At 41.9% G+C, this 70,977-nt stretch overlaps 1 protein-coding gene across 1 annotated transcript; it reads right to left on the bottom strand.

Moving 5' to 3' along the window:
• Window positions 1-10,815: 10,815 nt before the first annotated feature.
• Window positions 10,816-39,729, bottom strand: mvb12bb (multivesicular body subunit 12Bb). Its single transcript, XM_076104905.1, has 9 exons — window positions 39,637-39,729; window positions 35,290-35,385; window positions 33,398-33,488; window positions 32,276-32,405; window positions 32,022-32,132; window positions 25,887-25,948; window positions 15,082-15,137; window positions 14,567-14,626; window positions 10,816-10,857 (listed from the first exon to the last, which is right to left on the bottom strand). The coding sequence occupies exons 1-9, from the start codon at window positions 39,727-39,729 to the stop codon at window positions 10,816-10,818; spliced, it is 741 nt and encodes a 246-aa protein (XP_075961020.1).
• Window positions 39,730-70,977: the final 31,248 nt, after the last annotated feature.

Raw genomic sequence — 70,977 nt, 5'->3', positions numbered from 1 at the left:
TAAGCAATTCACTTTAAAGTAACCAGAACTGTTGCATCCATCGGAAAGGTAAGAGACCATTATAATGCGCCATTATAGTGCACATTCCTGCAGGCTGCTGTGATTTCGATTAGTTTTCACGGTGAGTGTGTGACTCTGAATATGAAAATAAATTAGGTTTTGAATGCAGAATAAGAGCAATATGATTTCAGGAAAAAAGCCAACAGAATATGATATTCTACTTAAATGGTTGAGGGAGAGAGTTTTTAAAAATTGCGGAAACATACGAACAGTTTTGTCTGTAAAACTGTCTTTTTTATAATAGGAGAGACAGAAGGTTTGGGTGAAAGTGGCTAAAATACGAAAATAAATCTACCACCGTGCATTCATCAGTATTACGCCTATTTAAAATCACGTGTCTTTATAAATGAGTGTAGGCCTGTTCTGAAAAGATGAATAATTACCAAAATGGAACAAACGTGACACTTGATACGTTAAACGCAGCAAATAGTTTCATGACTTCGTTACATTTGAATCTAATCCACAGAAACGCATCCATCAAATCTAAATATATGTGTAAACATATCGACCATTGTCTACTTTAATTACATTAACACCACGCTGTTTATAAGCCACGCAGGATCCATTCATTTTCCAACCCTGCGAATAACTCACGCATCTCACACTGAGTCAGGCCTCAAACCCGCCCGTAGGCTACAATCAACGTGTTGCAAAAAATCACAGGAAATAGTAATCCTCAACTTAAAGCTTATTAAAACTTAAACTTATTAAAATATGAATATGTGGACTGTAATAAAAGCTGCATTTATGTCATTATCGGTTGTTTTTTTGCTTCAACTGAAATGAGAGCACATCGATTATGCCCAAAAACAACGCGCAAAGATAAGCCTTTTTAAAATAAAATACCTGAGTGGAAATGGGAAGAACAGTTCAAATCCTCAAAGGAAAAACTCAGCAAACCAAAGATATGACGACTCCCTAAATCGCATGGCTAGAGGACTTTAATAGTTAATTCACTTTGATCTTTCAATGAGTGTTTCTAAGCTCTCCATGATGCTTGTTTTGTTTTTTTTACAAAAAAAAGCTCGAATGAAAGAAAAAAAGAGAACAGGCTCCTTTCATTTGTTTGCCGAGTTGCACTTGAGCATCTTAAAAACAGACTGACACTGATGCGCAGCAGCAGCAGCGTTTCTCATGCTTAACGCATTTAAGGAACCGAAGGGAATGCTGTTCGTCCTTCTTCGTTCAGCCCGCATACATTGACGTTTGAGTGAAATCATTACTGTGGCTGTGAAAAGGTTTCCAAGGGCAGAGCGCGTGGAGTCAACGGAGCCGCTGACCGGTCGTGGATCAGCAGTGACGCTCACTGAAGGTTTGCACTTCGGCAATTTGCAAAGAATCAATTGTAATTTGACCGGTTTATTTTTCTTTCGAAACTTTTTTGTTTTCTCCCTTTTTCTTTTAGTCGCCTTCTTGCCTTAAGAAGTGAATATTGTTACCCTGTGATTTCACACAGGCAAACAGTCTGTGGTGCACTGCTGTAATAACAAACGGGATGAGATGCAGGGCCCTCAGGCCTAAGGGCCCCGGAATACTAAAGTAGCATAAAACAACTGGTTTGGATTTTTAATTCAAGTCACAAATGGAGTCCATCTGATTTTCCTACACGCATTATTTATTCATTTGAGTTTGCTTAAATTCGCAGATGCACACAAGATAAACAGTGTCGTTTTTTTTTCATCACATCCCCTTCTTCCCACTCAGACACATATTTCTGCTTGTATCCGCCTGAACCACATGGCAGAAAAAATGATACTGCAGGATAATCCCGACTCCCCCGGGATTTAGCCAAAGTATAATACAGCACTGTCAACCCATGGCTAGATTTGTTTATGTTATGATTTATTGGATTCAGCTCTTTTTTTTCTTCTTCTTTTCCACTGACAAATTTATTGAGTTCTTGACAGATGGCCCGGCAGAGCCCTGTGTGACAGCGAGCTGACCCACGAGTTTGAAATATGAGACTGAGAACTGTTTACCTGCATTTGTGTATATATGTTTGTTAAGACACGGAGCAAAACTGAGCTGTAATTCAATTAACATGAGATCTAATAATATAGCTCCATTCAGTGATAGACTACAGATGATATGAATACAACATGAAAACAAATGCTTAGACCTGTAATACTGCTGATTTGATCGCTATGCAAGTTTTAAAAAGTATGACAAAACAGTGATGTAAAGATGAAAACCACAATGCATTTAAACAGATAGATACATATATATATTTGTAATCATTAAAATAATATAATGATTAAAAGGTGCAGTTTTGAGGAAATCATTTCGATTAGTTGAATTATTAGTGCATATGCACCATTAAATTACAGGGGAATCCCTAAATAATATCCGATGTAAACATTACTGTTTAAAGTCCTCCATCTCTCTGTTAAATCTATTTACATATATTGCAGGATTATGTTTTTGGCATTCAAAAAAATCCTCCAAGTGATTTCGCACTTTTAACATAATAAAAAAGACAACAGAATAATAAGCATAACCATTTAATTAAAGTCTGGAGAAAAGAAAACCGCATGGCTGCAAGGCTTTTTAGTTCAATGTATTCAAATTTCTTGCCATTTTGGTAAAGATCACTACTACAAATCATCATGCTGAGCTACAAACCACACGGTGGTGTCACCTGATGACAGTGATCCAGGATGCAGTCAGATTTATGCATCTGGTCCCCTGACTCAGTCTAAACACACATTAGTTCTCAGTTGTATGCTGATAATACCCGAAACACCCGAAACCCTCTATCTGAATTACAACATCACCCCCTGCTGGACCAAACCAGGCAGTACAACTTACTCTGCTCCTCCACAGCAAAACCTATATTATAACTTATTAAAAACACCACAACTGAAGAAATACTAATCTGAAATAACGTGAAACAGGTAGAGAAAGGAGAAGTACATGATGTAAATATAGGAATCAAACTAAATCAGCATTACTCCATTCTTTCAAGTCACATAAAATGACATTATTGTTTGTTAAAATGTCAATGAAGTACGCAATACTGTATACTGAAGTATATGAAGAAGTAAAGTAAAAGTAAAGCCTTATTTAAAAAAAATGACAAGCAGCATATATGTTTTCTTAGATTCATTTTCTCCATTTATTTCCTCTGTAAAGCTTTTTGATCAGAATAATAAAAACACCATGTCTGTATTTCAGGCACTGACTTGTGCTGTAAAATCACAAAGATATGAGTCAACATTGTTTCTCTAAAAACATGCATCTATGCATTCATCACTAGGAATGCAAATATTATTATTTTCAAACCCATTAATTGCAATTTTCTGAATCTGAAATGCAAATATATAATACTTCACCCTAAAGTGTGATATTATATATAATACTCTGTTCTCATTATGTGTATTTTGTCAGTTTAGTTCTTTTCTCTTCTCTATACTGATTATCTGTCAACCATCTTTACCTGATATTATTCTTGTGATGAGTTAGTTGCACTTTTTTTGTTCTGTGAGAAAATAAACAGAAAATACAAAATAGCATGAAATATACATATTGGTTGTTTTTTTCTCAGAGACGTTTGTAGGTGAAAACATGGTTTTAATCACATTCAGTATAATTTTACGGCAATAACTTCCAATGACTTCTCACTGTTGGTTCAGTGCGTCTGTAATGACCACCATCTTTGGAGAATAATGTACTTCAGAAAAATACAAATGATTACAGGATAAACATAAACAAAATATATATTTCATGAATTTATTCCAAATAATTACATCACAAATTAAATATTAAAAGTATCGCGGCCCATGTTTTGTAACATTTAACTTTCATAATTAATTTGCTATAATTTGCAGTGAATTATATCAATTCCAGACCCCCCTCCACACACACACACATACACAGTTGTTTTGTGATTAAGCCATGAAAACTAAAATGTAAAGTGAATGAGGTACTTTCCGAATTGTTCCGTGCAATAATAATAAAAAACAAAAATCAAATGGTTTGATAAAACCCAATGAATACTTTTCTTTTTCCAAAGGATTATCTTCAAAACATTTACAAATGGCTGTTCAAAGATGGATCGCAGATGGTAAACGGATGATACATTATGAAACCCAGCAATAACAAAATCTGTTTATTCTGTGATGTGGGGATCTCCCGTCCCCTTCTGTTTCACTTCACGCACAGGCGATGGCCAAACAAGTCTGCATGTGAGCTTAAGCTGTTCAGACACATGAGGAACAACTTACTGCATGGGAATGTTAAACAGAATTAAACCACGGTCTCCAAATGTCACACACCCACATGTATTAGCGACTTTCTTTAACTCTAGATGAGAGCCCAAAACAATATTAAATCTTTCTCCAACAAGGACCGTTAAAAATCCCTCACAGAGGTGCTGAGTGGAGCAGCGACACGGAAACAAAACAATGGTTTGCCCTTTGAGAAAAGGCCTTAAAAAACCTGGAAAACTCCGGCTCTTGTATATATAAACAACTGATATTTCACCATCATGTCACAGCGGGATACGTGGCATTTGTAGTTACACGACTGTTTTCATCGTTAGCAGAAGTGCCTCAGCTCAGGCAAGATTTGCAGCGGCTTTGGTCAGATGATCATGTTATTCAGTGGATTTGTCTCCGCAAAAATAATGTTTCCTCTGACACACAAAAAAAAAAAAGTGGCGGCTGCAGGAGGCCAGGAGCATGATTTTAGGATGTGTGCCATTAACAACAAGCGTAGGCCTTCGCCATCCGCTCCTTATGTGGAATGCATACATTCTGTGCCCGCTGAGTAACTTGCATGTGCTCGCAGACTTTGTGGCTGAAAGATATTCAAAATACATCCACAAGGACAAACAATGACAAGTAAGAAATTAATGAAAATTATGCAGCAATAAAAAAAAATACTTACAATCAAACATCTGCATTTGTGTGATTTATTTTTCTTTGTCTCAACCAAACACGCTGCATGTGTCTTCTGTGTACTGAATGCGAGTGGATGGACACATGACTGTGGGTGTGTCATTAATGGGCTGCACTTCAGAGAAAAAGGTAGAAATCCAGCCAGATGTTTTGCAGCTGGGTGGATCTGGTAGTGAAGATCCAGACAGCATCTGTCACAGGCGAACCTTTTTTTAATCTGTCCTGAACATTAGGCAGAGAGCACTAAAAACACATCACCGGCCGCATGTGCTGCTCAGCTCACAATGTGCTAACCAGCGGCTCTGTAGTGTGGCCCCCCCGAGAAAGTTCAAAATGAATCACCAAACATTTTTTTATATTCATCAAGCTGAGCAGTAGAGAGGCCATTCTAAATATTCCTCTCCCTTTCCTCTGAACGCCTCTCCTGTAAGCAGAGTGTAGCTGCTAAACCTTTAGGAATCACAACAAGAGGCTAACAGGCTAACTGGAGTTATTAGGGCGGAGTGCCTGAGGCTAAAGACCGGCGCTTTGAACTAGAGGTCCAGCCGAGCTTAGTGAGGTCAAGATCTGTCACACAGCGAGCAGAACTAACCTCACAATGTTCTGGATGGACCTTTTCTTCAAAGAACTTCAGTGTGCGCATTAAAATGAAAGAAACACCTACGTACTGCAGCTGTGATATCCACTCCCATTCACATTATAGCTTCGATCAATCATTTTAAAGAGTAAATAGGTTCAGAAGACTTAAAACATAAACCTGCTCACAGCAACCCTTGAAAACCACTCTACAATTAGCTGGAGCCATTGCTGCTTCCACAAGATATTCCTGTAAATCAAGACAAATGTAGAACTAGAGTTGCTATAAAACAGCATTTTAGAGCTACCTAGGATGTGTTTAGCCAACACACTCAGTTTGGGAACTGTGGGAATCGCTCCAAGCTGACCTTGATGGTCTCTAGATATTCCCTTCCTGGGTTCATGTGCCTAGTTACCAGTTGGTCAACCTTATGCCCTGTGAACTGACCCTGTCCTCCCTCCGAGGTTTGCAAGGAAAAGAAACCCAATTCTCCGGGGAGCGCTCCGACTAACAAGAAAACTGCTGGCCCGAATCTCTCAGAAGTGCTGTGTTTTCCCACTGGACCACTTTCAGCTTAATAAACATCTTAACTAGCCAGAGGTCCCACGGGAGCTGCTGGGAAATCCTCTGGGCAGCCAGAGCTCAGGAGCCGGCCCTTTATTGCATCCAGGTGGCTGTTGAAGAAATGCTGGCCAGCCCTAAATGTCCAATAAAATGCAAGTGGCACCTTCAGGGGTGGACAGGGTCAGTGCACCTGTCTGTGGACGAAAGCTCCCTTCGCTCCCCCTTGTCCAAACGGTTTGATGTCAAACGCTACACTGTGTTGTGCCACAACCATGCCCATAGAGGGACCCGGCACAAAGGCCCGAGAGGTCAGGGGGCAACTGGGCCAGAGCCAAAACAACCACATAGAAATGCAAACCGGCTACAAAGAGATGCAAACAACCAAAAAGATATATGTATATATTTAAAAAAAAATAGATGTGAAACGACCCCAAAGAGATATAAAACAACTGCAAAGAGACACAAAGCAACTTCAAAGAGACACAATGTGACCACAAAGAGTTACGAAACAACCTCAAAGAAACAAGCTGACAACAAAGAGATGCAAAAAGACCACCGAGACCTGTGGCAAAATGTCAGAATACAAAAGACACACACAATGACTGCAAAGAGACACAAAACATACAAAGAAGTACAAGCAGCACATCAGCATTGTTTGTAGTTGTTTTGCGTCTCTTTCAGTCGGGGTGTCTTGCTCCTACAGTATGTAGGCGGGCTGGGGGGCTTTTACATGTCTCATAATGCATCCATGGCCATGCCAGCCACATCTCATCTCATATCCTTTAAAATAAATACAGAAGTCAAGGTCTTTTTTTCTGCTTGGCACGATATCCCCAGCAGATTAATTCAAATGTATTATCCTGTTGTATTAATGCACAACTAACTGGTGCATTAGGGGTACGCCAGCTGAAATGATGCTGATCACTTCCCATTTGTTTACAACTGCTTCACACGTATGTGAACAGTGGCAGCAGCCCCCCTTCATCTGTCCAGCCTGGTCTCTGTCCAAAGGGAGAGTTAATTGTCCCCCAGGTTGTGGAGAGACCTGGACGGTGTATTGGGCCTTTGATCTGACTTGAAAGGAGTTAATTGATTTCTGTGTTACGGGGCAGTCTTAGGCGGATGAGAGAAAAGAGATGCTTGCTGGTCATTTCACAACATGTGGAGGAATATCTGAGAGAGAAAGAGAAAGAGAGAGAGAGAGAGAGAGAGAGAGAGAGATCACCTCACACCCGACTCCATCCTTGCTCAATTACAATAATTTGACTCACATGGGCTGGCCGCTGTGGCAGAGAGAGAGAGAGAGAGCGAGAGAGAGGGGAGGAGGGCCGCTGTGTGGGGGAGAGGGGATCCCTGCTCTGGGAGATCACTCATCTTACCTCGAGCTGAGATACAGAAAGACAGATTTGATGTGAGCCTCCCCTCGGAGTGCAGCCTGGGGGCTTGTTAAGGTGGCAGGTATGGAGAAAACCACACGTCCAACCCCCCCGCTTTAAATCTCAATGGGGCATTCCAAAATGTGATGACGTCAACACGGAATGAAGAGACAAGACTGCTGGAGGTAACTGGAGGAGAAAGTGTTTTAACTTTCATACAACTTGTGTTTGAATAATTCCTCTTCTTACAAAGCTTTTCCTGTTTAAGGTCATGGAAGGTTCAGCCTGTCCCAGCATGCACTGGGGCTGAAGGAATCGCGCTAGGAAGCACAATTCCTCTGCTTCCTGTTTTTTCTTGTTATGAAAACACGAAGAACGTGAACATTGGGCTTTACATCTTCCGTCAGTGTGATTTGCTACACAACCTGCCTGTGAGTCTGTTCACCATGGGTCCAGGTCTGGTCTGGACCTGCTTTGACAGGTTTCCTGCCATCACTCCTTCACCTCTCTCCGTCTCTGGTCACCCCTGCTCAGGGGGAAACGGGGCTGTCAGAGGGAGAGTGGCAGGCTAAGCCTGTCTTAACACAGCACCTCAAACCACCTCATAAATACAGGCTTCCTTTTCCAATTTCCAAGCGGCCCATCCACCTCTGTCTACATGCTTACACACTGCTCCATGTCATGCGCCGGGGTGTGAGTTTAAAAATGACCACGGGACATCTGGCCGACTCACAGAGGGTGGGGCTTTGATGTGTTACTCTGCATTGCAGCACGACTTCAACCGAGCAGCCCAGCAGCGAGGAGCGTGGGCCTGGTGGGTTAGAGATAGCGAGGGAGTTTAAAAGATGCCTTGAAACAGATTTTCCATATGTGAAATGCTTAAGAGACACACTAGTCTTTAACTACTCCTCTAGCCTTTAAACTGCCGCACAGCTTACGGACGAAAAAAGGTTGTTTCCATTTTAATTTTAAAATGTGGTCTCTGAAAATCATTATTGTTTTCCATATCATAAAGTGGAGTGAAAGGAAAAGTGAAACCATGTGAGGCAGCTTTTTGATGGGCGATGCAGGGCAGGGCTCAGGAGGGAGTTGTGGTTCTGAAGGCTCTGTGCCCATCTGGAGACTTTGGCTTCACTGCTTCTCATACCAAGAACACAGAACCGGTGATTAGCTTTATCTAAACACTCGCATCTGACCCGCCGAGCTAACGCCAGACTCGACCAGCTGATAACAGCTGAATGCTCACATAGAGCACAATACGAAGATGTAGAAACGGGATCACACAATGGATGAGGCTGGCAAAAATATATAGGTTTTTGTAATGGTCGACACTTCTAAAATGACTGGTAGCCTCTGTTTTAATACGTTGAACTGAACTTAACACACTTGGTAGCATCTCAGCTACCAACTTATTCTATTTAAAAAATAGAAAAAGAATATGTAGCTTCCTTTATTTTCCTGGACAACTGAAAACTGCAGTTTTTATCAAACGTTACTTTAACAGGAATTATAGTATTTTCTTAGGAACTATTTTCAGCTGCGGATTTGGTAAAGCAGCAGGACTAAGTCCAGGGAATGGACTCAAAACAAACTAGAATGAACATTGCAGCCAGTGCAACGGGACGGCTCACTGATTTTAATAGTGTCTGGACAACAAGAGCTCCGTGGCCCAGAGCAATAAGCTACTGTATATCAGACTGTGGCTGTGCAGATAATGCTCGTTAGTAAGATTCTCCATTGTTGGTTTGGGTCTTTTCACTGGGTTTTTAACAATAAGAAAAATATAGAATATTAATTTATCTTTTAAGATGCAGCTGTGCATCTCTTCTAAATATTGTTTTCATTTTCCACATCACCTGAAATGTCACTATACATAATCTGCTACGAATTACATCCAGTCTAAACACTGGGAGGTGAAACAACATAAGAGACACTTGAAATGGATTTAGTGGTTCGTATAATAGTGACATTATTAGTTGTTACGTTTCTCTCACGTGTTTCACTGAAGAGTGCTAGTGGAGAATGGAGAGCTTTGCTCGTACAGCCCGTGTGTGAATCTGGATACATATGGCATACTGTACACATGCACTCTATGCGCAGCAGGGAGGAGGGCTGTCGCAGCCTGTCACTGTGCTCTAGGGCTTCACCGACATGAGTGTCACCTTCATGAAGGAGCGTGAAAGCTGTTTCCTCTGCAGAGGATTCTTCAGACCGTCGCTCTGATCCCCGCGGCAGAACAGAGGAGTTAACGCAAGCGCTGGTGGATTGTTGTCATCTGCTGTGCGCCTCATCAATCACCTGTGAACGCCAAAATCCAGGAGAAAACAACCCCTGCATTGTTAGCAGAATCAATAAGTTCACCAAGTCAAATGAACAGCAGGGACATTAATCCATTAATGAGGTTCTAATACTAATTACACCTGCAAAAATGTGCAAATGGCTTCTGACAACTTAATTAGTTACAAATGACACATGTGATGTTTTGGTTTTCAAGTGTAAATTCTGCTTCTGAACAAAAATAAGTTAGTGTCGGAATTAAATATTTTGTTGTGCTTTGGATATTTAGAAAATGAAGAGTTTGTGGATATAAAATACTGCAAAATAGTCCATTTGTCTGCTGTTCTTTCAAAACCATTCTCCATACAGCTGTAGATAGTACAAGATATTAAATAATGAATAATAAGATATTCACAGAGCTGAAACTTGCTCTATTCTCTTCTTAAAGACCTGACTCAGGAGAGGAGTCACTGCTGACGTGGGCGGGCGTCTGTGGTAAAAGGCTCCTGCGCCTCAAAGCGCCGCTCGTTGTTGCTGCACGCTGCTCATGATGAACTTCGTGATGGATAGATGCTTCCACTGGAAAATGAACATCAGAGGAGCCTGTTTGCGTGTGATGAGGCCGCTTCTCTGTTCCCTTTTGTCCTGCCTGACTGCTACTCACTGTCAGCACTGCCCTGTAACGCTGATGAGCAGAATGTGAGTCACGGCAAACAGGCTTTTATTAATTAATCTGTTTAGGGGTATTAATTAGTTCGGTGTATTTTGGGCATGACATTCACTGAGTAACATAAGACAGAACACACATTTAGAAAAGTCAGGATAAATAAAGTTGTAAATCTTTTAAAATGTAATTGGCACAGTTGGCACAGTACATCATCAAAAATACCTCAAGTATTGAATCATCGTTAAAATACGTTCATTGTCTTAAATTACACAATTTACAATTGCGGTGCATCCCGAACGTTCTCTTAATTTCAACACTACATTATTTCACAAGTAATCCATCTGTAGTGATTCAGGCGACGTGGCTCTCTGCCGGGTGTGAACGCTGGGTGGGAGGTTACACAGCAATGCTTCGCTCTGTGGTGAAGTTGTACTGAAACTGCAAGAGAAGGATGGGGGGGGGAAGTACACACTGATAAATATACATTTTATCAAAGCAGGACAACATCATAATCAACCTGCATCATCTTAATGATTAATACCAAAGAAATTAACAAAATAACATTTATAAAATGTCCATAAAATGAAACTGAGAACCACCACAGTAATTTAACTCTCTGAATGTTATTAACTGATATTAAGTTGAACTATAGATAATAACTGTATTGGTACTTGCTGTAGGTGTAATGTTATTCCCCTACTTTGAAACTACAGGCCTAAAATGACACCTACAGCAAGATTGAGAAAATACAAACAAACACTGCCCCCTTCTGGCATGGCATGGAAATGACATGTGGACTACATTCTTGGCTTAAAGGCAGGAAAGTGTGTCATTTTTGCCGTTACATGGATTCTATACATCATGATTTTAACTCCCTTCTATTGTAAAAACAAAACAACAACAACTTTGGTACCATATTGAGAAGAACCTTCAGATGTTGGTGTCAGAAGTATAATTTCTCCTATATTGGCACAAACCCAAATCTAAGAAATGGAGGTAACATCATTCTAGGTCAAAAGGAACCGCCAGATCGTGTTTGGCCTTGACACAGACCTACAGCCCATAACGTGACAGATCCACATTAATAACTATGTCTTTGTTAATGTTATTAGAAAATTCAGTGCTTCTACTATCAGTTACATTCCCTTTGGGTTCACAGCAAACTCTGGACTCAAGTCACCTCACATAACAGTGATTTCACTCCGATAGGCATACAGATGTTGAAGAGGATAGAAAAGAGTGCACTGATATTGGATTGGTATTCGGTATCAGAGGTACTGGGACCGGTATCGGAAGAGAATAAGTTTTATTTACATTCCCCAAAAACATTAGCAGTTCCCAGAAGTACATTTTCCAAATTCTATGATATAAATCATATCTTTAATAAATGATCAAAAGAAATAAAGTAGCGTGACTATAGCAATTGAATAATCTACAATAATGAAAAGCATAATGTTTGATTAGATGATGGTCAAACTGTAAATAACAAACAACACATAATGATTTTGTGTTGGGAGCAGTTGTGCGACACTAAGTGGAGCTCACTTCACCAAGTTAGACAGCTGTATTACTGCAGAACAGCACTAGGTGATGCTGTATGATCACTGGAACAACTTTCCAAATCTCCAACAGAAGCCACGGAAGCCACGATGGCTCAGACCGGGTTCTCCATCAAAACACCACCTTTCCCTGATTCTCATCTACTTGAGGAGGAAAGCTGCAAGTTACCCAGAACCTGTCACATATCACAAGCCTGTTAGTTGTGAAGAAATGCAGCCCCCCACCACACAAAAATGCAGTCTCAACATCTGGCACAGTAAATAAATAATCCCGTGTGCACGTGTGTGTGTGTGTGTGTGTGTGTGTGTGGATGATGGATGGGGGAATGGGGTGTTATCAGGGAGAGCATGTATCAATGTCTGCCAGTTTTATACACAGGCTGACAGGACAGTGACACACTAGAACATGGGCGGCAGTCACCCAGACGAGCAGAGCTTCATTTCCTGTCCCTGCTCCATTGCCAAAAATATGTGACATGTTGTCTTCATTAATTCCACCTCTATTTGGAGCTCTCCCTCTCACACCTCTCACGTACCCCCTTGTACACTACTGTCCCTCCATACATTCACATGGCAACACACACACAAGCAATGCGCGGGCACAGAAACACACACACGCACAAACACTGAACGCCCATCATGCATAGGTGCTAATGAAAATCTTGTCATGTGTGCATTCCCGCCCTAGCATACTCCCTCTGAAAATCATTAGCCAGCCGCCAACAACATTTTTCAGCAGAGCAAACTACATAAAGACGTCACTTTAAATCGCGTACTAATTAACACTTAAAAAGACACAAATTAGATATGCGTGGCTAAAAGCAATTATAATATCCGCAAGTTTTGCGAGTCATTTGGGAAATGAAAAGAATGCCTAATTGCTGGAACCAACATCATCCGAGACATGGCTTAAGTGATGCCTGTTAGGAAATGGTCTTATCTACAACTGTGGCTGTGATTACAACAGTTTTCCTCAATTACATGTGCATATGTAGAATTCTTCATATTACATCTCTTTCATGAATCTATACTTTTTAATGGGTTTAGAAAGAGGCAATTAGGTTTCTGTGTTGAAAAGCGCCTCCAGTTTCTGAAGAGGGTTTAAAAAACCCTCTAGAGTTAAGCACAGACAGCGACCTCTTCTGGACAACAGAAGAAGGAAACGCTCAGCAATATTCAGAAAACTATGGCACCATTTCTTTCCCAAAAAAGAGCTTTTTTTTCTGACATTCTAGATTGTTACTTTCTGGCTTTGTATTACTAAGGACGAGCTGCTACTTCTGCAGAAAGCATAGCGGTCATTAGATATATAGTGGAGCATTGATAGAGAAAAACAAGCAAAACTAGACAAAGAAAAGAAAGAAAGACAATAGTTCAGACATGCATCACTTTCTAAAAGAAACGCCTCTGCTGTCCAGCATGTCTGCCAGAATATCACTGACTATATTTCCCTCCTTGTTCTGCAGATATCGGCGTGGGATAATAATAACAGGAGAGAAGTAAAAATAACACAATGGTGAGGGATGTTTCCACTTGGAAACTAATTATCAAGCTAAGCTGTGACTTCATCCTCATCAGCCTGGCCCCGCCATTAATCTTGTGCTGTCGTCCACTTCACTAAATCCTGTGTGTTACACTATCTCACATTTACTTCATCAGCTCCAGCGCGGCTGTAATTAATGATTTCTCATGTCCCTTCCCTACCCCAGCTCAGCTCACCATGTGTCCTCCTGCTAATCACGCTCTCCGAGAAAAGGAGAGGAGAGGAGGAAGGAAAAAAAAGAAAAGACAAGAGCATATAGGATGAGCAGCCAGCCTGTCTCCACCCTGGAAAACACACACACACACACACACACACACACGCCATTAATACCTTCGCTGACAATGAGCTTCATTCAGATGACCATATGACAAGATGGCGACTCCGTGTGATTTGGATAGTATGTGACAGAAGACAGAGGCAGAGTGCAGAACAGACACCCGGTTTGATGAGGGAGTGTTTGCTCTGTAACACATCTCAAACCCAACAGCACCTGTTCTTTTTACAGTGGTCTGTCACTTCCTGGCAGTTCTGATACCGAGATACCGTGCTAATGAGAGAGAAGGGGGGTTGTCACTCTCTTTAAAGCGCACACACACACACACACACACACACACTCACACGAACCAACTCCTTCTTTCTCTTGCTCACACAAACACACTGCACACAGTTGATTTTCCTCCTACGAATGCCTGCAGGCTACAGTGTTTCATCAGAAATGGGGAGGACTTTGTAGCGCTTGTATTTGCTTTGCATGATCTCCAGCGATCTCCAGCGATCTCCAGAGATCTACAGCGCTGTGCAAGGTGCTAGATTGAGCTGTTTGAGAGAAGAACTGGGGGAATAAAAGTCAAGTGTTTTGGAACAGAAGACGGCGCTTGTAGGAGAGAATGGCTGCCTAGCCTGGCCATGCTTTTATTCAATTGGGGCTTAGTGGAGCCAACAGGGCCTCGCTGTCTCAGACACTTAATTACAACCCCAAGACCGTTTGCTTTGCATTCTGGGCCAGCGGCGTCAGTGGCAGCCGAGCGTTGCAGCCTCTACTCACTTCCTCCTCGATCTCTGCCATGGATTTGATCGTAATGCCCATTAAATTGACTTGCTGCATCTGAAATCAAAAGCAGGGAGGAGAAGGAGGAGGGAGAGGAAGAAGGAAGAAGAAGAAAAAAAAACACACAAGAAACATGGCGGTTAGGCTCATGGCTAAGTAAGCATGCTTAAAATCTTTAATCCTCTCCCTCTCAGTGTCAATACAAGCGGGGCCATAGTGACAACCGCTGCCAGCCCGCCAAATGGACTGCATTGAGCCAGCTCTGCCTGACTGCACGCATTCATCACTCAGTCTGGAGGACAGGAAAGGAAAGAAAAGGAGAGCAGAGGAAAGGAGAGGAAAGAAAGGAGAGGAAAGAAAGGAGAGGAGGAAAGGCTAACGGCATGACAATAATGTGGCCCATACTACACAACAGGTTGCAGGACAAGTAGCTGTACAGTAACTGTCATGACCACTCTCACATTATTTGTAATTAAGCATTTGGTCACTTAAATTTGTCAAAGAAGGTTTACCTCTTTGGGGTTTTCATAAAACTTCTCAGGGATCGCAAAGGGCACATCGTCCAGAGCTGCAACAAAGAAAGAAAAAAGAAAGTTTAAGGTTGACAAATAAATATATACACATTACTCCCTATCCCTGATCCTGAGCATTTCCACAAGACTAAGCGTGGGTTTATAAAACGGCAAAGCTATCAACATCCCCAGCCACCCCGACACCTCCCTCCCCCCCCCCCCCCCCCCCCTCTATGGAGAGAAGATGAAAGGCTTTTTTATTCTGCGCTGTATTTGAGCACCTCCACTCTCTCCTCCAGCCCAGCCCTCTCTCAGCCCTCTTCCAGTTTAATTACTCTTGATTATTCCCGATTCCGTCTTGTCTGAGAGATGTTCACCTCGGAAACAAAGGCACGCTCGCACAAGGCACAGAAAAGCGGAAAAAGAAGAGAAACAAAACATTCACCAGATATCAAATTTGCATGAAAATAAGCCACACTGTTCAGCCGGCAAAAAGTGGATTGAAATGAGGACTTGCCAAGAGCGTGGTGGTATAATTAGCATTTGACCAAACAAACGAGCTTCAACAGAGCTATAATTAAGCAGGCCTGTAATTAAGTGTATGCCCTTTATCATAATGATCGTGGTTAAAATGGTGTGATGGCTGCCAGTTGATTATTAATGGTGTAACCCCGTACTGCATGCATCCTGCACTGGAATCAAGGTGTCACGACTGTCAGGCTAGAGAGCAGCTCTTTGTTTATAAAATACATTAGGGCCCAAATTAACACAGGGTGACAAGGGACACAAAGCCTCTCGTTTCCAGACTGAAGGGAAAACTGCAGCTGCTCGGCTTCATTATAAAACTCCCGAATCTGGAGACACAAAACTTGCTGCCGCTGGCTTTGACAGGAGCCCCCAAAATATCAAGAGGCCAAGCTTCCAACTGGTGTCCTTTTACCCACAGTCCATCAGGCCTTTGGCACAGGAAAGGGAACTCATAAATGTGAGCCGAAGCTGTTCATGAGTCATCGTTTTGGAACCGACACTCCTTTTGGCCTTTTCCTGTTCACAGCAATATTATAAAGTATGAAATTCTAAAATATACCTCACATTGACACTTATGTGACTTGCTTTCCTGTCTTGGTTATTACACAGATGCACGGTTTGGCACTTTCCACACGAGCAAAGTAGAATGTGATCTTTGTAATCAAAGCATGACCTTCACGCCCGTGACCACAGGGAAGATTATTTAGTTTCCTGGCTTTCAATCACCTCCCTCAGCAGAGTCTGCAGCCACGCTAGCCGCTCTGTGAGGCTGTACTGGGGCACAGCAGTGCTTTCTTTAAAGTCAACAGCGACGACAGCAATGCTAATGATAAGCAGGTTAGATGTTTACTAAGTTCAACAAGTTCGTTCCCAATAACTAGCACCACAAATTACAAATCGTGCCGGTATTTAGTCATTAACCAAAGTATTGGAAAAATTGAAATTTTGACCTGATGATGGCGCTAGATGAACATTTAAGGGACCCCCAAAGTTATTACCATTCATCCTGAAGGGGACATTAGTGTCCATCCATCCATTAGTTGCTGAAGTATTTCACTCAAAACTACAAATATCTTATATCTTAATAATCATTAGGATTGTGTCTGGGAACCATTGATGTCTGTACAAAATGATATGATAATCCAATAGCTGCTGAGATATTTAAATCTGGGTCAGAGTGGAGGACCAACAGACCATCCCTCCAGCCTCTCCACTAGCACGGCTCAAAATGTGCAAGGAGTGAAAGGATTATCCTTCTTCCTTCAACGCCCCAGCCCTTACACCCACCTCCCTGTAGCGCCTTTAGATATGTGGCCATCTGAAGCAGCAAGCACACCAAGGTGATTGGGTAGGTCCAATGACTTGTTTAAGCTCATAAAAACAAGTGAACAAACACGCACTGCTGTGTCGCTGGGAGCACCATTGCTAGGCAGAGGCAGGCAGGCAGGGAGAATACATTTGAATCAATAGCCAGCAATGGGAAGCCGAGATTGTAGCCGCTGATGGATCTGCGTGGCGCGGACAGATGAATGCAGAGCTGAAGGCCACAGAGTTTCTTTATTGCTCAAGGATTACATTTAAAACCAGGTCTCACTTTGTATTCCACCACCATCTATACTAGAGAGGCTATCTCACATCCAGACAAATGGAGACGCGTGGGAGATGACTTGGCGGTAAGAAATGGATGCCATGGAGAAACCCGAAGGTGCAAAGGGCAAAAATAATGTAAATCCAATCTTCTGACCAGGAATCCCCACTATGAAGCATGTTCTAGCTGCTCAAATGGCCGGGCTACAGTCCATTAACTCATGATTGTATTGCAGTGTGGGGAATTGGGTAGTTATTTGGCTTTTGGAGTATGTGAGTGCAGTCAATATGAAAACATCTGGCAGGAATTTTGGTACAATGACTATCATGATGATGATGATGATGGTGGTGGTGGCGGCGGTGAGCGCAGAGGTGGCGTTAAGTAAGGAGGACCCTGTGGCTTGAGTGATTGTAGTGTAAAGAACGGAGTCAGCACAGGCCCCGTGTGGATCATTGCCTTATTAATGACTCCGTCAGGTGCGATGAGCAATGGCTGCATTGTCATCTGCAGCCCCTGGGCACAGATGAATGGCTGTTTCAGGGCGGGAAGGGCTCCCTCGTACGCTGGGCTGAGCACTAATCCCTCACTCTTCCATTGTTGGATGCACTGTCACCCAGGACTTCAGCAGCGCCATACATTGCATTTCCAGGATTCTAACAGACGTGGCCGTGCGCACGGGCGTACATACACGCACATAAACCACACCGCGTTGCGCTCCGACACTGACTGATGGAAAATAAATATGCGCGGGTGATCGAGCATTCCGCACATTACCTGAACCACAACTCAAGAGTAACACTTTAGGACTGTTGATGAACTTTTATTTTACACTTCACTAATTCAGCAGAATTGCATTGATCTCTGTCTAGTACGATTACTTGGGGGTGAATCTGTCTCGCACCTGAATTAAGTGAGAAAGTCACAGGGCAATAATCTGCAAGCGCAAATGAGCATCTACTGCAACTTCTCTACTCGCGGTTGAGCTGATTTCTATTGTTTAGTCCCATAGAATGATAAGACATAATAAGTAAAGTCGCTCAAAAACACGTTAGAGCTTTATTTGCATCCAGCTGTATTTCATATTCCAAACAAGTGGATGTTGGCTGTTCTCTTTGTCTAGCCGGGCTACACATTGCAATGCCTTTCCTGTCGGGGTGACTCTCAATTTGAGGCGGATTCCTTATGCAGACCATGGAAATGCTATTCTAGTTGCAGACCGCGCTCTCTGTCACCTCTGCAGATAATGGTGAGTAGATGAACAGAGAGCTGGAGGAGGACCCCCTATGCCCACTCACAGCCCTTAGCCCCTCTCTGACATGAGAAATAGTGCCCAGGCCTGACAGCATCTCGGAGACATATTGTAGTTTATTTTGTCGCCCGGGCATGCCATCTGTGCCATTCCAATAGAGGGTGTGTGTTCAGGCTGCTGCACGAGAGAGGGCGCGAGGCTCCGGGTCCCTCAGTAGCTCTGCAGCCACGGCAGGTCATTAGTCAAATTGCCTAATGAGAGAGAATACAAATGGCCCCCTACCCTGACAGGAGGAATTTTGGAGGTGTCAGAGCTCCTGACCCGTGCTATGAGAACAGATGATAGCGAGTTGCTATTTTCAGATTCTTTTAATGACTATGGCTCTATGAAACCCATTCTTTTTCTTTTATCTTTTTCAAGCCCTCTCGACAGACGAGTGAAGAAAAATTTCAATGTGTTAGAAAATCTCACTTGCAAAAGTGGAAGTGTAACTTTTAAATTATTTAAATGTTTACTGAGGAGTCAATTAACATTGTAAAACATGTACAACATTGATACTAAAAAAGATCACGCACTGAAATGATGTTGAGGGTTTCCGATTATCTGTTTGTATTTGTTTCTGCCGGCTGTGTGCGGCTCGTTTCCCCACTCGGTGCTCTGTGCACGCTTCTGTTGCAATCCTCCCGACAGCAAGTCAGTTAGTTTATACTAAAATATTAATTTAATCTCATCCAAATGTAAACAAATCTAAATGTTTCCAATGCTAAGAGTAGGATGCAAGACATCCAGTGGATGGATGTGGATGGGGCTGCTGCACATTCAGGTTTATGGAGGGAAAACAGAAGAGCAAGAAGCACCAAGGGAGCGGATCATTATACACAAGCTTTCTGCTTATCCACTCTTATGAATACGTGTCAAAAGAAACGGTGGAGTATAATCTTACATTTTAACTTATTCTGAAAGCTTTATGAAATGTCATAAATGCGCCATCAAACATACAGCTAAAAACAATAACTGTAGAAAATGGCCTTTCAAATTTTAACTCGTGTTGAACGGTTAAATTTATATGACAGATACTAAAATAAGAATACAAATACTTAAATACAAAAAAACAATAGACTCAAATGCCATCTACAGTCAAATTTCTCCAACATTTTTTTGTTCGTTACCAGAGGGATGCAAAATGGCACGCTTATGCAGAATGACCCACTTACTTTTCCATCTGTGACAAGCAGTCTTTGAAATCTGGTTGTGGGGAGGGAGCCAGGAGGCAGCCCCAGTCGGGCGCCGGTCCATCAGTCTTCCAGAAAGTGGGCAGAGCCAGCAACACCTATGGTGAGCTGGCCACAAACACCGCTGCATAACATTATGCACTACAACGCTATGAGGAGGTGTGTGCCTGTGTGATAACTTCTCCAATATGGGCACTGTATATGTCATGCATATATATATATATATATATATATATATATGTAAGAGCTAATTAAAGTCTTCAGTGGTCTGGTATAATTACAAAACTAGTATTAACAGTTTCTAAAAGCAGTCCGTGCTGGAGAAGCACTGGGAGAGCCCTTCTTCCTGGCTCGGTATTGAAAGCTCTCATGAAATTAAATGGACAATCAGACTTTAATCAGCAGCACAGTGTCTTTTAAGACATTGCCATGGCACTGGCATTGATCCCCAGCTGTGGCTGCTGGTAAATGTGCAGCAGAATGTGTGTATAAATGGGGTACGCCTCTCTGGACAAGTGTAAAAGCTGGCAGAGGGCTGACAGTAAATTGCAAGTGCCGGATGGGACACAGCAGAAGGCACAATTACACAAATCCCCTCTTAATTAGCGGTTCTGTGGGCAAACTAACCCGTAATGATGCGAGGGATGTGGCGAGCCCCAGAAATCCTAACAAGAAACACTCACCAGCACTGGAGACTGGGTCATATGGCCCCGGTTCCCCTCAAGTAGCGACTGACTCGTGATCCGTTTTGATCGGTGCAGCTGCAGGAGACGATTCCCTGCGTCGCCCTGCTCCCCCCGCAACCCCTAGCCCTCGCTGAGCTGCTTGCCCTCTGGACTGTGGGTAAAAGCAGCAGGCCCCGTGTGGTTGTGGTGGCATTATTAAGTTCTCCATGCTCACAGTACCAGGCAATGTAAAGTGGCATCTCACACGGTGAGTAATGAACTGTGCCAGAGTGGAAGCAGGAGGGATGACAGCCAAAGAGGCCTCCTTGGCAGCCACTAACCTGGGCATCCACCAATTTATCATCCCCTACAACCAATCCACCAATGCTGCGCTGCCATTTGTCATTAATTATGCTAATAAGGACACCATTACTCTCCGGACGAAACAGGCGACTGTTATTAGTATAATGCATTTACAGTTTGATACATATGCATTTGCTTATTGGTTTTACGGTGTGTAGATTAGTGGACTTAGATGAAAGACGTTTTCCATCCCTTAAATAAAAAAAAAAAGTGAAAGTACCACTACAGAGGAGCCGTGGACTTTTCTGTACACGCTAATTGACTATTATGAAATGACAAAGGAACTGTATTATAATCATGCACGATTCCTCGCACCCTCACATGCAAATGGTCTATACGTCTATATGTGAAGATGCCGATGCCTGTGAACTTTTTCACAGCATGGCTTTAAGCAAACCAGTCTGAGCAGAACTATTTAATAGAGCTTCTGGGAGCCCCAGATGCCCTTTTCCAAAACGACTTCATTCCCAGAATCTCATTGTGCTTTCTAAATCACACCACAGTATGTATTAGAAGATCATTAATTACAAACTTAACAAGTCAGCAGAGCCATTAAAAGATCTTTAAGGCATATTTGACCATAAATCTCCTTAAACTATATTTAATGACTGGATTTTTGTGAAATATTTTTTATCAAGTTCTAATTAGATGTGTGATAACAAACCCTGCTGTACACGGGGCAAACGAGGGAGCCGTGACAGGCCCATCCATTGAGACTGTCCACGTCTGGACACTGGAACTAATGGAGCACTGCTACTATCTCAGGGATGGATAGAAAGCAATGAGGGATGAGACTCCAGAGTCCAGTCTGCAAATGCACAGGCCATTTAAAGTCTCGTATTTGACTGAAATAAAGGTCCAGAAATCCGGAGGGCTTCAAGGCTCTAGTCAAAAATTCCATTACGATCCCTTCAGGATTGATCCCCAAATACTTAATGGCACCCTCACTCTGGGATCGATCATGTGTCCAAAGTAACCTGGATAGTCCAATCGGGTTTCTGATTCCGCCAACAGGATTTGTGTTTAACATGTTAAAATCCAAAAGTGCTTTTTGACGTCGGAGACAAACAGAATCTATATTAATAAAACAAACAAACTTTGGTTTCTATATTGTGTTTGGCTCTGGTTTGAATGCAACTTCCTAACAAATTAGACTAGAGTGCTTTTTCAAACGTTTTCAGATCAGAAATTCTTAAGAATTAAGACAACTTTTTAAATTTTGTATTCTTAAAAATACACGCACAAACTCCAAAATCACAATTTTCTGAACACGTGTCCAATGTAACTTATTCCACGATCCAAGATTCACAAGGAAACAAAGCTTGTATTGAGATCAGAAAACAATGATGAGACTTTTTAGTTTGTAGTTCTGACTAACTTGCACTCAATGACGCCGACAATAACTCTGGTAAAATCTCTTCCCTTCTTTTTAAAAAACTTTTTGAGCATTCATTTTTGTTCTTAACATGCTGATTTTTGTCCAAATGTTGAAACTATGCTCCTATTTGAATAAGGAAAATGCATGAACAGCTCAAACTACATCATTAATTTAATCATAATTATAAACACTGTAATTTATAAGCCATCACATTGTAAGAAGAAATACGGCAGTCCTTCATATCATGAGTTGCTGAGAGGAGTAAACAGTTTGAGGAGGTGTGCGTGAGTCTACATGAGGTGTAAATACTATTTTCCTGCTGAACCCCCCCCCCCCCCCCTCCCCCTCCCTCTCTGTTTCCCCTTTTGCTGACCGGGGGAATTAAGACGCAAAACGAGGGTTTTAAGAGCGTTCCTTTCATGTCTTGATGTAAGCTTTGGCATTACTTCAGACATCAAGATCGGTTTCATAGAAATCCCATTCCATCTAAAGTAAAAGCTCGGCAGTAAATCTGCCGATACTCCCCCATAACACTTCCATAAATGATTCATTCAGCTCGGTTTAGCTGATGCAAAACAGAATGTTAGTGAGTTGTGGAAGGAGCCTGAGCTGCAAGTGGAGGGGACCAACCTCGCTGCTTAGTAATTTCATCAATCTGTGGGAGAGAAAGAGAGGAGAAAAGAGAAAGAAGAGAACGGCGTACACTATAATAACTTTTGTGTCACTATCCAGAGGTCGTGTTTTTTAATCCCTCAGCCTAAAGAATTGTGTTATTCTAAAATATAACCCCAGCGGTGCCGAAGCAGTCGAGATCTATCCCGGGTTGAGATAAGAGCCGGCTGATCGCCTCCCTCTGCACAGCCTCGCCCAGAACTACACAGGGAGATAAGATGGAACTTTTGTTTGAAACCTGATGAGAACCCTCTTAATGAAAGTGCGGCGCCAAAAATAATCTTTTTTCTCCATGTTAGTCAATCAGGAAATGGTGTAGCTGGGGGGAAAAAAAAGAGGAGAAATAAAGTAATTTTGCATAATCAGTGAGCACCATCTGGAACAATTAACCAAATTCCACAGAACTCAGAGGATCAGTCATATTGGCTTATTAAAGATCCAGAATTATACAAGTAATAAATCCCTGAAAAAAAAAACGGAGCGCACCCCTGCCTGTCACGACTATTTTAACTTCAAATACAGTGGAATACTTGATAAGGCTGAAAAGAGGAGATTAATATATGCAAATTATGTCGAGCATTTAAAAGCCCCCCAACAACTGTCCCGGTTTTTTTTTTCCTGTCTCTTATTACAGGGCTTTATGTTTTATTCATACACCAACTCACCTGTCATTTCATAAGCTATAATATTATGAGGGTATTATTAAAACAGCATAAAGTGGAGCTTTAATTGGAAAGCTCCATTGCATTTTCCAATTATTTGCAGCAAATTAAAAGCAGATGCACATAGTTTAATAAGAATTCCAATATTGTTTCCTGAAAATCAAAAATCACTGTCATTCTGCCAAGATATTTTGCAAACCCAAGTTAATTTTGAGCCTCCTATTTTCTCCTCCTCCTCCTCCTCCTCTGAAGGATGAACTGTCTCGTGTGTGTTAATTGAAGTTCCTCTAATGGATAGGGAAATAATTGCTCTCCATATTACGTTAGATCAGGGCCAATGTCAGGATTTATTTTTGATTAATGCAATAGATATGTAAATGTATTGCTTTTTATTACTTTTACCTTCTTATCAGCTGGATGTCTGCTGGATACTATACGTCGTTCTGTAGGTAATGATGAGAGAGTGCAATGCAACGCGTCATAAAGGTCTATTTTAGGGCTTCAACACCATCACATTCATTTTTTATCAAACATATGCTTTTTAGACACATTTCATGACTGCACGTTTAATTACCTTTAAACTTCCTGCTTTCCTGTCAATGCATGAAGAACAGACCTAATTGGCGGAGGGACTTGGCGTGGATCAAAGCAACGTGGTGAAGAAAAAGCAAAAGGTTTGCGCTGCTATGAAAACTTGATAACTTTTCAAATGAGCTTGAACTGTCAAAGTGGAGAAAAAAAAAAAAAAGGGCTGCAAGATAAATGTGAATTAGTTTTTAATATTCTGGTAATAAATGTCAAAGCTCCTGCGCATCACATCTGTACATGATGTGACTGCGGATGACAGATTTCCCAGACATGTTACCTCTCCTCCCCTCAACTCACTCTCTCTTTTTTTTTTTTTTCTCTGCTCGGGTTTTTGTTTTGTTGGGAAGTGACGGAGGGTTTAATCAAGAAAGCAGGCAATTCATCAATCCTAAAGAAGGCGCCTGTACAACCCTGACAGAGCGCACATGGTTTTAGACCAACTCGAACCTGGCCAGCTGTCAGCCCACACACACACGCGTGCACACAAGCAGACACCCACACACACACGCACACACACACACACACACACACACACGCCAGAGCTACCACCGCTAACAATTAACACAAATAGGCTGTCGGCAACGACCTCACACTTGGTCCGCGGGCTATCACATTGTTAATGAAGGCGAGCTGCGTTCTCTCACATTCACAGTGGGATGCTGTAAAGCCTGACGAGTACACAGTCGCAAGAAATAAAGCTCGGGCTAACTCCATTATCCTCTCTTCTTTAAACACCATGCGGGGACACGTGAAGGTAGAGGCTGCACAGCTGCAAAGGACAGTTTTCTGGAGATAAAGGATGACTGCTGGCAACGTGCTGTACAGTATGTGCATGTTCTTCACTGTCACTCAAACCCTGTCCCAGCGGAGGAGTCGCACACCCAATGCCACAAAGCACTCAGCTGTGTGGTAATGTCTGCTCCTTCAGGGCCACACTTGTCTCCACTAACTTATAATATGACAGCCAGAGCAACAACATTATGTATTCATTTCTTGTCAATTACATGATTTCTTTTATGTCGGCATAATAAAAAAAATAAAAAATAAAAAAAAAGGCTGAGAATTTAGAGACTTTAAAATTAAAATTTGTTTATATATTTAAACATTTCCTTACGCAGTTCTATCATGTGCACTTCAGCAATTGTTTAATAGGCTGGTATTGAAAAGGCAGGGTGCACCGTGGCCATAGCCTGGCTGTGCCTCTGCATGAGCAGCAGGAGGAATCCTCACCACATGGTGTCTCTCTCCAGCTGGATAAAAACCTGCCTGCCTCGCTCACCTCGTGTGGATCACACGCTCTTTAAGGCTCCAGCGCCTCAGCCGGCTCCGACTCCACGGCTCTGAGGCTGTCATAGCTAAGCTCCGCTTCCTAACGAATTAGCCTCTCTTCTGTTTTAGTCCCGGAGCATTGTACTATTGCCGAGTTTCTCCCCTTGACAAAGAGAAAGGGTATCCGTCCGGTGCAATGCACGGTATATACACGTATGTGAGTATGGCATGTGACGGATCGTCTTTGACAGCTTTTAAATGTTCTCTTGAGTGTAATGCCGAGCTCCTCTGGGAAGTCACGTTCGCTCAGATAAGCGAAGCTCTGTGCGGTATCCATCACTGAGGAGATCTAGAGCGTTTGTAGATCAAGTAGCGGAGGTGACGCCTTTATGTACACGTGGAGACGATGTTCGGTGTACATAGAGAGCATAAGTAAGTATTGAACCTCTTCTCCAAATATTTGGAGCTTTTCCTTCCAGGGAGAGATGATAAAAGTAAGCAGTTTTACAACCTAATGCATCTTGGGCAAACTATTAAATCCCTTTTAATTGTCTACAGTGAAGTCATGAATGACACTGAACTGCATACGTGTAAAATGGGAGATCATTTACCCGTCATGGTGTAGTTCCCACTGCTCTGGTGCTCATCGTCCGGCCTGCTCGTGGTCCTCTTGCTGGGAGACAGAAAGCAACAATATTTTATGGATCACCACAGTAAAAACATAGTAAATGCATGTACACTTTGTATTTGACGGGGACAATTATGTTCCAGGACACGTTGCTCGGACATTAAAGTATAACGCAAGAGAATATATTTAGCATGGAAACTCCCTCCTCACACAAAGGCTTTTCTATCTAAAAACATAACCGAGCACTGAAACAGCAGGACGGATCTAAGGGGTGAAATATGGTCAAAGTTACACCGTGCCTCAGCTGCCCGGGGGCTTGAACAGACCTTTACCGGGGGATTGGGGCAGCATCTTGTAAATTCTGGAGGAACTGAAAGATTCCATTATTCAAGGGGGAGTCTTGTTTTTTTTACCGTTTCATGGCCTTGTATTACAGAAAACAGCACAGAATGCACTTTGTGGGCAGTTGAAGTTAACAAACCATATAAGATTGAAATCCTCATCAATCAAGCTATCATGAATTACACCCTGTGACTCACCCCTACGGATCGATAAATCCACAGCAAGCAGGGGGGGGGGGGGGGGGGGGGGGAGAGAAAAAAAATAATTCACAGCTTGGAGAGAGCTGCATAACATGACATGCTCTGAAGGTAAAATGAGCTCCGGGATTGCATTATAAAACAAATGATCGTATAATGATAATGCAATGTAGTTGGTCATTAAAAAAAAGGGAATGGCTTTGATTGGAGGACACGCCGGCGTAAGAGTTTGTTGTTAAAGACAAAGAACAAGGTCGAGCAGGTGTGAAGATGCAAATAATGAAGTGTGTTCTGTGTATCATGTTCTGTATTTGGCCTGTTTATGGAAAACATAATAATTCTTATGTGGGGGTGTAAAATCAAAAACCTTGAAATTTAAGACTAACGGCAGATCTGCATATAACGTGAGAGCTGCGCGTGAGTTGTGGCTTTCAGAGCCTTATCTCTCCGGATGAGATAAATAAATGCAATAATTTCCATCAAGAGCAATAAAACAAGACTTCTGACAGGCTGTGGTATTTATGAGCTGACGCCTGCAACTCAGATTTATTTGCAATGAAAGGGTCGACTTTCCTCCTCCTCATTTACATCAGCATTTGGCCATGTTAAATCCAGGCCAATGGTGCATTTTTAAAAGGTTGGCATCAATCTTGCGGGAACGATTGCCATATTCGATGCAGACTTCTTTGATTGGTTTGAAGGTTGATTCCACCTCTGAGGAAGAAAGGTACACATCTTTCAAAAGCACAGAGACATCCCATGGACGTGGGTGGTGGGGGGGGGGGTGAATGGTTTAAACGCCCTTTTAGGGCGTCTGTGTTTGTGTTGTTGAATTGGTACTCAGAATAAACAAAGAGAACAGAGAAAGTATTAAGTCGGGCTATTTATCTATGTATCTGAAGAAGTAAAGTGGTACTTAAAGCCCCGGAGACTCGACGTGAAAGCAGGGAAATGTGCTGCTCGTGAATTCTTTCCTACAGGACAACCTCCAGGGTTGCCTTTCCCATCTGTTTCAAACACAAAGCTGTCTCAATCCAAATTGGTGATTTCTAAATACAATTTTAGGTACATTGGAGAGGGTAACATATGGCAAATCAATTAGACAACTAATTCTTAAAACAAAAACATGGCAAATGCATTTGCTAATCAACAGCAGTGTTGGGGCTCCTATTATGTCGGCCACTGGAGTTTTGACAACAATTAATCCTCATTCCAGGCAAGGAGAGCCATATTGACACATATTCCTAATTTGAATATTCAATTACAGTGTAGTTCCTCATCAAATTATAGTAAAACTGGGAACACGGCCTGAAAGAGTTACGCAATTAAAACGCAGATCAAGAGTCTTATGTTCCCATGAAATCTGCCGGAGATAAAATCGCATTAGTGCGGCACAGCAAACGACGACACTGAGGATTACTTGACAACTTGAATTACAGTTCAACGGATTCTTTTTTTTGTATGGTGTCCTTTAAAGTTGTTCCACGTGGAATAAGGGAAAGAGTTGTCTGGTGTGAAAGAAGGAGAAGGAGAAGAGCAAGTGGGAGAGACAGCGGGGACAGACGAGTGGTAGTCAGTGGAGAGGGAAGATGAGGATGAGAGTAATATCGCTGAAGAGCCAGAGCTGCGATACAGAGAGCTGGAAGCTCTTGTTTTGACACACATCCAGCCTTTTCCCCGTGACAACATCTCCGCACCTTCCTCTATGTGCCGACAGTGCTGCTTTGTGGGAGCTGCTTTCTCACCCATCATTATCCTCCTTTAAGCTCGGTGTCAGGTGTTGAAAAGAGGATCTCTCTGAATTTTTTGGTGGCAAATCACCGAACAGTCTTGAGCTCATCAGATCTCCGCTGATCACTCGATCATTCCTGACACCGCTCTCTGCGTTCCTTCCGCTTGATCTCCGCCACTTTTTTGGCAACTTTTTTCCGAAACACAAGAAAGTAATGAGTGAAGATTGAGCCCGGGGAATGATTGTTCTCCAGCGCGACACACTGACAGTCACGGCGTGTCTTTTCTCCTCCAGAGTCGTGTGTTGGTGGGAAGTCTTTGTTAACCAGCGAGCAATGAAAGCTGATACAACACTCCTGCAGAGCTGCAGCAATGTGTGGAGTGTCACAGGTAGAAGACAGTGCTATCCGAAACATATTGATATGCACGCCAAATCTGATACTGATGACTCTCTACTTCACGCGTTGGAAGAAAAAGCCGACTACGGTACGCAGAGGGGAAAAAATATACTCGGCCTTGACATTTTTATCGCCGTACGGTTTGATTTAAAAAGCGTCTGTGTGTACAATGGCCGACTATTCTAAGAGAAATGTCAAAAACCTTGATTCTGAGTGAAGTGAAAGGAATTGCAATATTAGGACAAGGCTAATTTATGCTAGCAGTCGGTGTAGAGGTCAGATATCAGCCTCAGCAATGACAGTTTTATCAGGAGAACAAATGGCAGCGTTGGCCAGGAGAAGGAAGGAGGGGGATACTTTACTGGACACATTAAAAGGCTGACCGGATGGCTCGGGTTTTCCACATTATGAAGTCAGGGAGCGGCTGATACCGCCGGTCTTGACAAGAGAACAAGCCAAAGTGGTTGACATCAAGCAGGCAGCGATGAATCAAAACAGAACACGGTTGGCCAGTTGAGACACTTTAGACAAACTCGATAAAAGAGACGTTAAACACACACAAGGTTCAAACGCATTTGCAACGGCAGACCGCTTAACGGGCCCGTACACCCAACAGCTTTAGTGGCTCAATATGGCGCGACAGCCTGAGCCAATAACAAATACGGATTTTAAGTTCAGTGTTTATCCTTGAACCATTCCTTTATTAATTCCTGAGATTCCCTCTCACGGGGTTTCTGAAGGGTCCGCCGAGTTCAAGACTTCTTAACAGCACATAGAATTCAGTTCAATACCTGTTTCACAATGATAGCGGCCAAAGCATTACGGTATGTTGGGATGATACGGCCTTGAGTTCTTTATTATCGTATCACATGTATTTCCAGTACTTCCCAGGAGTTTATGATGAGAACTATTTCATGATAATTAATGTGACCTAAACAAACTGCAGACAATGGATGGATGGATTAGCCAATTCAAAAGGATCATTTATTTTTAGAGCTGCTAATCAATTAGTTGATTGAAACAAAATAAAGTAAATTTTGATGTTTAATTAATTAATAATACATTTTTCATACAAAGAAGCTAAACATCTGCTGGTTTTAGCTTCTCAAATCTGTAAAGGATCCCAAACCTTATATTTGCCAAATATGATCGGAAATGAAATATCTTCTGAGTTTTGGACTGTTAAACGTGTTGATGATGTAACTTTAGGCTGTGGGACCGTTTTTCACTATTTTTAACATTTCATACACTTACCAAGTAATTAAATAATTTACAAGAAAAAGGCTTATAAGTTGCAACCATAATTCATTCAAGTTGAAAGACATTGAGCTGGAGCTAGCAGTAGTGACTGGAACTCTAACTCACACTGAAGAACTGAACAGCCCTGTACATGCACAACGTACTGTTGCAGCGATCCCACTCTCAGTTTACAGATTACAGTTTACAGTCTCTCAACAGCCCGGATACAGACAGAGAAAATATTTCAAACTTCTGTAAATTAACTCTTAGATTCTCTATCCAAGGCTCTTTTAAAAGCCATTTCTAGGAAACAAATTCAACAACAAACAATAGTTTTTAAAAACTGTTGAAGAGCTGCAGACACCCTGTTTTCAGCTGACAAAAAGATACAAAAACAATTCAAATACAGCACCTTACCCTTGATGCAATCACTCCGTGCATCCCATAATGATGCAACACCCTGCAGTTACCGTGGACTGCAGCTCTGCGCTGCGCTGCTACTGATTTGCAGTGTACGACTGTACACAACTCTAACAAGCTCCCGCTGCCTGAGGCAACTTAACATTTGAGAGGGATCACTGCAGCTTTCAAAATTATAAGGGTCATTAAAAATGTACACATTATTGACTGTATTTAAAACATCTTTTCCACTGACTGTAAAGAGCACTTAAATTTAAGAGGTGCTATTCTCCAAAGGCCATAAAGTTGTTATAGATAGCCTGAAGGAGGCATGGAAGAGAGAATTTCATACTCGTACTGAATATGAATAAAGTATAGTGGGGTGATGCTACACAGACAGTTGCACTGTACCTACTTAAGCCAGCAGTGAGGGTTGAAGAGCTGTTTATAAATCACTGTGTCAAACTATCTAATCTGTGACTTTAAAGTAACTACAGACATATTTATGGCTGTATGTACGGTTGTCTAAAGTGCATGTAACTACACGGAGAGGATGCCAAATAAATAGTCAAAGAACCGCCGCCGTCTAAATGGCCCATAGTGCCGTCCTTATGTGTCAGCGCATTACGGATGGAAATGCTCTCAAAAGACGACTCTCTGACTGTGAAATGAGTTTGAATGTTAATACGAGAACAGCAGCCTGTGATCTCAGCAGGCGTCACGAGGGGGGTGCGAGTCGCTTCGAGGTGCAATTTATTCCAACCTTTGAGCCTCACCGACGTGAAAGTGGGCTTCAGAAGAGCGGAGGGTTACCGGTAAGAGTCACTAAGGCGTACACGTGGGCCCGAGAGCCCACCAGAGCTTCAACACGTCAAAGATTATTGACCATCGATTTCCAACAAATACGGACAATTCACAAAACTCAACCCAGATTGAACTTGGGGGTTTTTTGGAATTCACGGCCGTCCATTGTGATTGTTCTCGTCCCGCTGAGTGGCACATGTGAACAGAAGCTCTGTCTTGAACACGCTTGCTGGCATCCAGCGCTCTGGCGTGTTGTGGCTTTTACTCAGCCCAGCACAGGATGGCAGAGCAAAGCACTTCAAGCTGGCAAACCGATCAGCCCCCCCCCCCGTGCCAAGCTTCCCCCGTTCTCCACACCGAAGGAGTCTCGCTTGTTTATTTACAATTTGCCGTGGAAATCCCCGAGTCCTTCTCTGCGATAAATAATTGAGCTGTTTGATCTGGACACAGTACAAAGGGTGGCTCTGTTGGCTCTGTTGGCTCCGTTGGCTCCGTTGGCTCCGTTGGCTCCGTTGGCTCGGAGGCCTGAGGCGGAGGAAGCCTGAGCAGCGTGAGCAGAGGAAGGGTACACGCACGCTCTCCAGCATGGCGGAGACCTCGAAGCTCTCCTCCCTTCCTCTGCAGCTGTCGCTCGCTCTCCGGGCTACGTCTCCTCCTCTTTTGTCTGCACAGTACAAACGCTCCCGTCACCGCAGTCAAGAGGAGCGACCTGCCTCCGCCTCGCGGGACCGACCCACAAATAGCAGGAGTTTAGCCCTCATTGAACTCATGTTCTTGTTCGGGGGGGGGATCCTGTCTAGTTAGCCTGTCTCTCCGGTTCACCCTCGCTACCTTGTTTTGTCCGGCCACAACCTTTACTGCAGATTGCCCCAGAGTGATCAATTGTTTGGGTCTTCATTGCGTAACAACAGCTCAGGATTACACTGAGCGTGAAATAAAAAAAAAAAGGAAGCAAGGAGGAAGGGTAAACTTCGAGAGGCACTGCCGAATAAAGTGACGTGATGTTACCTTGCAGTGTTGGCTGGAGCATCCCCGTGAGCCGTACTGGACGTTTCCTGGGAGGACTGATGCTGAGAAACATCTCCCATTCGGTACCATACCCCCATACTGTTTATCTCGCTGTGTAAAGATGAAGAGGAGACACACAAGGTTCTAAACAGCTACTAATCCTTCATGCAAATGAGTAAATGTATCAAATGTGGCGATTTATGGAAGATACAAAATATCATGAATACATTTATTTCCAGTGCCAAGCAGCTCACCCTATACAGGTGTAGTTAACGAGATGGTACTTGGACTTGGCAATCATCTGGATGTCGTAGACAGCCGTCACAGCGGCCGCACAAGGGCTGCTTTTCACGCAGAGCCTCCTCTTCCTCGTGGCCATTTCCTCTGATGAGTCAGGTACACATGAGGGAGTCAGACAGGAGTTGGGGGAGTTTCAAGCTTAAAAGAAGCATCTGTAGACATTTTACATATCTCTATATATATCCTAATCTATCTTATGCTTTGCTATTCAGTCATTACCAGTCTCAGCATCAGAGATGAGCTAATAGCTTCTGAATAACTTGCTGTGCTCAAAAGGAAATAACTGGACATTGGAAAGCCACAATATCCACATGCATTATTATAATTTTCTTTATACTTTTAGTGGGTAAAATGACAGAAGCAAGAGAATCCTCCATCAGCTTTAGTGCACAACAGAGATTTAAACTGGATACTCAGAAACGCATACATTATGTCCCATGTATACATTAAACATGGATTCACATAAAGTAATAAAACATTAAATTACACCACAGCCAAACAAAACGTAATCTCTTTTCTTCATTCTGGCAAAAGAAAAAAAAAAATCATTGCCATGCTTCTCTATATTGCATCTGTGCCTCGCTCATTTATTTCCCCTGCAACACTGGAAAGTGCAGTGTAAATGCAATGATAATAAAAATAATAAACAAGCTGTCCTCACTCCCCACACCAAAATATTATTACATTTCCAAGGCATGGATAGTGAGGGGGGAAATACATAGCACTCAAAAAGCACTAAAGCATTGGGGAATGCATTTCATTAATATTAGATAACCCCCATCCACTCGTCCTCTCCCCAAATAAATACATAAATAAATAAGCTCCTCATAAAGAAAAGCACAGCTCCAGCTGAGATAAACAATGACTCATGATTCTCTTCTCTTGTACCTCCTGGGCAAAATGTTTATTTTATTCCCACAGTCTGCCATAAATTAAGCTAACCTGCACCCATAAAACATTCACTATCTCAAGCAAAGCTGCCCCCGAGGACCTCTGCATAAGCTGGTCGGAGAGAGAAAGAAAACAACAACAAGAGGGTGGGAGGGACGAGTGGTCGCTACCGACTGCTTACTTACTTGTGTCCAATGTTTCTTCCACAGGTGTGAAGCCCTCCGGCAAAACGTCCTTAATGTCAATCAGCTTCACGTCCACAACGACGTCAGCGCCCTAACAGATAGAGTGCAGGCAGGACATTTAAAGCCGCGTATGCAAATTCAACTTTTTAAAAAAAAGGGCAGAGAGCAAGAAAAAGAAAAAGGTTCGTCTTTTCTTTTTTCTTTTTTTTTTGCAGGGCTCAGTTAAGAAAATGTAGAGATAATAGAGTCAATGATTTACTAAAAGCTCGGGAAGTCTCTAAAGAGAAGGGTTGACAAAATAGCTGAAGTAATTACTCTCTAATAGCTTCTTTTTTTTTTCTGCATCTGTGAACTTGTAATCATTCTCAACCTTTTGGCGAGAAGCTGTGGGACGGCGGCAGACGGAGCAGGCAGTCTAATCAACAGAATGGGACTGGTTAAAAACAATCAGGGACTGTGTAGTTGACATTTTCAAGCATGACTCTTCCCTGCCTCCCATTACATTTTCATTTTTTGCCATAATAAATTGCAATAATACACAGCGGCAGTAGAGAGTGGTGCGAGCCAGGCGTGACTTGATGCGTCCGAAAAAAGGCTGGATTTCACTGCTACTGCTGCCCGACAGTCATTACCATTAGAGACATTTTTTATTCATAGTTTTTAGACTGACTTAAGGAGGAATATGGATGAATGGTATTACTATGCATGGAACCTTGTTTTTCTGTGTTTTTCCCCTTTTTCGGTTGAGATTTCTTCCATCACGCCCTGACAAAAAGAGGCTTTCTACCTCCAACCTAGAGTATGATAAATCACAAACTATTTACTTCCCCCCACATAATTCAGGGGCTAATTTTACAGAATCTGTTTTTGTCATAGACAATTACAGTGGGAGCTCCTTTGAGTGGCAGACAAAATAGGCTTTGTTGATGGCTCTGTCATGTTTTATTTGTGTCAAAGTCTTTAAAACAGTGTGGACACACATTTTAAGATGAAATACAGGAGCTAGGGGAGGGCTATTTGTTTGCTGTGTACTAAACTGAGGAGCAGATTGAGCTCAGGCACGAGGCAGCCGCTGCCAAGTTGCCTGGCTTTTAGAGGACACCCTGACAAAAAAAAAATGGATTAAGTCCTAAAATTGAGCTGATACAAAACGATAACACAAATTGCAGGTTTTTGTTTTCACGGTCTGCATTATCTACCAGCAAGCCATGGAGACAAATGAGAAGGCAGCCAATGGTAAGCTGTGCAAGCTGAAGTTAGACAGGTAGGTGTATTTATGGCCACGGAGCCGCTGACAGCAGCGCATCAACACATCAGCTGCAGGCTGCAGGCGATTCCAAACTGCATTATGAGGAACATTAAGAAGATCATTTCAGCCACTGAAGAGTCAATGCTGCCCAATTAGGGAGCTCTATTTATAGCACCACCACACTGAAAGTGCTTCTTGTGGAGTCATTTCTGACATACAAAAGGTCTATTTTTATATTAACAATTAGATGTGCATCAGCTTTCAAGAAGCACTGATTGCAAACCCGTATTCTGTAGAGGGACGCTGTTGATTGAATAAATTGGAATAGTTGAAACAGAGCTCATTATTATTTCATGAATAAATGATAAATAATATCCTCAGGAGGAGACTAAAAAACGTACATGAAAAATATCTCACAGATGTGTTATTCATCTGGAATATGCAGGCAAATCCATTATATGTAAAAGTTCAAAACTGCACTGCCAACGCTGTTTAAATGGGTCTTTCCACTGATCAAAGGGCATTAAGACTTTCTGGCAGCAACCAACGGCGCTAATAACTGCTGGCAAACAACAAGGGTGGTGCAGACGAGGCGTTGGTGCAGAATGCATAGCGAAAGGGAGAAGTTTCTATTCGCACTTACAGTTTTTCTGGTGAAACAGAGGTAGCGCGTGACCTTGGATTTGAATAAGCCGTCCTTCCACAGGTCGGCGTCAGAGCCATCTGTTGTTTGTGCAACCTACGGGAAAAAAAGAGAAAGGAAAGAAAAAACACAAGGAGAGAGAAAGAAAAACAGGCGCAGGAGGTGGGATAAAGTTAATGTATGTATGCCATGAGCGTGTTGCTATTTGCCTCTTCCCTTGCATACTAGCCTTAATTAACACTTGCCTACACTAGCGCTCCATCTCATTAGTGCTGTGCGTGGGTAAAGGAGTCTTAGCCTCCGAAAACAGGGTGGCTAAAAATATCATCCCTTGGGACCAGGCTGATTAAAGACGCCTTGCCAAGGATCTGCTTTAATAAGGAAACGGAACTTCAGTGTGCTTTGGGGAAGGAGCTGGGATTATATTTGTGGTAAATGTGGAATGCATCTTTTGTTTTTTTTAGAACTGCTGTGGTACCCCTTGAGCAACACACAGGTAAACTTCACAACATGCACCTGAAATAGTTTTCGCTCCACTCCCTATGTGGAGTTTCACTGTGATTTAATGAGACGAGACTTCTAAGAATACATTACTGAGGGTTTAAAGCTATTTCAAGTGTGTGTCTAAATAAGACACAAGCAGCTCGCCCTTGCACAATAGGCTCATTCAAAGCTGGAGATGATCAGTGGAGTAAGAAAAAGCAAAAAAATAGATTGCACCATATTGACAGCAAAGGCACCACAAGTCAAGCTCAAGGTCCAACACCACATTGCTATGTAAATGCAGGTACGCGGGGCAGAATGATATAGCAAAGCAAGAGTGCTTCCACCGTTCCAGTAAACATGCTCGGCTGAAGCGTCATGTTCCATCGGCCATCATGTGAGAATCGCCTAAAGAACTGCCAGAGTTATTTTCTAAAGAGATCCTTTACAAAGAAGAGTCAATCTAATGAGGTTCATTCAAATGAAGAAGTCATAGATCTCTGCACCCACCCACACACATTACCCCCTTGACAATAATGATGAATGACCTCGGTGACTGGGTGGGGGAAAAACATGGCATGGGTGGGGGGGGGGGGGGATTCATGAAAAACCACCAGTGACTATAGCAGGGATGGGAGCGGAGACTAGAGTGGGGGGGGACAGAGATAGATAGCGGGATGAGAGAAAGAGAAAGAGTGGAAGATGAGGGGAGAGAGGGATGGTCTCCAGCAGCAGCACCATGAAAAGGTCCCAGAAGGAGCCGATACATCGCCAGCCTCCCCTCTTTCCTTACAAGACAAGCCGTCTTGGCCACTTTTTCCAGGTCAGTAGCCAGCGCATCCTGTCAGCGTAAACAAAGGGCTCGCTTTGTGAAGCCCAAAGTCAAGTTGAGGAGTAACGAGGGCACGATCCCCCTCGGAGGCACCTCAGGCATCATCCTGCCACAGCTGCCGGCAGCGAGGACGCGACGCAGCTTGCATGTGAAAACGCCACTTGCCGAGCCACGGCGGGGGAAAAGGCGCGGGGAAAGTTGCGATGGCTCCTCTCTGATAGTTTCGAGCCCGGCGCTGGATGGCTCCATCATGACACACAAGACTTCAATGAGAAGAATGCCACACGTCTGATAAGAAACATCGTGCCTCTGATATTGAAATACGGTTGTATCATTTGATTTCAAATGCAATGACAGATTCAACTGCCACTTCTTCAAGTCTAAAGCTTACAGTGATCTAAAAGCCCACTTATGAAAAAAAAAAGAGTGTTTCGGGGGTGCTGAATAAGTCCTATGAAGGATCTCTGGAGACAGACACCACGATGAAGCACTGAGAGGCACAGCTGTGAATAAAAAGATATAAAAGGCAAACAATCAAAAAGCTCTGGGGAGTGGAACCAGGTGGGAAAGACATACGAGAGGTACAGGGAACCAAACCAGTCCTTTCAAAGAAGAACAGAGAGACAGAAAAGAGACAAATGTTATGGATCTTTTCTCTCAACTGGAAATAGATGAACTGTTTATATATTAAAAGAACTACAGCTGCAGTTGCTTTGAAAAGTAATTTGACTTTCAGCAGAGCTTTGACTGATACAACTCTCACGTCTGTGCATTGAGTCTGGAGCTAATGTTGGATCCGGGGGGGTGATTAGCTTAGCTTAGCTAAAGACGCTATCAGACAAATTTTGTTTATTGTGGTTTTGTCTGTTTTGGCAAATGAACTGCACTCAAAACACAAGTGTGGAGAGAAAGTCTGTAGTCAAATGATAAAAACATTATCATCTGTGTATCATTATTACAATATCAATATTTCATTTTTTTACACACCACCTTATCGTAAACAAACAAGATACAACATTGTATTAGTGAGTGTTTTGAGTTAGGAACAGAGCTAGGCTAGCTCTTCAGCTAAGCTCAGAACCTTCTGGAAGTAGCTTTGGGCTGCACACAGGCATGAGAGGGATATCCACCTACTCTTCTAACTCTTGGCAAATAAGATCGTTTTCCTTAACTTTCAAAACTACTTATTTGAAGTACAGATGCTCACTCAAAAAACAGCCATTGTGTTAGAATGGACATCCTCGCTAATGGTGGTGCTGGGCTTCACCAGACAAACTTCACAGTGATGAGTTTATATCATATGCTCAGGTGTGAATCTGAAACACACAATTCTCCACTTTGCAAGCTGTGCACAGAGCGCGAGTGTGCGTGAGTCTACTCGTGGCGTTTGATGTTGGGTGGCTGCCGGTGCTTCAGCAAAAGCTCCCGATCCCAGTGGAGCAGTGTTTGATGTGGGCCTGTGCTCGCTTGTGTTGGAACAACCTGCTCTAAGTTCAGAGATGTGAGCGCAGATGTGAATGGGTAAAATAAATAAATCAATACAGCGTAATATCCTGAGACTTCCCGTTCTCAGTGCTGCATTAGCACACTGATGCCAAGTGATGAGATTTGTGTCCGCAGATAAAAGACCACATATGTTCTGGAAGATGGGACGAATGCATTTGAGATAGTGCTTCAGAGTCAGAAAGGCCTTGAATTTCACTATGGAGGCTAATTTGCACTTTACTATTTTACGTATTTTATTACCTAGAAGGATGTGTTTTACATTAAATGTACTTGTATTGCGCTTTTCTAGTCTTACGACCACTCAAAGAGCTTCGGCGATTATCAAACGTACACTTGTTGTAACTTTGCATTAGTCGTCTTTTGTTTTCGTGGCAGCTTGAATTCATAACCCAGATCATGTTTCAAAAGACTTATTCAACCCAAAGTCTGTCGTGAAACAAGGAGACGCAAAGATAACTTGTAACATCTTCGTCTACAATACATTCCCTTAAGTCCAAACTATCTCCAAATGATGAACCGCTGCTGTACAGCCTGGGGCTGAACAAAAAAAGTATTTACAAGTTACCGAGTTTCTATCCCAGAGCTGAACCAGCGCCGGTGACTGGCTCTCAGCCCTCCACAACATGCACAGTATTTGCACATCAGTATTGGCGCACTGGAGCAGCAGCGGAGGAAGTCTGACGGGGTTTCTCTGCGTTTGTCACTACCGTGTGGTGTTAACGCAGTTCCCCTGCCAGTGGCTTCGTTCTGATGCCAACCCACCATCATCTGCCAGAGATTAGAACGAGCTGGGGTGTGTGTAGGGTGGAGCAGGAAGAGACAGAAACAGAGGGAGGGGTCGGGGGTGTAGGGAGAAAGCAAGAAGTCTGAATAGGAAGCGAGAGAGAGGAAGAAAGATGTGCCCTCCAGCTTGTTGCTGTGCTTTGTTTAACTTACTCACTATCTTCTCTTTTTAAAACACAAGAACGGCTCATACAAACCAACCGATCCTCCACCACACCCTTAAACATTCCTATCATTGTTAAAGTTGCTGTGGTACTTGAGTTTAGAGGCAACATGGGCTCGATTTAAATGACTCTCTGTGGGCATCAACCAAACATCATTAACTCTTTGCCTCTGGTGTGTCTGTTAGTCTAGTGGCAACAAGCAACAATGTCAGGAAGGGAATCTTGCTAATCATCAAAGTAAACTCGATGAATAAGTCATCTAACAGCTCTAAAAAAACAAAAAACACATTGGAAGGCTGCCAATATCCTGGCTGTAAGTTATGCTGTACAAGCAGCTATTACATGTTCAACCAACAAGCAACTGAGCAGAACAAAAAGAAGATTATATTTCAGATCAGACTTTTAATCAGTGACATTTTGGACCTGCGACAAGGCTGGCAAAACATTTATAATAATAATAAATATGATTCATAAATACATTAACTGTGGCTTTTACAGTAGAGGAGATGCAAACAGCTTTACAGGCTTTCCATGCGTATTAAATGAAACTATGTGTTGTAAGTCGACATGCATACTCACAACATAGTAGCCATCAGGGGCCTTGCTGAGCGAGGCGATTACTCCGACTGCAGAGATGGGGTCTGCTGGCAGCTGGTTGCTCACTTCAGACATGTCAGAGCTGCGCTAGAGAAACAGAAGAGCCTCATCACTTGTTTGGCATTTCACCAGAGAAAACGTACGGCAAGGATCCGCCGTTGTTTTCCTCTAGAAGGAACTTTAGATACATCGTGGAAATCAATGCATGTAAATATTGAGAGAATTGTGTTACAAACCTGTACTTTGGCACAGATGGTCCCGGTTAAAAAAAGGGGGAGCAATTTAAATGTTAGAGCTTTGAATAAATAAGCAAAATGCAGCTAGTGAAACCAAAATAAGGACTTCACCCTTCAGGGTCATTAACTGGAGAGTGGACAAGGTTTTTCTTGGCTGAAATGACCACATTATTGACTTCCTGATGAGGCTTATTAGGATCTAGAAGAAAAAGTGCCCCTCTAATCCAGGACCGAATGACAAGTGAGACCAACGACAAAAACAGCATTCGGACACCACCCAATGACTTCACCAAATCACAAATTAGGGGGAGTGATCACATATTTCCAAGGAAGTCCCAATCAATTGCTATCTATTCCTGTCCAAGGGAATTTTTCCCTAATGGGTATGCAAGCCTTTTTACGGGGTAAGTGGCTTTGCAATGGTTCCCTTACGCAATTTTATTAGATTAACTTTAAAGCATTCTTGTACTAACTGACAAAGTTGCTGCATTCAATCTTGATGTTTACGAAATCTATTGCAATTAAGCTGATCCAATTAGGGGATTTACTCCAAAAAACAGCTGTCTCTTTAACAAATGTTGGATAGCCGTACTTATTCAAATGAAACAGGATAGCAAATGAGCTAATGGAATGAAGGATGTCTTTGTAACATTCATTTGTTGAAAATGAGCTTTGTTTTGCAGCGCCACATCAAGGCTTAGAGACTCATCCGAGCTAAAGAAAACTAACTTATTTCCTGCTCCAAAGTAAAACAGTGTGTTCCTACATGTGTCTATATTCAGCAGTGGGTCTGTGATGAATATAGTAAACAGGCATGAACGCAGACTATAGAGAACATAATGGATTTTCCGGCCTTTTCCTCTGATGGTAACTGTGAGGTTTGTTTAGTCTCGCTAATTATAAAGTTTATTAACTATTGCAAAATATGTAGATGACAATATTTAGCATAGTGTTGAAGTCTCCACGGTGTTGAAAAGATGGAATAAGTTGGTGAAAGTGTGGGAGTTAACTTGTGAGCATTTGATCTTCACATTGTCACAATATGTACAAGTTGACTGAGTAGCTAACACTCACTATGGCTATTTATACACATATTGATATGAATCACATTGTACGTTTGCCGTCATTACTATAATTAAATTTGTATTTATTTTGTCAATCATGAACTAATTAATGATGCCGTCTCAGTCGTTATATACTCGGATAAGAAGAGGGGCCACATATACTAATATGTATTTAATAATGTGCTGTTTAACATCTGATCCACGGCTAAACAGAAATCACTGTTGTCTGCAGATATACAGATGTTGAGCTCACGTTAACATATCACTGTTATGCTAAACCCGTGTATTTTACTTTTACAGAAACGTCTGTTTGAGCACATACAGTATATGAATAGTAACTGATGTAAGCCAACCTGAAAGTGTCCGAGCCGTTCGGGAAGGAAACTAAAATCCAAACTAGTTTGTCGTGAGGTTTCTGTTTACCTGGTTGAAACGTTGGCCCGTCTCTTCCTGACTGCTGTCACCTTTTCAACTTTGGACTTTAACCGGCGCGAACCACTTCCGGATACCACTGATAACAAATCATTAGCATAAACCAGTTGCTAGGTAAAATCTCCTTGTGACTTTTTTTTCTGTGAAAAAAAATGGTACATAATTAAACAAATTTAAAGAATCATAGACATGTTTACTTATTTCAGTGGGCACATCTTACGTCACCCTACTTTTTTGTACGTTTTGAAGTCATTTTAATTTATCTTTAACTGAGGGACCAGCCTGCAGTGAAACTTACTCAAAGTCGTTGCTTTAAAAAAAAAAAAAAAAGTTATGTTAAGTTAAAAGTTATTATTTATGCTTATAGCTCAAAATGAGTTGTTGTTAAAAATGGCAACAAACTGCTCAGCACAGAAGCAGCTGGATTCTTGATATTCAACTCAACAGAGAACATGATATGAAAACACCATCAGAAAGCTATGTGCATGATAAATGTGCCAATTTACATTGTAAGACTGAATTGCCTGTACACAGAGAATAAAGACCTGGGCCAACAGTGCCACATTGACTCGTGGCTGTATTTCTTTGCAATAACTTTTGAGATCCAATTTGCCTCTGGTAACTAAATTAAGGTTGTGCTTTACTAAATGACTATCATTACGCCGATGTATCTGCAGGTCACGCTTTCTGATAGTTGGTCGTCTCTCTAATCATCACATGTCATTACTGTAATCCGATAAAAGTAAGATAAAGAGCAATGTATTAGCTTAGCTGTAACATGAGGATGTACATCTCCCAAGGGTACAACATTTGAAAGCCTCTCTGTAGTCTGTCCAAAACACCGACGGGCGACAGATGCGTTCACATCGCCAAGTTTATTATTTCTACCCCCATCATACCAATCAAATAAATTATTTCATTGTGCAACTATTATCCTAATTTATTCAAATCAAAGACTTGTTGCTCTGTTTGGTGACATGGTGCCATATGCCAGTATGGTGTCTTCATTGGGGCCACACACTGTGAAATGTATTTAGGGGCTTACATGGCTGCACATGGTGTGATCAGTTTTCCATTTTTCTAACGCTTCTATTAATTACAGAGGAGACGTTCAGAGGGAAATTGCCAACTCATATGACCAATAACCTTCACCACCTCCCCGCTTACTGCTAATGTTAATTAAAGAGGCAAAATTTGTGTTCCTAAATTTAATTTCAAATTCTCAACAGGCAAACATGTCACAGCCTTCTTTTACAACCTTTTTATCAATTATATATGTATATTCTGCTTATAGATCTCTCAACAATACAGTTCACTAGATGCAATTCATAAACAACATTATTATGATTTTGTTTTGTAAAACCTTGCACTTTCTTCCACTCCTCAGTAACTTTAACTGAATAGACATATTAGCAAATACTTTCTTGATAAGAGACGATCAACACCAGTAAAAGCTATCGTCGGTTTAGCTTAGCTTAGCACAAACACAGGGAACAGGGGGAAACAGCTAGCCTGGCTCTGTCCAAATATAACAAAACCATCCTACCAGCCTGCTTGTAGATGGATTGTGTTATCCTGGACAGAGCCAGGCTAGCTGTTTCCCTTTGCTTACAGTCTTTATGCTAAGCTAAGCTAACCCAGCTTCACAGTTACTGTACAGACATGAGAGTGATATCAGTCCTCTCATCTAAAGGAAAGCTTCCTCATCTAATTCTCAGCAAGACAGTGAATAATCGTATGATGCCTTAAAAGAGCAGTGTTGCAATCAACATTGTAAAAGTCTATCTCATAGTGTACCCATTAAACCTTTCAGTATTTGAGTTAATAAAGCTAAGTGACAATATTTTTGGGATATAGGGCTCTCTTAATTCTGCAATAAGTGGTAGCCCATTGGGGCTAAGAGTTTCTTTAGCCTGCTATGCTGCCCATCGATACTCTTATAACCTTCTTTGTGAGTGTGTGTGTATGTGCGTGTAAGCATGCGCCTTTTGGTTCAACTAAATATGACCTAATATGGTAAGATATTGGCTCAACTAAATGTTATCTAAACATGACGGTGGAGCCTTGAGATCCTGAGAGATGTGTGTTGTTTGTAAGTGTGAGTGAGACATGCGGCTCTAACATATAATGATACTATGTGCAGGACATGTATTGATACTACCATGTATGCTCCTGTATGCCAGTAAGAATGTAATAGAGATGGTCATCGAAAGATGAGCGATAAGAATTGTTAGGCTATATATAATTATTATTGTAGCAGAGAAATTTACATGGTGGAAGAGAATTTCTTTCTACAATAGACTTCATTTGTGAGATGTAACACCCCCCATGATCACAACCACCCACCTCACACACACACACACACACACGATCCCACAAACACATGCTTCCAGATCAAGGTGTTGACAACCTACTGAAACAGGAATACTCGTTTTATGTAGAAATTGAGTCAGTGCTGAAGTTGATAAGATAAAATTTCAGGTGTCAGTGAGAAAAGAAGGAAACAAAACCCTAACACATGCTCCGGCTGAGAAGAGGTACACCTGCTAAAGTAATGGTCTAATTATGGAAGAGGTGATGAAACACTTGACGAGAGTCTGGAGATATCAGCAACACATGCTAACTGTGAAAGCCATCAGCTATTACAGTGTTTTAATGTGCCGCACATCGCATGCTGAGGATTGTGGGGTAAGATGAATGATGGCTGTGGCAGATTTCTGTGGGGGAGCAGCCAGTGTAGGATGCATGGCATTACAGCTGGCATTTTGAAAAGGTTCATTAAAACTGTGATTTCTGTGTTCACGCTTTGTTTCAAACATGCTTTATGGCCCATCTCGGTTAGAGTCGACCCCATAAACACTGGATCATCCTATCGTGTACAAAATATCCTTCACATATTTTGGTGGGTCTTAACAATGTTGAAGTTGTGAGCGGTAATCAGTGGATGACAGAAGAGCCCCTGGACCGAAATTATACCTCAGTGAACAACTTTGCACCCAAATGATGAAAGAAAAAAAAACAGCAAAGGTTTTCTTTTTGTGTGTAAAGGTCATTCACTGTGTTTTGTAATTTGCTGACACTAGTCTGGGGACTGAAGATGGAGATTTCTGTGTTGCCACCCCGAGAGTAATAATATCCCTATCTCAACTTGGGAAATCTACCTCGCCCCAATGTCCCCGTCACCCGTACGAACCCATTATGGGCTGTGTAGAAATCTGCAGGTCTCATTTCATATATGACCCTCACCCCCCCCCCCCCCCCCCCTCCCCTTTCTGTCTACACATAAAAACAAAAAAATCCCTGTGTCTCCTGAATCGCTTATAATAACGAGCTTTAAGAAGCTTTCTCTTAGTGCCCCCATAGGATATGGCCCTGCAAGGCTCTATGATATGCTTTTTTTTTTCTAATTAAAGGTCAGTTTGGTCCATTCTCATTGTTGCCTTGGCTAAAAAAAAAAATCTCCTGAAACATGATGGCTTTGCCAAATTAGATTTAATTTTCCATTTATGCCATCTGTTTTCTTGGCTTATGCACTGAATTGCACACATTGGAAATGTAGGAACTGTCAGATTCAGTTTGTAATCCTTGACGTTTGTATAGAAAACATAGATTATAAAGGTAGTATAGAACTGCCTTTATCTGACCTCTATGCTGCATGTTGGAGAGCGTAAGCCAATATTGTGCACCTAGAGACGGTCAGTCTAGCGGAAGTAATTCCTTTGGTAGTGTTTTACATACACTCATCTCTTACCAGCTTATACTTTATTACTCAACTTATCATCATACACACACACACACACCCTTGCACTCACATGCATCTGCGCATGCACACCACACACATGCGCATGCATACACACATATACTTTCCTCCGTCTGGTGGGGAGTCTGGACTGCTCCGACTGACTGCGCCTCACTGCCCTTGTGCAGTGGTGTGCCAGTTGTGCCTTCCCCCATCGCTGTGAATGCCACCATCTGGTGTGCCACGTGGACATCATAATCTCCCCTTAATTACATTAGCAGTGCAATCAGTTACTGCATTACAAGGCCGGGCGAAGAGCTTTTAAATCTTGGAGGAAATCATAAATAATTGCACTAAGTACCCAGCGCCAGATGTGCGTGCCAACTTGGCCGGCATGAGATAAATAGTAACCTCAACAACGGTGTTCAATATCGACTCTGCAAAAATGTTTTGGGGCGGTGTGTGATCCCCTCGTCTTTTGCTCCCGTACCCGTCCTCGTCCTTTTCCCTTTGGACACTCTGACTTTGTGGGTTGGAGCACACAGAGAGGTCGGAGTCCATTGACTGTATAGTCAACTACCTGTTGCTGTGCTGTTTCCCCGGCGCAGTGTGACTGATGGCATCCAGGAAACAGTTTGTAACAAGGAGTTTCACAGCGTCACCATTCACTCCATTACTGCACCCTTCAATCATCGCTCAGTCGTGTAATTAGATGTTTCTTCTCAGGTATCTTGTGCTGGAAATTGAAATTCTTTATGGATTCTGAATAGTTGGGTTGGGTGTGTGAGTGCATGGAGTAAAAAGACATTACACCTGATGAGCCACCATCATGTCTTCCTCCTCGGAGGGGATGTTGCGTTGTGTTGCATGGTACTTTTCACTCATCTTCCTGTCATGTTCCCGCTTCCCACGGCGGCTCACACAACGACACACATCTCACTCAGTTCATTGCCAGCTTAAGAGCACTTCCTCTTACCCACTGGCTCGATGAGGCCACTATCCTGTGTCAAAACACCAGTGGTCACCTAAGATCTAAACAGTAGCTCCAACTCAAATTCAAGTAAGAGGCACTAATAGACATTTTCCATGTAAAACATCTTGACTCGTTAAAGCAGGAGAAGCGCAGGTGCAGCTAATGACGCTAATGAGTGGGCCGGCATGCACAATAGCACAGTACTGGAACTGGCATAACTAAATTGTATGGAGCCATTGCATGTGTTAGTAAATACACCTGTGCTATTCCTGTTACGACATGTCAAAATATCTGCAGTGAGAAAGTCTATTGTTGTTTACACTGCAGAATTATGAGGAAGAAAAAAACACTAATTTGCTACTGCAATGCACTCATTTGTCCCTGCAAAGATCCCTCAGCAGCTTCACTCTGCTCAGAACAGTGCTGCTGGATCCTCCTGAGCGTTATGGAAGCATCACCTTATCAACCCGGTCCTTTACTAACAGTTTAACATTATTCCCATCGATACATCCGTGAACAAGAGGGTTTAACTTGCAATTTAGTCTTCACATATGTGTCGTGAAGGTGCTCATGAAAAGCAGTTGTTTGCTCTCAAAGAAATGATTCTGATATTAAAGGTTAAAAAACTGACCGAGAATGTTAAAGTGAGTAGATTTAATCTTATGAGTGAATTAACAGACTTGTGAAAAAGCATAATCTTTATCATCAGTCTGCTATCAGTGGAGTATTTTAGCCTTGATAATGGGATACTTCCCACTGCAATGGTCCCTGGGAGATGTCTCAGAGATGTGGTTAATTGTTTGCTTCTCCCTTTGTCTTTTTTTTCAAAGAACACAATGTATTTCTCAGCATTTGCTTTTATGATTGAACTCAGAAAGTTTTATTCTCTTCCAAGTTTGGGAAGTGCTCCAAAGAATACAAATGTGCCTTTTGGAGCTCGTGATGCCAGAAAGAACAAATCACAACATTCAGTTGGGGAAATGCAGTTAAAAACAACGTCTTAACGTTTTCTTTAAAATGAGTCTAACATCGTCATGAGTTACATATCACGATAGACAAACACAGAGGCAGATGTAGAAGCTGATCCATGACCCTCTTCTCTTAATCCATTCTACGATTATATCATGACTTTAATCCAAAATCAATACTGAAATGTATCCTTTGTTTTTATCAGTATGCTGATATTTTTTCCTGCGTTCAATTGGCCAATGTGTGCAATGTGGTTTTTTCTTCTAATTGAAGTAAATGGAGGAGATTTTCTCATTCTCAAACTGTGTTCACGATGTGGTTAAATATTAACAACATAAAGCCTTTAATCTAAAAAGTGTCCTCTCCACCTGTGGTCCACGTTTGTGTTTGTGCAGCATACCTACAGTATGCTGCACCAGGACGCACTTCTCTCAGCGTGTAAATAAGATATACATTCAGAAAAAGCCACCGTGACAATCTATCTCCTGGCTGGAGATATTGATATAAACATGTACAATGCCCATTTCAATTTGATCACAATCTGGCCTTCAAAGTGTTATTTAAATGAACGGGTGTCTTTTAAACTAAACAATGTGAGGGGGGGACACAGCACAGTGAAGAAAGAGAATTACAGATATTGACTAAATACGTCTTATCATTTATCATAATTTCTCCATCCACTTTGTCACGGCTTCAGCATTTAAGGAAGATAGATGATGCAAGATGTTGTCCTCTCTTTCATACTTTCCGTGCTCTGGGAAGTGTGTCCAATATGGACTTACTTTACCTCTTTGCAATTCAGTTGGCATGCGTTTGTCACTATCTCAACACACCGTGTATTTCCTGCATGTTTTTCTACTCGCTGTGTTGTGGGACATCTGGCATTTGGACCTTTAACCTATATGATAAAGGATGCGTTTCCCCAGCAGCAATAGATCTTACTAATAACAAATACTTAGAGGGCAGCGTGTCAAATTACTACACAGGCGTTTTAGTTGACTAAGCGGTTGATATATGTTATTCAAGGAGTTTTGAACAATGTCAGTGGAGTGTCATTAAGGAGCAAGGTGTGGCATTTGCTCTTCTTCGTCCCGGTGGGCTTTATGCTGAGGTGGTGGACTCGGCAAGGGCGACCATTAATATCTTAGAGGGAGTATTCCCATGGCGAGGTGACTGGTTGGAGGAGGTCCTGCTCCAGAGCAGACACCTACAACACCAAAGTTCAAAAAAAGTGCTGAGCAGGAGCTCGACTAGTAGCCGCCATCTGCTCCCCTGCTAAACTAATGCAAAAATATCCACCGTGGAACAAATGGAGGGATGTGATCTACCGTACAATTTTTCTTCCAAGAAGGAGCTTCCTCCATCCAGAGTGAATCATATCACACATAAAGTATCAGACGTCAAAAAAAAAAAACAGGGAACGCAAAGAGTTATTAGTTTAATAAGATGTTGTGATAGGCTTTAGCTATCACCAAAGTATATTTCTTGTTCTTGATACAGTGATTTTCACATCTATTATCCACGCAGGACTTTGTCACTCAAATCTCTTATGTATTTGAATGTGTTGTTTGCCCCGGTGTGGTGATTTAGAGGGAACATTTGATCAGAGCTAGCCAAGCAAGCCTGGTCCACCAGGGAGCCAGGCATTTTATCAGGGTATAAATAATCAATGACACTGCATCCGTAATGGCCTGTAATGCAGTTTGTTAACCCCCCCCCACTTCACCCCCCCCACACACCCCCACCCAGAGAGGCGCGTTTGTTGCTCAAACAATAGGAACGGATTCCCACTGCTAATTGACAAGGCAGGGGAATCTCTCTTTAGCCGTCTGTCTGTCTCTCCGCGTTAGTCTTACTGCCCGTGACGCCTCTTATGTCATGAAGAAAGATGCCTTCTTGTTTTGTTCAAAATAACAGCCCCATGTGCATATACATGTGTACACGGAGCGGGCGATTGGAAAAGGTAATTAAGTCCATATTAAATAATAACTTATGCATGCACCACAGTCAGTCTGAGTTCATCTGATTTCCATTGTGTGATTTCAGCTGTTGCTTATTATGAGCATCAATCTTAGATTCACTTTTATTGATCAATTATATACACACCAAACCCACAAGGGGCTTAAAACATCTGCCAGAAAGTTTAATGTTGTGACCTGAAATGCCATAAAAGGAGTGCACATGCAAACCTCTTGTGATGATTGCCTTCAGTGAGTGTTTCTAATAAGACAAAGAGGAGCACTGTAATATTTGCCATTGCTGATATTCAAAGACGTGCACACGTTGTCATTACTGTTACACCCATGTCTCATATTTCACATTTCCAGAGAAGAAAAAAACAAACTAAAAATACCAAGTAAACCCCCCCCCCCCCCCCCATCATGCACGCATACACCCACTCCCGAACGTGATACATATTTTGAGTTTCATCCCTCCCCCCCGATCTCACCCGTGAGCCTCTGATTTCCATTATTATTAATATCTGCCTGTTTAATTTTCAGCTCAGTCATAATGTGTCGGCCTAAACTACAAGAGACAATCCCTTATTGATTACTTTCCCAGCAGCCCCGGCGCATGCCCCAGCTGATCACGCCTCTCATGCACAGACATCTCATGCATTTCAGATAATAAGCTGCTGCTCTGGAGTTGAAACAAATTGGATGTGCAGTCAGTCACTGTCCAAGTGAATCATGTTGCAGTCTATCAGTGGACTAGGCCTGGATTATCATCTTACCCAAGCGAGGCAACAAAAAAAAAAAAAGGGAGAAGAAATGCCATGAGCACCTGCCATGATGTCAGGGTGGTATATCTGAGCATGACTCCTGCATTGGTGCATATTGGGACTGTTGATCACTTTGCATGCTGTTATATCTCCTGTACGTTCATAATCACAAAGTTAAGCACAAACATGAAGGAACACTTTTCTCCTAAAATGTTAACCAAACTATGACAAAGGAAGACTAGTTATGACACAGATAGAAGAAAGATACTCTGCGCATTTGACGTCTATGTGTGAAGTCGTATTGAAAGCACTTTTTCCTTTCTCAAATGTCACAGAGACAGAAATCTATTTGAGTGTTTAAATTAAATACAATTGCTTTAGAGCTTTTAACAGAACAAAACTTCCTATGAGAAGAATGTGACAAGATATGAATGAGAGAAGTCATTAGTCCTCTGAATCGATGAGGGGTAAAAGCTTTATTAGAAGCAAACTTTTGTTTACATGACAATTTAATACAATACTAGAAAGTCTTGACAGAAACAGAGGGATCAGCTATGCTTGTTTATGCACCATATTTCCGAGCTGTCAACAGCTACCTCTATAGCATGACAGCGCTTGTGCTCTTACAATAGTATATGCTAGAACACCATGCTCCGTGCACACGTTACATGGACAAGGCATACACTCTGCCAGCAAAACAATGCCGCCATTGTATTTACTTTGGTTTTTGGATTCTGCAACAGGAAGAAAATAAAGCATCCTGTCACCTTGGACCTGGCTCCGTTTCAAAAAAACTTTTGCGTTTAAAAAAAAAAAGAAAAAAATCAAAAGGGGAAGTTTTTTTGAGTTTCACAGGAAGACGTGATTAATAATACATCAGGATTATAGAGCACAGTCTGTGCTGCACTGACTTTAATAAGTCCATGGAGGGGAAACAAACCCAGACTCTGAAAACAACCACACTTGCTGAAAAAAACATCTGTATTTAAACACCAATGAATCTGCATTTCCCCCCTCAGCGTTAACTATTAGTGGCTCATGATCGAAATATGCCTGAATGTACTGTAAATGACAGCGAACATACGCGGTAGATCTTTCAAAAACTTCATGAAATAATGGTTTTATTTGCGAAGCACACCTGAGCTGCTGCGGTTTTCTGCGGAAAACCCTGAGAAGTAGAATAATTGGCACCCTAGTGTAGGGCTCCCTCTGTTTGGTGCCAGCTGTTTAAAATATGGATGATATTGTTTTCATTGCTGGGCTTTTATTGAGTTCCATTTGGTCCGTGCAGTATAATCCTCTGACTCTGACCTTTTCTGCCATGTGGGAAAAGTAAATAAACAAGGCACTGATGTATTTGCTGGGTTACCAGAGGAGCTGAGCAGCAGCTTTTCAGTTGATCATATTCAGGCGTCTGGATTCAGAAAGCTGTCTGTGGCTGCCTGAGCAAGAGTGGCGAGATGCCTGTTTCTGTGGAACAGGAAGAGAATAATGGATGATGGGGAGGAGGAGAAGGATTTATTGACAACTGTGATTGGTGTATAGCATTTGCTCTCTATCGGCATAATCCCCCTGCTTGCAAAACTAGAGGCTGTTGACCATGAAATGTTTTAGTCTCAGCGTTCTTTAAAAATGTAGCTCCTCGTAGAGGTCACAATCAAATAAAAAATAAAAAAACAGGATTGAAGACAAGTTGAAGTGTATTTTATAAACACACACGTGTCAAGTCCATCAAATTAACCAAAAAAATACATTTTCAGCAAAGAGCTGAGTTCTGGCACAAGTTGTCTGAAACAGTCCATTTTGCTGCGGCCTCAGAAATGACGCGTCCGGCTGTACAGTACGTGGATATCACACTAATCCCAGACTCATCGCATTATTCCACTCATGACCATCCATTGGTGACTCTTGCATAAATACATAGATAAGAAAATGATTAAATTTAAGTCAAGTCTTTCTCGTTCTACACTGTCTCCTTAAATCATGCATAAATGTGATAATTACCCACACTAGGCCAAAAGGGGCCATCACTGCCACTTTAAATCCAATAAACGCCACGACCTGATCACTATAATTGACCATCTATCAGGGTCATTGAGGAGTCCAATGTTGTTAACCGCCGCTTATAATCCCTCTTGATCATTGCTAATTACAGAAAGTGGGAGAAACCAATATTCCAGATACCCAGAGAGCAGCTGCCAACCATTTGAGAGAGGCAGGACGAGACGTTTTAATATCAGTTAGTTTGAAAAATGACTTGATTCCAGATACTTTACAACTTGAAAGGCCCCGAACACTTATTTTCCCAATCAGCCTCGTAACGCATTAGTTGGGGCCCTAAATTAACTTAAAGTGGTCGGCCGAAGTTGGAATAGTTTTCGTTATTTAAAATGAGAGATTTCTGTTTTTGTCCGAGCTTCCTCTCTGCGGTTTGAAGTGGGCGGGGCTCAGTTAGAAAGAGGTGATGTCACTTCCGTCTGGAGATTAACTGACTTTTTGACTCTTAAAACTATTAGTTAATGATAACGTTAACTTTGATTGTTGCTTATTTAGTCATAATTATTAAATATCATGGTCAAATACTTAAATACCGTAAAGGGGCTTTAAGGGGCGTTATATTGTTCGCTCACCTGTGTCAGCACCAGTGTGCTGGAAATACATTTAAATTGAATTTGCTTGAGTTTTCTGCGGTAAATGAAAGAATTTAAGCTACACATGTGTGATATTGTAACACATTTAACTTGGTGTTTTACTTAAAGGCGTGTTAAATAAGAAAGGCGTGTTAAATACGAAAGGCTTTTGATTTACTCCGGGGAGAATGGCCGTCTGGTCCTGATTTTCATTTAGCTCTGTGAATGTGAGGCGCACTTAGCGGTCAATCTTTCCACAGATGTCCTGTATGTAGACGACCTCTAATGACATTTTAAATAAGCCTAAATATGCACGTACTATAAAAGCCCATTGCTACCTTTATAACAGTTCACATGTTAAAATGACATGGCCTCTTGCCAGCTTTTGCACTCCATTTCCTCCTGTCTGGTATTCTCACTGTGCTGTTCACTGGGGCAACAAGTCATTGAGAAAATGCACAATTTATTGAAATTTTATGGAAAGGCCCCTACCCCATTTCACCACCGCACAATTACGTAAAAGCCATGTAGCCCTTGAGTAACCCTTTTTATAGTGATTCATTTATGACTCTGGTTACAGAGGGGATGCCTCTCCTGCCACAAACACCCTAAAACATGTGTGGATGGCATGAGGATGAAATCCACAATGCACTGAAGGGCACAGCTTTCATCAAGACGTTCTGTCTTTTCTTCATGAGCACATCATAAAATGTTTCATTCCTCTTTTTTACTATCGACTTGTTTCATAACAAAGTTGTACATTTTATTCCCTCAAACAGGAATGACACAACTAAGGCTCATTTGGGTATTTGGTAATGCTTCCCCTTGACAGAAGAAAGCATGCCGTTCACATGTGTCGTTTCAGTGAGGGAGCGCATTAGAGGATGGACCAACTAATAGAAGCCAGAAAACGATGCGACAGACGGAGAAATAAAAGAAAAATGAGACAAAAAGATTGAGTGAGCGGTGGAGAGCCGGCTCTAGTCTCTCCTGAGATGAGTATGATGATTGCACCCACATTCCACCGCAGAGTTAAAACCCTTGGAGGCTTTGGGAATGTGAAAACCTACTTCCTCTCTCTTTATAGTACAACACTTAGGCAGCGGAGCACTTTTTTTTCTCCACCCTGAACATTGCTCACATCGCTGTTCCCTGAAGCTTGAAAGCACAACATCTCTCAGCCAGCAACTCCCGCTGGGACTGAAGCCCAGAGATGGAAATGCAAAGGATATGTTTTATTGGACAGTTGCAGACAAATAAATCTAAATATGTATTTTGGTCATGTTTGTGTGCCGACTGCACCCTGAGGGAGTTGAGATGATTATATGACATAAATAACAGCGCTGTAGCGTGATATTAGGTCACATGTTTACATACATGCGACCTAAGGTCAGGGAAGAAAATAATTCAAACACTATTTCTCTTCTTTTGAAGTGAACATTGTTTTGATAGCACACTGTTCATTGATGGTGCTCGGAGCCATGCTCTCCAGTGTGCACGGACTATTAATGAGAGATGGAACCATGCAGTCAGGTAAAATATACATACTTAAGTGGATAAAAGTCATAGCTGTGCTGAAGTCTGCCAGCGAGGCACAAATCAACCTGTCCAGCATGTGTGTGTGTGTGTGTGGTGGTGGGTGGGGGGGGGGTCACCCTGAATGAAATGGTTTAGGCTCACTGATCTGCGCGAAGGAAAGTCAATGGGAGGTGTCAATGAGAGGGCAGGCGGGGACTCCTGCAATCACATGTCCTGTGACTGACACGGCCTAAACCGGGGGGGCTGTGTGAGATGTCGACATAGTGCAGCCCCCCTAATATGGCCTCAGAGGAGCACAGTGAGTTATGGGCAGAGACTGTAGGTGGTGTGACCCAACCTGCATCTCTTTGACTAGTTTAACAGGGCAGTCATAGAGGCTTTCATTTAAATTGTGTGGATTTGGTTTTTGCATGCTGTTTTACTATAAGTATAATACTTCCTTAACTGGGAGTCAAAGGGGAAGAACACATGCCTCCAGTCCTGCTTTTAGATCACTAATGTCTCAGCAGGCTGGTGTCGATGCTTATTAGTATCGGCATATCCATTCTTGTGATTGATGATCTACTTCCTCCCACTTTTTGGTGAAGTTGATGGGAAATGTCATCTCGGTTGCTTCTCAGAAATGCTCAACTCGGATCTTACTTTGCAATCGAAAATTGCCATGATTATGCTAAATATGATCGTTATATTTTTAAACAATGCTGGTGCACTTATATCTATTATAAGGAACAGATTTAGGCTATTATTGTACATATATATATACTTTACAGCTAGCTGCTAAACAATAGCCTCAGGTTTCAATTCAACAATTCTCTAATGTACCTCATTTTCAAATAAAATATCAATATTTGTCTAATATTTCCCTTTTCCTGCTTCCCAAGCCTCCACTGCAATAACAAAGAATAAAAACCGGAGCACTCCAACTTCCCTGTGTCTTTGAAGGTAGAGCAAACTTGGGGAAATAAAAGTGGCGGCCTATGGCAAACTGCACTTCAGAGAATTCAGCCCCCTTCTTTCTGCCTGCCACATGTGACAAGTGAGCCATGCAGCTTTGCAGAATTATATATCTGTGTGTCTAATTATTTCTTTTCAAGTCCATACAATAAAAGACTGCATGCTTTTCTCTTGCCTGGGCTAGGACAGCAGGAGTACCCTCCAAAATATTCTCTCTCATGCCTCTGACACGCACATCTGTCTGCACGTCAGCAGAGCAACTTTCTTCGACGTCTTTTGGTTTTAATGAAAGGGATCTGGGAGCTACAAATGCAATCGGTGCCGTGATGACACATTTCAATTCCATTGTGCAAATAGAATGCCTCAGACGTTCTTTTAATCTTTATTATTCACCGCTTCATAGTTCAAACTACAGCGAGGACGTAAGACAATTGCCCTTCAAAACAAGTCGTACCACACAGACTCTATTGTGATAGAGGTGTGTTACACAGAAACACATGCAGAACAATGGCCATTAGTGTAACATTGCAAGGTTGAAAATGTTTCCTTTATCTAATTCCTTTTTTTTTGATATCTCACAATGTTTAAAATGTCTTTTTGTTGTTGTTTTTGAAGTGAACCATTTCTCCAGTGTTTCTCACAATGAGAGATGGCTGTTCGGAAATGCTTCTGCTGCAGTGCGGTCACAAGGGGGTAGCATTGACACAGTTGTTTCAGCCCTTTAGCCGGCAGCCCAGCAGCAGGACAAACTGCCTTTGATGTAATTGAGGTCTTAGACCTCTTAGAAAAGCATATATTGGTCTGTATGTGGAAATGTTCAAGGAACAATGGATTTCCATAAGTGGATGTAAAATCGTATTTGGAGCATCCCCGGCATGCTAACCACTCTCTAAACAATAAGAAAAAGGACTCCTTCAGGATGGGATGGGTAATTCCAAGGCACTTACAGGCTGGGAATGTAATGGAATGTAGCATTAGGATTAAATGTGTGACTAAAAGATACAGACTTGACTAGTTTTGGGCCCTTTCGTGGGTGATTCATTCAAATAAATTTGTAGATATTCTCGGCTCTGAACAGCAGTACTATGCATCCTAATAGAAGTCAGCCAGCAGCATAAAAGCACATCCTTCTGTCTCTCTTTCAGGGGAAGTAGATTTTTTTTGGCCATTGTTTAGAATTACAAATACGATCATTTATTCTTCCAGCCTTAAATAAAAAGTCAGAGGAAAGCAGGAGAGTTATGACCTCCAACCTCTATAGATTAAGCTGTTAATTATCAATCACTCCACGGCCACACAAGTATTCCCCTAACCAAGAATTTATGTCCATCCATCTTATCATCCAAAGTAATACTTAAGAGTACGAGTCTGGCAGGGACTCATAAATAAAGGTTACCTATTTACATATTCAGTTTATCATGAATATTGCATACTCTGTACATAAAAATTCAAATGCAGTGTTTATGAAATATGATCATGCAGCAAATGTGAGGAGACATAGAGCACAGCCCATTCATACACAGAGGGGATTTAGAGCAGCCCTCTGTGATTAATAAAGAACTAAATTAACTTCTGCTCAAAGACTTTTTGTTTTTCCTCTCTGCTTCTTTTCGAAAATTATGTATTATTATTATCAGCATAAATAAATATTTTTTTAAAAGCCCCAGGCCAAATTTGATAATTGACAGTCTTTACATCAGCGTTATAGATTAAGTGAGGGACATATTCAAACCCTAACTATGCAGTAATTCAGTATGAAAATAATAACAAATAAGCTTTATTGACTTATTGAAAAAGTAAAACAGGTATCAGGTATTGCTAAGTGCATCAAGTAAACACATTAACAATATCTGGGTATCATAATTACATTTTTTATCCTGGGGATGTTTGGAAAAGTGAGTGCACGTGTACTGACTGATCAATGCTGATGCACCCTAATATAATATGCATGTGCTGTATGTAGAGTAGAAATGTATAATAGAATTCTTGAATTTCAAGCTGCTAAAGCGATACATATATGCAGTCACCTGAGCACAGACACGCACCATGTAGATGCAAGAAAAGCTGCCTGGTTTGTACTTAAAACAGCTGAGGGGAATAATGGCATAAAGAAGCAAACACTGTGCAGCAAGTGTCTCATCTCCTCTCATGAACTAGTTAACCTGAAAGAATACGATCTACAAATGTGTTTCAGCAAAAGCAAATTACCTGGGTTTTGTGGAGGGGAACTAATCTCTCCAAGCATGACACTGGACAGGAAAGGCCTCTTACTATTATTATGATGTGTCGGCTTGTGTTAGATGGAGGGCCCCTGATGGCCGCATCAGGAAGGAGCATTGAAGCCCCTCTACCATGACAGCCCTCTGATGGATGTACAGGTGGTGGAGGGGCAGGGGAAGATGGAGGCTAGAGAGCTGGAGATGAGGAGAAGAAGGAGGGTGATGTGAGGTGCTGCGGGGGTTATACAGTATACAATAGTAAATACCTACAAATACAGCGCATTAGCAGTGGGTGGAGAACGCGAGATAACGTAAGCATGCACGATAAAGCTTTGGATTCGACAGGCCATCTCTGAAACGAAATAAAGGCCTCGTGTGGTGAACTTACAAAGCCACCTGTGATGATTTCTCCTCTATATGAAACAGACTGATTTACGGCCCATTTGAATATAATTTAGGAAATCTAAATATGTGTACATCAAAGGTTTGACACATTACGCAATGCCATTGACATCATAGGAAACAAACAATAATGATGTCTGTTAGCTGATGTGAATTTGGGGAATGAAGTGAATTATGGAAGTCATGGGTTTAATGATTGCAGGCGTGTTCGCTGTTAACATGGGGTTCATCGCCCAAAGGTAGCTGGTAGTGGCTGCTATGTAACTGAAATGTCAACTCTTCACGAGCTTACAAAACAGCCGTATATGTTAGCTCTGTGACACACCATTGTTCAGCTGATCTATATTATATTATTGTACGTAAAATTCAGTGCCATCACATTAGTAGATCCTGCCTGGTATGTGGTTTTCCTTGAACAGCGACATCAGAGATCACAATAGTAACGGCTGTTCATCCCACAGCAGCCTCACAAGACGTAACCTGGTTACCACTGACTCCAAGTGTGCGTCATCTGTCTGCTTTTGTTTTTGCTCGCACATTAGTGGCTTTGTTAGAACATGCTGGTGTGGTAGACGCGCTGGAGACGGGCACTTGTTGGTGTATCATACTGTTTTTTTCCCCTGAATCTGAGAATTCTCTCACAGCTGGAGGGGTTTTGCACACAGTATCCATACTGAAATATTAATAGCCAGTTTGTTCTCCACGTCAGCAGGTTGTAATTTGATTTCTGCTTTTAAGAAATGCAGTTTTGGGGGCGGCTGATCTCCCCGTTAATGTCGGCCCCTTTGGTTCCTCCTCATCTTGCTCCTTTTGGGTGTCCCGGGAGACACCGGGTTGGGGAAAGTGGTATGGAGAGAGACGGTGCTCCTCCTTGGCCTGGTAAAGATTGGGGGTGCCGACGCACAGCGGGACAGGTGTTCTGAGCTGCACACGGGGGAGTCTCACCAGGCTGCAGTGCCTGGCCCACATCCATCTCTGTACCTGGGGAGATAAATGGAAAAATGTGACCCAAACAGTCCAACATCACAGCCAAGGCAGGAACGTGTTCTAACAAGGGAGGGTTCCCCATATCATTACTAAGAAATGAGGCACACTCTGCAATTAATTCCAACCCTAAATGAATGTCTACTGCTTGCAGCGTGCCTCTCTGTGGCAATAGAAATAGATTAATAGAGCAGAATGAGGAAAATAATCTTATTCGGTACCATGCTGCACTGATATTAAATGGGCTTCAATGCTTGGCTCATTTCTTGATCAACATTTTTTTTTTTTTTTTCATCTTGCAAACCCTACTTTTTCCAGCCTTTATTGTATAAAATGGTGTGATCTTTCCACTGCCCTTTGTCTTGGAAGAAAAATTAATTCTCATTTGCATTACCACGTCTAAATGTCAGCCACCGATATTTTGTTAGACATTAGTAAAGCTGGCAGCGAGAGGCGCTGGATAATTGCACTCAGCCTAGCAGAGGGATTTACATAATTTCAGATAGCAATTAAAGAATCCTTGGGAATTTTCATCCAGGCCTCTCTCTCTCTCCAGCTCACTCCTACAGCAAGTACAAAAGAAGCATTCGTTTACATTAAGCTCCATGCTCCTTGCGGTTCATTTGCATGAAATTAAAGGTTTTCATGATCTTGAACAGCGGGGTAACATTTAAAATGCTGTTTTAAAGCCTTCACCTTGGAATAATGAAACACTTCTGGTTTTTTTTAGAAGGCAGTGGGAGTTCATTGACTGCCTGTCCGCCGCTAAACTTTTTTCATTTGCCATTCACTCAAACAATATTGTATGATAATGCTTTCAATTAATTTAAAAATACAACTTTTTCCAAGGTCCCCTTTTCTCTCTGATCTGACCACGCCTACCCTCATCCCACCGCTCACTAAGCCCTTTAAATACGACACGACGACAGAAGAATCGCTTTCAGACGCATCAGTCAAAAACATTGCTCTTACGTGAAATAACAACCCAACTCAATTCTACTTCCTGCCTCTTTGCCACGATAAACCAACGTGGGGACTTTCACCAGAGCTGCGGAGATAAACCTCTCATGTACAGTATCTTTAATGAGGTCCCTGTGGGTCCCGGTGTTATCTGCCATGCTGATTAGAATGAACATTAACTTGCTTTAGCCCGGAATCTGGTAATATGCATCGGTGTGTGCTGACAAGAGCGCAAAATCCAATTGGACATTTTTTATTTTTTTTTGCAGACAACATATTCCAGTGTTTTTGAGCATGTGATGTTTCTTAGAGCTCGTAGAAATATGACGTTCCTGCTAGCAGCAGGCAAAGCCACACTGCTTTAAATCCTCCATGGCTGCTTGGTGTGGCCTGGATGACACATTTGATACGGGTAAGGATCATCAGGATTAGTTAAAGCAAAGCCTTCTCTTGGGAGGTCTGTGGCTCAGTAGTTCAATGTGCATATTCATAATATTGTGAGTTTGCCAGCTCTCACTTTTGTGTTTCATCAGTACACTAGCCAATGAAATAGAACCATAATGTAAAAAAAAAGAGTCCTAATGAATAGTAGGGCTTTGTTAAGACAATAAAGCTTTGTCACAGAGCTCAGACATAAATACAAAGCCTCATCTGAACAATACCCTTCACACTTCTTCCTTGATTCCCCTTCCATCCTTAAAGGCATCACAGAACATTTTCACACTAGTCGTCCCACCGCTGTGAAATAAATTGTGACAGTAACTCAATATGAAGTGAAATAGCTGAGAAAGCCTTGAGTTCACTTACGCTGACAGTGCTGTTTAATTCCATCTTGTGCCAGACTGACATTTCTGCTGCCACTAAATATTAAACATGTGTACCCGTTTCATTTGCATCTGGTAATGAGGTGGGAGACGGCGACCAACTGGTCAAGCCTCTCTCTCTCTCTCTCTCGTGTGCACGGTGGTGTGTCTTTGCTACCTGCAACACAGTCACATGGACAAGGGTAAACCAACAGAAATATTCAGAGTGTGGAAAGGGGCTGAGGGAGAATGGAAAAGGAAAAAAAAGGGGGGATGGGGGGGGGAGTGAAAGACAGAGCACCTTTGTGTGTGTATGTGTGCTCTCCAGAATTCAGAAACCAGTCTGAAATGACCCCAGCTCTCAAGCAGTGTCTGCCTTGGCTGACATTTCTCCCTGAATCTTTTAAGATGCATCCCTGGCTGCAAAATGCATTAGCGGAGAAACAGAGGCACAAGAGGAGAGGGTTAAATGTGATTGCTCTAAATGTCATCACATCTTCATAATGCAATATATATTCATGATCTGCCAGTCCAGGAGGGCAGACATCACAGTTGTGTTCTGTAATTCAAATGTTTTTATCCCAATTTTGATTCGCCAAACATTTCTGGGCAGACATTTCAAACCAGGGTGTGCATCTGTTTTGTTTTTGTTAGGTATGATACAACTGGATGGAGCGGTGGCGTCTGAGGCCAATGTTGTATGATGTGGGTGTTATTGCAAAGACACTGGGATGCTCCCAGATTGGGCAAGCTGTATCTACCATTAGCCATGTAGCGCTTGTGTTATCTCAGAAACTAGTAGTGGTGGAGGAGCTATTCTCATTCTTTCCTTAACGATGCTATAATCATTATTCTGTATTAGCAATGGCTCAAATGAACACTTGAATGTGACAGAAGTCACTTGCAGTTATGAAACCAATGAGGATTATCACATGAGTCAGTTCCCCTTAGCCACATGGAGCATCTCAGTGTACTGGAGCTCATTGTTTGGGTTTTCTGGCCTGCAACTTATTGTTTTTGTTCACTCTGACTGCTTTCATTTCAACGTTTTTGGCCGCAGAAAAGCTCTAAAATCTGCAGAAAACAGGAGACTCAGTAATCAACTACTAGCTAGTAGACATGGTAGAGCATTCAACAGCTAAAGAGCCAAGTATTTCCTTCAGGAGTTGGTGGAGACCAAAACAGAGCTAAAAGAGAGTGAATATTTGACCTCAGGTCGCCATTAATGAAAGCTAATTCTGTGTACCAGTGTTAAAATGCTCTATTCTACATTTAAAATGTACTTACGTAGTATCAGAAAATGTACTTGAATAATCAAAGGTTAAAGTACTTATTATACAGCAGAAATTCTTGTGCCATAGTTTTATTAAATTGTACATTATACCATTTAGAGCATCATCACTGAAGCATTGACTCATCTGGACTTGAATGTTGTAGCTGGTAAAGAAATTTGTGATGACAAATGTCAAATAAATAAGAGTAACAAAGAAGTAAATGTCGCAAAGTAGAATAATACAAACTAGAACATTACTGAAGTTCAGTATGCTACAAGTACCTCAAAAGTATACTTAAGTACTTGAGTAAACGTAGTGGATCAATTTCAACCACTGAAAAATACTGTAGGCATATTAAATAAAATATATTTACTTTGATGAGATATTTCTCTTTTTATTGATTTGACATTGATGTGGGCAGCTTAATAAAGGCTCATCTGTATATCTTGTATGTGGAACTGATGGCATTGTACTCCTCAGTGTTTGGAGTAGAGAAGCCAGGTCCTCTGATGTTCCTGAAATAAAAGCACAATATTCCCTTTTTTCTGTCAGACTCTCATGACAGTGTACAGCCATGAGCACTTTGAAAAGAAACCAACACCAGTGTGAGGAAACTTTACACATTCACTTTACTTGTATGACTTCTTAGGTTCGGATTTTTATTTATTTTTTTGCAGCCGATGTGTAAAGGAGATGATGTACTTCTGCCAATGCCCTGTTTGGCATAGCGCTCTGCAACAGTTACAGTTGAGAGACACTCCTGCCTCTCTATCGGGGCATGTATTGCTTTCATAATAAGTATCAAATATGTCACAAGAAATCAAACCTTGATCAAAACCAAAGCTGACTGTCGAGGAGAAACAAGGAAACATCAAAGAGCTTACAGTAGAAAGGCACGGGGTGGTTGAAGTTGTGTGTGTGTGTGTGGTGGTGGTGAGGGGGGGCCTTCCAGCTTCTTGTTAATTCACTTCATAAGAGCTGTTAAGCTCTTTCAGCAGTCATCGAGAATTGTGTCCACTCCTGGGCCTCCGGTGGGACTGCGTGTCCTGAGGTTTACTGTTGCTAGCTTGTCATGTCCACGTCAACAGCACTTATCGCCTTTTGTCTGAGTGCTGAGACATTTCCCAGGCATTTAGCTGCCTGTTTGTCTTCTCTTGATTTCCCCCCTCCAAATCTGTCACATATAGTCTTCACCTGACACCTCACAGAGTGTTCCTCTCTCAAACACTGTCAAAACAGGGAGATCCAACAGGCAGATACAGCAGCAGGGAGCCACAAATTGCCAAATGTTACACAATGATCAGGCTTCTGCCGAATAATGACCTGCGTGTAGGCAAAGCCGGTCTGGGATCGTTTACTTCATCAACTCGCTCACTGCTTTGCAAATAAGAAACAAAATGAACAGTTTGTGTTCACAGATCATTTGGACTCGGAGTTATCAAGTGCTGCTTTCTGCTGCTCGCACATTGTGCTGTATGTCAATAACACGGAGTCCAGAGTTTTCACATCACCGAGACTTTCTCTGTCCTTTTATTTCTTGGAGTAAAAGCACTGGCATGAAAACAATGCACTTCACAGTGAAGGCCTGGCGTCGACTCAAGTGCTTCTCTTTGCTGCATTTTTCTTTCCCTTGCCTTTCTTCCCTGGCGAAGAAAAAGCCTTGTATTATTTCAATAAGCTCTTGGTTTTAATACATTATTGATCTTCAGGTTGAACTACGGGCCACTGCATTACCAGGATTCTAAAGCCCATCATGGCATGACACTCATGTACTTGTGAAAAATTATACCAATTATGAAATCAACCAACAACTACCTCAAACAGCAATCAATTGTCACATTGGAAAGCATTTTGTCCAACAATGCTATTGGCTTTTGTGGTTACAAAGAAGGAGTGGGCGTTGGATGTTTAATGACTTCCAAATATTGTTCCCCCTCTCGCTCTCTCTTTTCTCTCAAACACTTATTACTTTTCTCTCTGAGAAGGTTTTGCTCTAAAGCCAGCCTTCGATTATGTTTGATGCTCGATGTTAAGCGACCGTGTGCCAATAAGACAATAGCATTTGCCATTGATTAGCCTTAATGAGCACCGAAGGCTCAACACCACCACGTGCACTTAAAAGCCTGCATTAAGGCTGTGAATTATGATAAGCATACTATACGCCAGCGCATTACCAACTGGATATATTCATTCTAATTCGGCAAACGCCACAAAGCGAGCAAGCTGAGAAGAGAAAGCCATTTCTCGAGCCGCTAAAGTGGGTTGGGGGGGCGCCGGGGGCTGAGTGCTTGCGGGGTCAAGTGCACGCCGTGTCTTTGACAGTGGCTGCCTGCCTGTGTTTCCATATCACAACGTTCAATCATGCAGTGCCCTCATGCAGAAACCTTTAACTCAATGCTCATAAATGCAGGGAAGCAAAGCCTACTGTCTGCTCCAGCACCGGCAACCTCTGTGCTGGCATTTCTTTGTGGTCAGTGGGTATTTGTCATTGTTTTGTTTTTGTACTTAAGGCAAGAAGATAGTGTTATTGTTTTGGTTATGCCATCCACAGAACACTAGGAGGGGTATGAAAAACTACAATTAAGGTCACCTGCATTGTTTGCAATCTGAATCGCCGGTGTGACATCTAAATGACATTTTAATGAAAATTTTAGACAGGTTATTTTGAATAGTTTCCGAAAAGATGCAGAAGGTTGAGCAGTGGTGAATTGCATGTGTCTTTGGGGGGGGGGGGGGGGGGGGGCTTGACGGGCGCAGGGAATCTGAGCCAAATAAATGAAGTGGAGATGGTAATACAGTGTGTTATAGCAGAGAGTGACAAGCCCGTTCCTCCCATGAAGCAGCTGAGCTGGCATTAAACAGACAAGACATCCCGCTCAGTCAGTTATCAGCCCAGGAATAATGAAGGAACAGGCCGGCAGACCAGGACGAGTCACCCTACTCAGCCAAGTGGAGAATTTAATTTCGTGCAGGTTTCTCTGCAGCCAAGCATTTCCCCCCATCGGAGGTCCACTGGTGCTTGGGCGAGCGTGGACAACTCAGTGCACCCGACTCCCGAGTCTCTCCGGCACTGACAGAGATGTGTGGTGATGGATTTTAGAGTGGCTGGGGGAAGAGGGTGGACTTAAGTTTGGGGTAGGGCCGTTAAAGAGGGGAGAGAGCGATGACAAGCTAACTTCAGAGAAAAGTAAAAAAGCGATCAGTCGTGCTCCTCATTTTCCAGAGTATGGGTGCATTATTAAATCAAACACAGTGAAATGAGAAATGGGTCCTGTCTGACCCTAAGATATGTAGGAGGGAAATAATATTGTCTGTGCTTAATGCTACCCCTGCTCCTCCAACCGCCACTCTACCTAGCATGGCCACTTGGCCACTAAATTTAAACGTTATGACCCAACGGCGTACCTCAGAACATATGAAAACATTTTTTATTCAAAGGAATTCATCTCGACATTTCACATTTTTTTTATACGTATTTAAAAAATCTTACGGATCATTTTCCCCCAATGCCTTCAAGTTAAATAAAGGTCGTAATCTTGCACTGGCTTTTGTGGTCACATGATCCCGCGTTGATTCTAAAGCATGAATGGTGAAACAGCTGGAGAAACCCCGAACCTCTGCCCAGCACCTTCACATTCCCATGTGTGTCCCATCTATGTGTATTCTTGCAGAGGTGTAAGGTCTTAATTCGGATACATTCATATTAATCGCATTAAATGTGTTCTGAAGAATGTAGATTGTACAGGAGTAGTGACATTGTATTTAAGAAGTGTGCTGCACATGTACGCCGTGAATACTTTTTGCTTTGCAGCATGCATGAAGTCACTCATGAAAGTATCGGTAGTATTACTCTTTGTAGAGAACACAGGCAGATCAGTGGAATGTGAAGCCCATTCATTCCCCTCCATAGTCCTGTTTCTTCTTTGTTTGAGCCTGGGAACAATCGCTGATTGTCTCGTGCGAACACTTTGATGTATTGTTGAAAAGAAGTGCAATATGACCTCTTTGGCAGTGTAAAAAAAAACAGTTTGCCAATTCAGATTGTACAGGCTGTCTCCTGGCAATACCTGCGAAATGCATTAAGATCCATGAGCCAGCCATTGTGTGTTTATGAAAAACTATTCAGTGAATTTCTTTAACCAGGGAAGTTGGCCAAATAAACAGTCGGAGTCTGGTCCAAGTCTGTACAACCGAAGTCAGTGGCGTAGCACACAAATCTAGCTCGCCCTGGTAAACACATGCATCTGGTTATAAAGGAAACCAGTGCGGGTCTTCATTGTACCCGCGGCATGAGACAAAGCTCTAAGCTCAACACGGAGAAAGGATTACACTGCATTTCATGATAAAAGACAAATGAATAAGACTTCAGTGGGGGAAGCAGACTGTATTTTTTAGTTTGCAACACCTGGTAGCCTAGTCTGTGGCAGCACAAAGGAAACATAATAAAACTTAAGAAACTTCAAAGCACTAACCAAATATATATAAACATTTTAAAGCATATAGACATGATTAGAAAATCCCTCTTAAACTCATGACTGGTCTTAAAAGAGGGAGTGATGTTAAATAATGACGAAGTCTCAGCTATTAAATGTTTCCGATGCTGCTGAAGGTTAATTTGCGGCAGTAATATTTGGACGTACTGTCGTAAAACACCAAAGTAAACGCATCATATTTCCTCTCGTATTGCTCGAGATGCTCTAATATTGTTTTAAATAACAGAAACAGTCGGTCTAACTATTTATTCAGTTTAATGCTAACAATGAAATATTGCAGATATTGAAAGCTTTCCAATGCCGGGGCTTAAAGTACTTGGTTTCACGTCTCTGCGCTGACCAAAGCAAACAACAACACGCTGCTGCCAAAAAGTGAGAATTTGGAAAGACTGATGCGGCCCACAATGGGACCTTTTGCAAAATGTTTGTATGTTTGGGTTCTGTTGTTATGATGGGCCTTGCTGCATGTATGCTTTAGGTACTATATACAGTACGTGACCCCGGACTTTAACTAAAAACTAGCCTGTCTAAAGGTAACAAAATACACCAACCAGCTCAATAATTAACATGTTGAATCTCAATCGTTGAATGCATTCAAAAACCGAAGTTGTGGTTTTATTGGGGATCAGGTGCCGGTCTATTCACTGGTTAAGAGCAGGGACTCCAACATGTCAGGAAGTGCTATTTTATTTACCTTTGCTATATATTTCCAACCCAATCTCACTCCCAACTCGTCAAATACTGACACTTGTTAGTCACATGACCCACGTGAGTCGTTTATTTTGAAAAGACAGTATGCATGAAACGAGTGGAAAACGACATGCCGCCCCTAGAAAGGTCCAACACTGACTCTTGAGGGGTACCTGGACGTCATGGTGAGAAGTTTTATGGCCGCTGGACAAGCAATGTATTTAACGAGTTAGGGGTGAGAATGTGTTGATATTTCAATGTGAATCTAATAATATGTTGCAATACGTAATCAGCAATATCATTAAATGTAACTGTAAATCAAAGAGAAAAAAGCTTTGATATTCACGAGTGAAGCATTAAAACTACACTACGGGCCCGTTGAAGTGAGTCACAGCAATGCGTGTTCTTCTTTAATCAAGTGTCTCCTCTCACTGTCACCAGCCAGGTGCAGAGGCTTCTCACAATACATACATCTCTCCTGTCTTTAATGAAGCAGAATGACTGTACACAAAACCACTGTAAATCCCGCTAATTATTGTGATAAAGAAACGCTCATTTTCATATGTGTGGAATTGTTCTTATGACAGCCTCCTCTCCAGCCAAGCACTGGACACAAATCTTGCCATTCACCCCTCTCCAATTTATTGTTCACCATGGCTGTTAGGGTGTTTTTTATTGTGTGTGTGTGTGTGAGACTCAAGTGCCTGAACACTTTTTTTTGTCAGCTAGTAAGATCATTTGGTTATTGGCAGCTGTAAATTCCCAAGAATCCAACCACTTCCACAGAAGATGGTATCAGATTGTAGCTTACGCTCTAATTAAAGCATTCTATCCCTTAAAATGTGACATGCCTATCCCTTTTATGACTTTTAATACTGCATATAATATACATATTATACATAATTTAAAAAGAAAGCTGTCCCCAAGCATCGCTCCCAGCATGCCAAATGAAACTTTCCCTCGACTTGTGCAGGAACAGTGAAACACACACGGTGAAGCTTTGGCCAGATAACTGCCATACCTGGCTCATCTCCATTCATTTACTGTATATAATGTTGGTACTTTACAGTGTAGCATATGTTAAGTTTCTGGACATGTGTCTATAGTTTTTAAACGTAAAGGTAGCAGTCGGAATGAAGAGGGATTCAGCGCCGTAGCTTCATTTAGAGTCTTTGCAAAAAGTGTCGGAGGCTTTCTTTCCGATGTTTGATTATGTGAACTCTCCCACAAAATATCATCCCACACAAACAGCAGGATCTTTCATAAATGATCCCATAACCTGGGATCGTGCTTGGATTTAGAAAAGATTATGGCTACCGCTATCGCTTCCTTCATACATTCAATAATTCATCAGGCAGCGTAGATAAGAAGACAGTTCTGGCAAATATTGATCCAATCCGGGGAAATATCACAGGATTAAGGACGTTTCTCAGATCTGTTCTATTAGTAGTTATTTGAATTCTTTTTTTATACTTGTAAAAAAGGATGAGACAAGACGAGGCGTAATACTTGAAAGGACCTTCTGGGCTGTGAATCTGTTCAGTGTTGTTGCTGCCAGGCCCGAGTCACAGCCAAGCTCCTGTGGACAAACTGTTGGTGTAAAGTATGTGTGTGTATGTATATGTATATTATATATATATATATGTGCATAAATGTATTTACTTATCAGCCTGGTCTTCTGTTGCAAATAAAAAGACAGACTTCACACCAACAGTGACCACTCATTTGGAAGCGAACCAAACGCCCGTGGCTGTAAAGACCTGCCCAGGGTTCAGGCTCTTAAAGCGGAAATAATTGCAGAGGTGCACGCTCCATTAAAAGCAACTATTTAATATAATAATCATTCAATTAAAAATCCCTTGTAGCAGCTGCCATAGTTGATTTGGATCAAAGGAACATGTTATTTGTGGTATGAAGCAAACTGTTTAACCCAGGGCCACAATCTGCTCTTTCTGCAGAGAGAATGTCACCTGCAGACCGCATCGTTTGAAAACACGCTCAAAATGACGCTTTGCTTTGATTCTTAGCTAGACTGGAGTTTCAGTTATGAAATATTGGGAAGCAGAAAGTCTCTCAGTTGTTGAGATATAATTATTTGTAACTGTGTTTTTGTGTATTTGTATATATATTTGTTCTTTGACTGTCACTCAGTCTCCTTTCGGAGGACGCATAGAGAGAAGAGCTGAGGCTGACACAGTACAGCGGATTTGTTCACTTTTCTTTTGGTACCACATGAACAACCAATACGATTAAGTTGTCTCCCTCATTAAAATAATGAAAATGTGTATAACTACAAAACTGTTTATGTTTTGAAAGTGAACAGACAATAAAAGCAGAACATTCACCAACTTAAACTTTACATTTTGCCGAATCGTAGCTTAAATGTCCGACCTGTGTGACGTCACGTTGGTGTGAATGCATTTCATTCAGGAAGACGAGATTTTAATGGAAGATTACTAAAGAAGTTAGTTCAGGACAGGCAACATTCTTAATCTGATATAAATCACAACCAAACACAACATGTTTGACCATCTTTTGTTTTTTACTCGTGCGATGGGAAGACCAAATCCATGGATTACCCAAATGTCGGTGGATACCATTGTTTGTATTTCCTTAATTTAAGCGTAACGGGGACATTGATGTTACATTCTGTTGAATGCTGCTGCAAGCTATCAGTGGTTATGAGTGGACAGACTGTGAATCACCACTACCTCCTCACCCTGCCTCCTCTCCAGCTTCACATGTGTCCAGTTGCCTCCAGACAGCTGGCGAAACATTATAGTTTTACTGTATTTTAAAATGTCTATATGATGCGCAGTTTGCTGGACAATCATCTGTAATATGATGCAGTATATTATACGGGGGTAACAGGCTAAATTGTGGCAAAGAACATGAATTATTTGGAACCGGGAGACAAAAAACTAAGTTTCAGGAACAAAAGAACGTTGCATCCGTTTTACACTCGCTCACCGAATGGCCTTTCAAACTGGAACCGTCAGACATTATGCTGCTGGTTTGCATGCGAGGCCGTTCTTCAAAACAGAGGGACGGCTTTGTGTTTTTATCTTGCTGGGCGCCGTTTGAGCAAAGAATTTTTGTTTTATTGTGTTCAGCAAATTAATAAATGGGAAGCACAGTGGGAAAAACAGATCTGAAAATGTGTACTTTGCATTATTGAAAAGCCCATCCACTAAAGGTTACCAGCAGCTATTGTAGTACAATCTGTGAAATGTAATTAGAGTGTGTGTGAGAGAGCAGCACAGATAAAGCTGCCTCTGCCATTATGGACTCCCTCATAACATTTTGCCTCCCCCTGAAACTTATTCTCTCTGAACTAATTCTGCATGACATATTGCATTTCTGCTTCAGCTATCATGAGGCTACCTGTGAATTACACTGGGTTTGCAATACAGCAAATTTCCAGATCACACTCATGCAGATATCTCATATTTGCTATGATTTATTAATTCAAGCCCGACAAAACTCACAACATTGCTTACAAGTGTTATTGGGTTCATATGCTCTCTGCATGTTGATTCGTATGCTGTGAGATGGATAGAGAAGTGGAAGGGATGATGGAGACATGGATTGCTTCATAAGGGAATAAGGAAACAATGGACATAAATGTAAACGTATCAAAAACTAAATATTTTTACTTAAAGCTTCAATTGGTGTTGGATTGGCAGGTCTATAGAATGTGATCGCTTGTGTCGGTGTCAAAGTGGAGGGACATCTTTAATGGATTTCATCTTAGTAACAGCTGAGTAGATCAATTTAATGACTTATTCCACTCTATCTACCTGTTTTTGAAATCCACTCCAATACAAACAGGAGATGATACAACGCAGCACGAGTCATTAGGTGACATGTCAGTTAGCAGTAGATGTACAGGCAGTACATTTTCTTCTTAATTAGTATTAACTTGTGTCTATACTATACTCATTTGTTTTGCCAGTTGCTTTTTGCCGGGAAACGTGACTGCTGCCTGGATTCTGTCCCGTGATGTAGGAAGTTGGACTCTGGACTCTGACACCAGAGTCAGAGCTTCACATCTCGAGTCCTGCATGTGGTGAGGCTGAGGCGACAAAGCACTTCAGGTGAAGGAAAGACTGTGAGTTTAGTTCAGTGTTAATCACGTAAACATATCATTTCTTGTGCTTCGAGTCAATTGTCACTTTCCCAATATTCCACAGAAGCCCCAATCTATCCCTAACATTAAACCAAATGTTTTATGCCTAAG

This window comes from Anarhichas minor, unplaced genomic scaffold, assembly GCF_050575085.1.
Source record: "Anarhichas minor isolate MPS153535 unplaced genomic scaffold, ASM5057508v1 ptg000030l, whole genome shotgun sequence".
NCBI lineage: Eukaryota > Metazoa > Chordata > Actinopteri > Perciformes > Anarhichadidae > Anarhichas > Anarhichas minor.
This window is presented reverse-complemented; position numbering and strand designations above follow the sequence as displayed.

Bases quoted from the DNA above. Each gene is read 5' to 3' on its own strand.
- mvb12bb (XM_076104905.1), bottom strand. From the start codon at position 39,729: ATGTCTGAAGTGAGCAACCAGCTGCCAGCAGACCCCATCTCTGCAGTC. The intron at 35,386-39,636 runs GTGAGTATGCAT...TTTTTCCCGTAG, and splicing joins CCCCTGATGGCTACTATGTT to GTTGCACAAACAACAGATGG. The intron at 32,133-32,275 runs GTGAGCTGCTTG...ATCTTTACACAG, and splicing joins GTTAACTACACCTGTATAGG to CGAGATAAACAGTATGGGGG.